The 72,089-nt window shown below is 38.6% G+C and overlaps 1 protein-coding gene, 1 non-coding gene and 1 pseudogene across 7 annotated transcripts; 1 reads left to right on the top strand and 2 right to left on the bottom strand.

Moving 5' to 3' along the window:
* Positions 1 to 2,293: 2,293 nt before the first annotated feature.
* Positions 2,294 to 2,365, bottom strand: TRNAC-GCA. The gene has a single exon. It is a non-coding gene; the product is annotated as a tRNA-Cys (tRNA).
* Positions 2,366 to 20,576: 18,211 nt separating this feature from the next.
* TMEM67 (transmembrane protein 67) lies at positions 20,577 to 66,592 on the top strand. Of its 6 annotated transcripts, none has more exons than XM_027561553.1 (28): positions 20,578 to 20,842; positions 22,467 to 22,555; positions 24,728 to 24,821; positions 25,531 to 25,630; positions 26,569 to 26,638; positions 26,733 to 26,807; positions 31,287 to 31,349; positions 32,875 to 33,029; positions 33,144 to 33,252; positions 34,376 to 34,465; positions 35,212 to 35,277; positions 37,091 to 37,247; positions 38,200 to 38,323; positions 40,041 to 40,146; positions 42,860 to 42,916; positions 44,474 to 44,572; positions 46,479 to 46,577; positions 46,810 to 46,896; positions 48,109 to 48,208; positions 48,302 to 48,441; positions 50,015 to 50,155; positions 55,324 to 55,404; positions 55,889 to 56,005; positions 60,407 to 60,523; positions 60,629 to 60,733; positions 61,311 to 61,413; positions 64,334 to 64,476; positions 65,413 to 66,592. In XM_027561553.1, exons 1-28 carry the CDS (start codon positions 20,617 to 20,619, stop codon positions 65,491 to 65,493), a joined length of 2,994 nt encoding a protein of 997 aa, XP_027417354.1. In that variant the 5' UTR covers positions 20,578 to 20,616; the 3' UTR covers positions 65,494 to 66,592. The 6 variants fall into 6 exon arrangements, with proteins under 6 accessions (XP_027417359.1, XP_027417354.1, XP_027417357.1 ...); XM_027561555.1 differs by having other exon boundaries at positions 20,586 to 20,842; positions 34,379 to 34,465; XM_027561556.1 differs by lacking the exon at positions 50,015 to 50,155.
* LOC113904421 lies at positions 53,578 to 55,317 on the bottom strand (annotated as a pseudogene).
* Positions 66,593 to 72,089: the final 5,497 nt, after the last annotated feature.

Here is a 72,089-nt window from a genome sequence, read left to right as displayed (position 1 = left end):
GACTGAGCGACTGAACTTAAGTGAACTGAGGGTCCTAGGGGGTCCATCTCCTAATCTTTTTGTTTTAGTTTATGTATTTGGCTATGTCAGGTCTTGTAGCATGTGGGATCTTCATTGCTTCATGTGGGATCTTTCATTGTTTGAACTCAAGTGGAAAAAAACTGAGATTTCTGGATTGGTCTTTATGTAAAAGTTAACTTGTAAATGAACTATTTTAACTGACTTGAAAGTAAGTGCTTATAAATTAAATCTATAGAGAACTGGCCAAGATAAGTTTTAGAACCCATGATCTGGGAAATATTCTGTACTGAACTGATATCTGCTATTGAAGGTGGCTTAGGCTTGTTGGTTTGATTAATATAGACATGTCATTAGAGTATTGAGTGTTAAGTATAGTGTTTCTGTTGAATTTAGATTTGCCAGAGGTTAAATAAGACCTTACTCCATCTGTTACATATTTGTTAACAATAAAGGCAACTCAATGTAAGAAACCAAATTTTTAGGAAAATAATATATGTGTTTTCAGTAGAAAATGCAAGGAATAAAAGATTGAATTATGCTTTATCAGAATTTGTAAGATTGGACTGTTTAGTTAGGTAAATGGATTTTACTAGAAATGGTCAAGAACAAGACTGGTTTTGGTTTCTTCCTCTAGTATTCTTGAGATGTTAACTACGTCTGTATGAGATGAGTTTCTTTGCCTTTAAGGAATTTGTATTAATATTTGCTTTTGAGATCCCTGGTTACTTTGGTTAAGGAATGGGTATTGTTACACAATGACTGATCTTGATCAAGTGTTTTAAAACTTTTTGACAAACTTCCCAAATATCAAATTTTAATTAAAGTTCTTTTGAGCTCCCTCTATCTTTGGGATACTTTAGAGGGCCCCCTAGAATTATTATAGAGCTAGCTCTTTGCATCAGATGGCCAAAGTATTGGAGTTTCAGCTTCAGCATCAGTCCTTCCAATAAATATTCAAGACTGATTTCTTTTAGGATTGACTGGTTCGATTTCCTTGCAGTCCAGGCGACTCTCAAGAGCCTTCTCCAACACCACAGTTTGAAAGCGTCTGTTATTCAGTGCTCAGCCTTCATTATGGTCCAACTCTCACATCCATACTTAACTATTGGAAAAAACCATAGCTTGGACATTGTCAGCAAAGTGATGTACTTTTTAATATGCTGGCAAGGTTCATCATAGCTTTCCTTCCAAGGAGCAATCATCTTTTAATTTCATGACTACAGTTACCATTCTTAGTGATTTGGGAGCCCAAAAAAATAAAATCTGTCACTACTTCTTCTTTTTTCAGTTCAGTCGCTCCATCATGTCCAGCTCTTTGCGACCCCATGGACTGAAGCACACCAGGCTTCCCTGTCCATCACCAACTCCCAGAGCTTGCTCAAACTCATGTCCATCGAGTCGGTGTTGCCATCCAACCATCTCATCCTCTGTCGTCCCCTTCTCCTCTCGCCTTCAATCTTTCCCAGCATCAGGGTCTTCTCCAGGAGTCAGTTCTTTGCATCAGCTTTCTTTATGGTCCAACTCTCACATTCGTACATGACTATTGGAAAAACCATAGCTTTGACTAGACAGACCTTTGTCAGCAAAGTATTGTCTCTGCTTTTTAATATGCTGTCTAGGTTTGTCATTGCTTTTCTTCCAAGGAGCAAGAGTCTGTTAATTCCATGGCTGCAGTCACCATCTGCAGTGATTTTGGAGCCCAAGAATATAAAGTCTCTGTTCCCAGTGCTTCCTCATCTATTTGCTGGGAAGTGATGGGACCGGATGCCATGATCTTCAAGAGCTGTCTTGTGCCTCAGGCTCCTAAATCAGGTATCCAGAGATTTTTATTCCCTGACAGGCAGCATCGATGCCTCTACTCAGCCTTGCAACAGTTACAGAAGGTGGATATCACCCCTCTGCTTCCCATAGGAATATGGGGGTCAAATATCTTCAGAGGGAAATGAAGCAAGAGAGTGGGGGAGGGCACAAACTTTGAAGAAATGACATAGCCTAAGGACATGACATAGACTGATTAGAAGCAAGTAGGTCCAAAATAGTTTACTAGTCCTTGCTCTTTGTAACAGATCAGCAGATCAGCAAGCTAAGTAACCTGCTGCCAGTGAGTGGTGATGTAAAGAAACTTTTAAGGATAAAGTGAGTAATGTGAAGTCACCCAGTTGTGTCCAACTCTTTGTGACCCCATGGACGGTAGCCCACCAGGCTCCTCCGTCCATAGAATTTTCCAGGCAAGAGTACTGGAGTGAGTTGCCATTTCCTTCTCCGAGGGATCTTCCCGACCCAGGGATCGAACCTGGGTCTTCTGTGTTGCAGGCAGACACTTTACCATCTGAGCTACCAGGGAATCCCTAAATGCGATAAGAGCTTATAGATAAACTGTTAAGAATACTTATGTTTTGGAAATGTCTGTCTCTCCAGATATTAGTAACTTGAAATTTTAGAGTTGCAAATCAAGTGAAGGAAATTTATTGAAAAGCCAGGTCATTCTCAAAGAAAATAAGATACTGAAACATAAATGACTGTACATTGGCTTCCTCTTACAGAGAAACTATAGATTATTATTAAATAGAATTATTAATGTTTGGTGCCATTCTGAGATGTTCTCAGTCAGAAAGCAAGTTGTTGTGTTTTTGTTGTTGTTGTTGTTGTTGTTTAGAAATAATCACTGGTGTTTGCCTACCAATCTACAACATACTAATATAGACGATAGTTCATAATTGCTTACTTCTTAGTTTTCACAAGAATTTAAGGTTTTAAGAGATAAAGATTCTAATTTAAGCATATGATTAAAGCTAACAGAAATAGTAAAAAACATTCAGGATAAAGAAGAGAAACCTTTCTAACATGGGAGGTACAATTAAGCAGCGTATTCCAACAAATTGGACAATTGTTAACCACTATGCATGAGTTTGTGTTCCATGGGTCTCTCCTTTTCCTGGATGCTCCCTAACATCCCTTCAAAGCAGGAGACTGGGAACTGCAGAAATTATGGAAAAGAACAATGTGTAAGCAGCAACTTGAAGAAAAAGGGAAAAGATTCTATGCTCCTCAAGACTGAGGAGTATCAAACAGGTAGGTAGAATAGGGAAAAGGAGTCCAAAATGGCGGTGGCTAACTTTATTTTTCTGGGCTCCAAAATCACTACAGATGGTGACTGCAGCCATGAAATTAAAAGACGCTTACTCCTTGGAAGGAAAGTTATGACCAACCTAGATAGCATATTCAAAAGCAGAGACATTACTTTGCCAACAAAGGTTCGTCTAGTCAAGGCTATGGTTTTTCCTGTGGTCGTGTATGGATGTGAGAGTCAGACTGTGAAGAAGGCTGAGGGTCGAAGAATTGATGCCTTTGAACTGTGGTGTTGGAGAAGACTCTTGAGAGTCCCTTGGATTGCAAGGAGATCCAACCAGTCCATTCTGAAGGAGATCAGCCCTGGGATTTCTTTGGAAGGAATGATACTAAAGCTGAAACTCCAGTACTTTGGCCACCTCATGTGAAGAGTTGACTCATTGGAAAAGACTCTGATGCTGGGAGGGATTGGGGGCAGGAGGAGAAGGGGACGACAGAGGATGAGATGGCTGGATGGCTTCACTGACTCGATGGACGTGAGTCTCAGTGAACTCTGGGAGTTGGTGATGAACAGGGAGGCCTGGCGTGCTGCGATTCATGGGGTCGCAAAGAGTCGGATACAACTGAGCGACTGATGTGATCTGATCTGAAAAGACAAGGAAGGTGAAAGGAAGGTCGGAGGACCAGAGTGAAGACTTCAGGCAGAACAAACAGCACTCCTTGCTAAGCCCAATTTGCATAGGGCAGGCCCAGGTGGAGGAAAAAACATATAAAAGGAGGAGCCAAAGCGGGCTCTCTCTCTCTCTCCCTCTCTCCCTCTCTCCCTCTCTCCCTCTCTCCCTCTCCCTCCCCCGCGTGCTCCTCCACTCTCTTCTCTTCCAGTGGTGCACCCTTTCTCTCTCTCTCTCTCTCTCCCTCCCCTGCGCGCTCCTCCACTCTCTTCTCTTCGAGTCTTGGATTCTCCTGCTATCTTCTAAATAAAATAGAGCTGTAACATTGATTTGCTAAGAGCTATAACACGCTTTGTCCAAGACTCGAGAGCTGCAACACGCCAAGGGCTTTAATGTCCGTCGCTCCAAATCTTTGTTGTGACAAGACAAAGAACTGAGGAACATACACTTGCGTGACAAAACAAAAGGTGGGGTTGACGCTGAGCAGGGCCCTGTGGAACTCCTGGACATGGAAGCCTTTTTGTCCTTCATTTCTTATAGGCAGGGTCTTCCCTGGTGTCTCAGCTGGTAAGAATCTGCCTGCAGTTCGGGAGACCTGGGTTCAGTCCCTGGGTTGGGAAGATCCCCTGGAGGAGGTAAAGGCTACCCACTCCAGTACCTGGCCTAGAGAATTCCAAGGACTGTATAGTCCATAGGGGTCGTAGTCATAGTTGCTACTGAGCAACTGAACTGACTGACTGATATGGGACTCTGGTTATTGAACAGTTCCATGAGCCTTTAGTGTATCAACATGAAAACATAATCATTTTTGAGAACAGAGAGGACGGTTCTGGAACAACAAAATGAAAGTAATTATCCCCTGAAACATAGGAAGCACACAGAGGCATGGCCATTCTGGGGCTCTGCCTGGCCAACTAGTCAGCTTTGCTAAGCATGTTGCCACCATGATAGCTCTCCCTACCCTCCTGCATGGTTTTTTTTTTTTTTTTTTTCAGGCAAATCAGTGTTACAGCTCTATTTTATTTATAAGATAGGAGGAGAATCCAAGACTTGAAGAGAAGAGAGTGGAGAAGTGCGTGGGGAGGGAGAAAGAGAGAGAGAGAAAGACAGAGAGAGAGCGCGCATGCACGCGGGAGAGAGAGTCCTCCTGCATGGTTTTAGTATCATACAGTTTTCAGTTGTCCCTCCTAGCTCTCAACATCCACAAGAACAGCCTTGCATCACTTGGTCTCCAGAGTTCCTCCATCTTCTACACTCCACGGACCCTCTTGCAAATCCTGACTTCCATGTAATTCAACCGACATTTATTGAGCATGGACTGTGTGTCAAGAATCCTGCCACAGTTCCTGAAAGACAAAGCTGAATAAATCATAGTCCTCTTTTCTCAAGAAGCTCTTACTGTAGCAGGAGAGGGAAGCCCACATGGGCAGCCTGTCATCAGGAGGACGTGGAGAGCATAAGACTATCAAGGCCATGGCTCTTGGGTGATGCAGATCCAAGTCAAAATCTCAGCTCTGCTGCTTCAAGACTGTGGACAAATTCCTTATTCTTCAGCTTCTCCATTTGTAGAGGAAGCTAATAGTACTGACCATGCAAGGCCATTATGAAATAATGAATGAAATAATCCCTGTACAGCACTTAGAACAGTCCTGCTGCTGCTGCTGCTAAGTTGCATAAGTCATGTCCGACTCTGTGTGACTCCATAGACAGTGGCCCACCAGGCTCCCCCATCCCTGGGATTCTCCAGGCAAGAACACTGGAGTGGGTTGCCATTTCCTTCTCCAATGCATGAAAGTGAAAAGTGAAAGTGAAGTCGCTCAGTCATGTCCAACTCTCAGCGACCCCATGGACCGCAGCCTACCAGGCTCCTCCATCCATGGGATTTTCCAGGCAAGAGTACTGGAGTGGGGTGCCATGGAGTGGGGTACCATTGCCTTCTCCGAGAACAGTCCCTAACACACAGTAAACTCTAGTACAGTTGTCCCTCAGTATCCTCAGGGGATTAGTTCCAGGCCCTAATACAGTGATATTAAGTCAAGTCCCTTATATGAAATGGCATACTATTTGTGTATAACTTATGCACATCCTTCTGTATACTTTAAATCATCTGTTCAATTCAGTCTCTCAGTTGTGTCTAACTCTTTGCAACCCCATGAACTGCAGCATGCCAAGCCTCCCTGTCCATCACCAACTTCCGGAGTTTACTCAAACTCATGTCCATTGAGTTGATGATTCCATCCAACCATCTCATCCTCCGTCTTCCCCTTCTCCTCCTGTCCCCAATCCCTCCCAGCATCAGAGTCTTTTCCAATGAGTCAACTCTTCACATGAGGTGGCCAAAGTACTGGAGTTTCAGCTTTAGCATCAGTCCTTCCAAAGAAATCCCAGGGCTGATCTCCTTCAGAATGGACTGGTTGGATCTCCTTGCAGTCCAAAGGACTCTCAAGAGTCTTCTCCAACACCACAGTTCAAAAGCATCAATTCTTCAGCGCTCAGCCTTCTTCACAGTCCAACTCTCACATCCATACCTGACCACTGGAAAAACTGTAGCCTTGACTAGATGGACCTTTGTTGGCAAAGAAATGTTTCTGCTTTTTAATATGCTGTCTAGGTTTGTAATAGGTTTTCTTCCAAGGAGCAAGTGTCTTTTATTTTCATGGCTGCAGTCACCATCTGCAGTGATTTTGGAGCCCCCAAAAATAAAGTTTCTCACTGTTTCCATTATTTGCCCATCTATTTGCCATGAAGTGGTGGGACCAAATGCCATGACCTTAGTTTTCTGAATATTGAGTTTTAAGCCAACTTTTTCACTCTCCTCTTTCACTTTCATCAAGAGGCTCTTTAGTTCTTCTTCACTTTCTGCCATAAGGGTGGTATCATCTGCATATCTGAGATTATTGATATTTCTTCCAAATACTTAGTATAGTATGAGTGCTATGCAAATAGTTGCCGTGCATGTGTATCAGTAGCTCAGTCATGTCCCACTCTTTGCGGCCCCATGTCACTGTAGCCCACTAGGCTCCTCTGTCCCTGGGATTCTCCAGGCAAGAATATTGGAGTTGCCATTTCCTCCTCCAGGGGATCTTCCCAACCCAGGCATCAAGTCCGAGTCTCCTGCATCTCCTGCCTTGCTGACAGATTCTTTACCGATGAACCACCAGGGAAGCTGAATAGCTGCCAATATGTGGCAAATTAAAGTTTTGCTTTTGGGAACTTTCTGGAATTTCCCCCCAATTAATTCAGTCTGCAGTTGGTTGAATCAATGGATGTGAAACCCATGGATACAAAGGGCCAACTCTATAACTTACATATCAAGAAGGTAGGCTCAGAAATCAGAATACCACAGTTCAAAGCCTAAATCCAACACTTGCTAACTGTATCATTTAAGTTGCTAAACCTCTCTAGTTTCTTCACCCATCAAATGAAGACGGCAATAAAAATGGGTAGAGTAGCTGTCTAAATAAAAGCACCAAGAAAAGCATATAACATGAAATCTTACATGTCGCTTTGGTGGCCTGCATGTTCCTTTCCAGTTTGTCCCCTGCTGTAGTTCTCAGAAGCACAACTACACAACCTCTAGGGATCACTGGAGCACTGTTTAGACACTACTGATTCAATGAAGGAAGTGGCTCAGTTGTGTGTGACCGAAGTCAGATCCGAAAGACTTAACAGAATCAATGGATGACATGTGGTCAATCAGAATTGAGGAGAACCCCTGCATTCTAACTTGGATAAGCTCTTGCCTGATGTAAGTGAGAGTCTTGTCTCCACTGTAGAAATATGGAGGTGACTGAGTTCTAAATAGTCCGTAGATGCTATAGCTTAACTCTGCAAGGAGTCTTGCAGAAAGGGTGCTGGATAAAATCTCTGGGTTTTACTGATGAAGCTTCAACCCTGAATCTCACTGTAGAACCTATTTCTAGTAAATAGGCAAAACCATGTGTGAAACAAGATGTCTCCTTCTCCTTAGGCTTCCTTCCCCTGGATTCCATCCAGACCTAAGAATGTGAAACAAAAGGAAGAAACAAGAGGAAGATCTAAGAGTCTATATTGAAATTCCAAAGGGAGGACATAAGGAGAAAACCAAAAAATAAAAGAGAGAGAGAGAATCCAGAAGAACTTTAAATGGAAAAGGCAGTCTCATGGAGCCCCCACTCAGCTGCATAAAATGAATCTTGGGTCTGGAACACTTCCTTATCAACTGCTAAAGAGCTCATACAGACTATGTCTGGTTTATTACCTGTGTGGGAAAATCTTTCTTTGTTTTAATCTCAATGAGTACTCTCATCTCTGCTTAAAACACATGTGTCGCATGATACCTGGCCAATCCTAACTGTTATGACGTCCTCTGAGGTGAGGAAACAGGGTTCCTTTCACTGGAGCATGAATTAGTGCCTGGCTAATTGCCCTGTGTTGGCAGCTGGGAGAGACCCGCTAGCTGTGGGGTACAGATGCCCACTATTAAAGCTGATCTCATTCTGCCTCTTCTCTGTGTAACTAAAATGCTGTCCCATCTAGGGCTTGACTGCATTGTATCTTTTTTTGGAAAGTCCAGTCAATACCGAGATGCAAGGGGCTGAAGTGTTTGGAGATTTCCCCTAGGATTCATCACCAGGGCACCATGCTCTGCTTAACACCATGCCGTGTGGACACCAAAAATTCTATCCCTAAGGACTGTGACCAGAGGCTTGGTGGTCTAGGTCTAACCCACGTCCGTCCTCTGGCCCCTTCCCAGGGATGAAAGGAGAGGAGAGAGCACCGAGCTCCCCTTAGAGTTTGGAAGGTGACAATAAACCAGAGACTGAGGAAAAGAAGCGAGTTTTGATCTATTCTTTTTCAGTTCAACAAACGTGCTTTAAATGCTTATAATGTATGACACGCAATTCCACGAGACATGCATGCATGCATGGTAAGTGCTTCAGTCGTGTCCGACTCTGTGCGACCCTATGGACAGCAGCCCACCAGACTTCTCTGTCCACAGGATTCTCTAGGCAAGAATACTGGAGTGGGTTGCCATTTCCTTCTCCAATTTCATAAGACAATGGTGAACAAAAATGGACATGGTCATTGCTCTTGTGAAGTCTGTAAGTCCAGGAGAAGAGAGACAAACTAATGAAAGAATTACTCAGCTAAATGTAAATTTACAACAGGGATAAGAGTTACGAAAGGGAACTACATGTTCTTCTAAGAGCATTTCATAAGAAGGCCTGGCCTGGTGGTGGAAGGCAGGAAGAGAGGCAGTAGATGAGCTGGAAGAAAAGGATGAGTTAATACGGTAAAGGGAACTCGCTGGGAAGGGGAGAGGAGGAGGGGTGATGCAGGCAGAGAAGTGCACAGGCTCAGTGGCTGCAGAGAACTGAGAGACCAGTGTGCGCAGTGTCCAGGACAATGAGAGGCTGCAGGAAGAAGTCAGGCCCTGCTAGGGGTTGTGGTTCATGGTAAAGACTTTGAGCTTCCCACTGGAAAACCAGTGAACTATTTTCAGTAGAGAGGTGACACCGTTAGAGTTGCATTTCAAAAGATGACTCCCGCTGAGTTCCGGAGAATGGTTTAGACGGTGGCAAGAGTACGTACCTGTAAAGAGAGGTTAACAGGTTATTTTGACTTCCAGTTTAAGGTGACAGTTTGAACTGTATTTACTTTCACTCCTTTCAGAAGTCCTAATAAAACATCAGGAAAGGAAGTTTTACAGGATTTCTGACAAGAATGAAGAAGATAGGGTAGGAGACAGCAGCAATAAAACTTTGCAAGCTGGAAGCAGATGGATAGATTATCATTTCTTTTGTGAATCCAAGAGGAATCTGAATTGACAGTGGAGAAAGCTCAGATATGACCTGATATTCAGCAAATAAGTTCTCAGAGGCTTAAGAGGCTTCAATATCTTCCACTGGGGAAGGAGGTGAAGACAGCTGGTTGAACATAATTTATAAAGCACTGAAGACACACTCTCAAGGCTCTTTGCTACAAGAAACCTGTCTCTCTCTCCAGACTATAGCAGAAGATCGAAGGTTTATTCTCTGGAGAGAGTACGACTAGGGGACAATGAGTATAGATGAGATCAGGGGCTCGATATAGAAAAGAGGATATCGTGTCAATGATGAAATTGAATGATGAAACACTCTATTTCCCCACTAAACCTGGCAGCCAGACATAAATCCTTCAGGGAGGAGATTATTTCTGGAGAATTCGATCAGCACACAGCGGGGAAATTACCAAGTGTGGGGGAAGAGTAAAGATGTTTTCACACATGCAAGTTCTCTAAAATTTACATGCTATGTACCCTCTCAGGAAGCTGCTGAAGTATGTACTTTGCCCAAACAAGGAAGTGGACCAAAAAAGAGAGGATATATATAATCCACTAAATTTGAGATCTCTCTTTTCCTCTTCCAGCCTAATAGATTGTGTATTCTTTTTAGTCTTGGTTTATTCCCTTGAGGAGGAATCACATAACACAGTGGTTAAGAACATGGGATGCCTGAGACACTGAAAGCAAAATAAACTCGTGAGACTAGATAAAACTAAAAAGTCTTCTGCACAACAAAGGGAACCATCAACAAAATAAAATGAAAAGGCAACCTACCAAATGGGAGAAAATATTTGCAAATCATATATCTAATAAGCTTGCTCCTTGAAAGAAAAGCTATGACAAACCTAGGCAGCATATTAAAAAGCAGAGACATTACTTTGCCAACAAAGGTCTGTCTAGTCAAAGCTATGGTTTTTCCAGTAGTCATGTATGGATGTGAGAGTTGGACTATAAAGTAGGCTGAGTGCTGAAGAACTGATGTTTTTGAGCTGTGGTGTTGACTCTTGGGAGTCTTGAGTCTTGAGTCCCTTGGACAGCAAGGAGATCAAACCAGTCAATCCTAAAAGAAATCAGACCTGAATATTCATTGGAAGGACTGATGCTGAAGTAGAAGCTCCAATACTTTGGCCATCTGAAGCAAAGAACTGACTCATTAGAAAAGACCTTGATGCTGGGAAAGACTGAAGGCAGGAGGAGAAGGGGATGACAGAGGATGAGATGGTTGGATAGCATCACCGACTAAATGGGCATGAGTTTGAGCAAGCTCCAGGAGACGGTGAAGGACAGGGAAGCCTGGCATGCTGCAGTCCGTGGGGTCTCAGGGTCAGACACGACTGAGCAACTGAACAACAAATATCTAATAAGAGTATCTAAAATATATAAACTACTCATACGATTCAATAGCAAAACCCCCCAAATAATCTGATTTAAAAATGGGTATAAGATCTGAATAGACATTTTCCCAAAGAAGACATACAGGTGGCCAACAGGCACATGAAATGGAGCTCAGCATCACTAATTATTCAGGAAATCCAAGTCAAAATCACAATGGGATAACATCTAATATCTGTGAGAATGGTTATTATCAAAAAGACAAGAAGGAAGCATTAGCCAGCATATAGAGAAAAGAGAACCCTTGTGCACTGTTGGTGGAAATGTAAATTGGTGAGCCGTTATGGCAAGTGGCATGGAGGTTTCTAAAAAATTAAAAATAGAACTGTCATATGATCCAGCAATTCTACTTCTGGGTATTTACCTGAAGAAAATGAAAATACTAGTTCAAAAAGATGTATGCACCTCTATGTTCATTGTAGAATTTACAATAGCTAAGATATAAAAAATGACCTAAGCATTCATCAAGAGATGAATGGATAAAGAAATTGGGAGATAGATATATATTTATTTATTCATAATGGAATATCACTCAGCCATCAAAAAGACTGAAATGTTGCCATCTGCAATAACATGAATGGATCTTGAAGGCATTATACTAAATGATAAGTCTGACAGAGAATACCATATAATCATATGATTTCACTTATATGTGGAATCTTAAGAAAAAACAGGGATCATAGATACAAAGAACAAATAGGTGGTTGCCAGAGGCAGGAGGTGAGAAAACTGGGTGAAAGGCTTCAAAAGCTACAAACTTTCAGTTGTAAAATAAGTCATGTGGATATAATATATAGCACTGTGTGTGTGTGAGTCACTCAGTTGTGTCCAACTCTTTGTGACCCCATGGACTGTAGCCCACCAAGCTCCTCTGTCCATGGGATTCTCCAGGTAAGAACACTGGAGTGCACTGCCATTCTCTTCTCCAATAGCATTGTGAACAGAATTAATAATACTGTATTGTACATTCGAAAGTTGCTAAAAGAGTAGATCTTAAAAGTTCTTATCACAAGAGAAAAATTGTACCTTTGTGTGGTGACAGATGTTAACTAAACTTATTATGGTGATCATTTTGTAATACATATAAATATTGAATCCTTATGTTGTACACCTGAAACTAATCTAAGCTATGTGTCAGTTATACCTCAATAAAAATAAATAAATAAAATAAATTTATTTTCCTAAAAAGAGAAAAAGAATATAGATGTCCAGATATTGCCTTGCTCTGTTCCTAAATTTCCTCATTTGTAAATTGGGGATAACAAGACCTGCTTCAAAGGGCTACTAATAAAGATCAAAACCACTGGAGGAGAATGTGGCACAGAGTAACGGTACTGAATATACTTAAAGGAGAATCATAGTCCTGAGGAAGAATTGAGGACTTTTTAATGAAGCAAAAGATCATTAAAGAAGCAAAGAAGACACTTATTCAAATAAGAGAATGATAAACATCATGGTATGGTGGGTGAGATAAAGTCGCTCAGTCGACCCCGTGGACTATATAGCCCGCTAGGCTCCTCTGTCCATGGGATTCTCCAGGCAAGAATACTGGAGTGGGGTGCCATTTCCTTCTCCAAAAGAAGCAAAGAAGACACTTATTCAAATAAGAGGACGATAAACATCACGGTATGGTGGGTGAGGTGAAGTCGCTCAGTCGTGTCCGACTCTGTGACCCTGTGGACTGTAGCCCACCAAGCTCCTCCGTCATGGGATTTTCCAGGCAAGAGTACTGGAGTGAGTTGCCATTTCCTTCTCCAGGGGATCTTCCTGACCCAGGGATCAAACCTGGGTCTCTTGCATTGCAGACAGAGGCTTTCCTGTCTGAGCCACCAGGGAAGCCCTGGTATGGTACATGACTCAAATGTGAATAGCATTTAAGTAGTAACAGTAGTGTAAAAAGTGATTACTACTCCAACTGAAAATGTAAAATAAATAATATATATATTAGAAAGATGGAGAGGTTCAGAAAACGTGATAAAAAGCAAATCTTCATCTTTCATAGCAGGCAGACAATGGAGAATGCTTACGGCTGAAAAATTAAGTTTAAAATAGGCTGCTGCAGTAATTTAGAGGAGGGGAAGGTTGCACTTAGGGTGGCAGTGATAATAGAGATTAAGAAAAGTAAGATTCCAAAGGATATTTGAACAATAAATTCAAGAGATATTTAGAAGATAAAAACCAAGAAGTCTTGCCAGTGTGCCGATATGGTAAGTTGAAGAAAAGAAAAGCATCAAAAGCTACCCCTAGATTTGTGGCCTTTTTTATAGTTTGATGATTGCCATCAACTGAGATGGAGTACACTTAGAAGAGGGAAGGTTTGGGGGCTGGGGAACGGGGTGGAGATCACGAGCTGCTTTTGGACATCTGGGTTTAAAAATGCTTCATTCCAGCCAAATGGAGTTTTTCAAGAAAACAGTGGAAATACTGAATCAGAGCTCAGAAAAGTTATTTGTCCTGAATTTACATACATATGTGAGTCATCTGCAAAAAGTAGTCATTTAAATCTTGGACATAACTTTCCCCAGGAGGGGAAAATCAAAGAATGAGAGGAGTCAAAAGTCTATGGCTGCGATCCCAGGGATTCCATATCTAATGGCTAGGTAACGGAGTCAGAGAGCAGGAATAACCAGAAAGTTTGTTCTAGGAATAACCTGGAGGAAAACCAGAAGAGTGTTCTATCATGGAAGTCAAGTTCCATTTAGAACATACTGAATGCAAAGCAGCAGTTGTTTATATCTATTTGTTTATAAGTAAGAGTCTGGAGATTGGGAAAGAGTGCAGTACTCACCACACAAGATGCCCCAGCTGAAGGATCTTGACCTAATTCCTCTTTGGACCACAACCTCCACTTTTGCACTTTGAATTTGGTCTTCACATTCTTTGCAATATTTTAATTCATTAATCCTCTCATGGGCTCACTTGCTTTTTCCTTTTGTTTATTAATGCCCAGGAAAGCACAGCCAGGGATTCAGAAGCATGAGTAAAGAGTCAGAGTTAAAAGCATGGGCTCTGGTGTCAATTGCCAGGGTTAGAATCATGATGTGAGTGTGACCCTAGAAAATCACAGATCTTTCTATGCCTTGGTTTTCTCACTGTAAAGTAAAGGTGATGATAATGGTTCCAATTTAGTGTTAAATGAGATATTGCAGTGCCTGGCACATTGAAAGCAAGCGATTAATATCAATTATTTCAATTATTATCCATGGTCCTAACTCCCACCAACATACTAGAAAATTCCTGTAAATGGAATTTCTACTGTAATTTTTTTTTCATTTGGTGAAAAGCCTTTATCTGCCCCAAGTATTTTCGATGTTCCTTTAATGTCACCATCCACCCAGCCACCTAAATCAGGAAACCTGGAAATGATCCTTGTTCCTGTTTCTTTACTTCCTCCATCCAAGCCTAAAATTCTCACAATAATTCCTCCTAAAACAGCTCTTTCATTTATCTTCTCCTGCTTCTTCCTTCTTCCCCTGGCCTTAGACCCTAGATTTCTGCTTTAACCTTCCAAGGCATCTCTACCTCTAGAGGTTTCCATATGCTTTTTCTCTAGGATATTTTCTAAAATGCAAAGCTGATCAACAGTAGAAGACAAATAACAAGCCTTTAAGAACCTTCATTTTTATTTCTTCTTACCTTTCTAGCTTCATCTCCTGCCATTGACCACACACTCCCCACACCTCAGGCAGGCTGACATAATTGTCATCTGCCGGTGTGCCTGCTCACTGGTGCCTCTGGTTCTGCTCTGGTGGAGCCGCGACCTGTCCTGTCCTTTGTATCTTCACTGATCTCCCTCCTGCCCAGTAAGGCAGGGGTAATAACATCTGCCAGTTGCACAGTCTCAAAGACAGCATTTGTTTGAAAGTAATTGTTTCTGTGTCTGCTTCTCTACAAGATTATGAAGCCGCTGAGCGAAAGCACCAGGGATAGCTCTTGTCCCCAACAAGTATCTACTCATGTATGTGTACACTCAGTCACTTGGTTGTGTCCAGACTCTATGTGACCCTGTGGACTGTAGCCCACCAGGCTCCTCTGTCCATAGAATTTTTCTAGGCAAATATACTGGAGTTAGTAGCTATTTCCTCCTCCAGGAGATCTTCCTGACTCAGGGATCCGAGAAGTGCTCAACATATGTTTGGAAAATTCTCCACCAAAGAAGAGCTGCCTTCTGACTTCTCACCTCAGGCTCTCTTCCCTCGCGATTCTGCCTCTCTTAACTCTGTTTAAGGATTCAAATACACAATAGTCTTTGGGATACTCAAAATGATTTTCATTTCTGGTTCCAAACTCTTCATCAAGCCCGAGACCATCACACGCATTTTTGTTATACCTCTGTACCTGAGTAGGCAACTTGCTCAACATAATCAAACTACACTCATCTTCTCCGTAAACTATTCATTTTGATCCTAGAACCTTCCTAACCTACCCTCTATCTGCTCCCACTCCTACATGATTCAGCTTTGTAGGTAAGATCTAGAGTTGCTGCCAACTTTCAACTCTAGATGATTTCCCTTCCAATTGTCTACTCTATCTTTTCAAAGAATTTCTTACTTTTACCTATGTTCTTTACTTAGAAAACTGATCTTACTCAACTTCTCTAATCCTTAGTCCCAGATTTCTGGATGGCTTCACTCACCTTTCTCTTTTCTTCTAGTCTGAGAAAGAATGACTCTCTTCCGATTACGTGATCCTTCTCCCAGTCTAACATCTAAGTCTTTGACCACTTCCCAGAAGCTCAAGAGAGTCAATTATTCCTTCTTTATTTTGAATCTCTCTTCTACTACTCCTTTACTTTCCTCTCCACTTATAGACATATTCTTATCCTAAGAAAAAATTTAAATTGTTTTAGCTCAGTCCCTTCTTTTGCTTTCCTTTCATTGTCAAAATAATCTACATCTGTTGGTTACTCTTAATACTGCTCTGTGACTTACTTCTACCCTTATCATTGTAATAAAGCTGTGCTGTAAAAGATAACTAATGATCCCCTAATTGCCAAATCCAAAGACTTTTTCTCCATCCTCAGCCCCTTGCCTTTCTGTAGCATTTATATTGTTAGGACACACAGCATTGTGATTAAGGAGCCCTGAGAGTTAAACTGCCATAATTTAAAGTTACCTCTGTAGATTGAAATCTTTGTATTTTGGTAAGTTTGAAAAATCTCCTTGTTGCTCCATTAATCTTCTATAAGAAGAGATGAGAATAACGGTATAGGTTTCATAAGGTTGTTGAGTGGATGATAATCTTGGTAAGGCATGTTGCAGTGCCTATCTCATTATAGATGTTCAGTGAGCAATTGCAAGTGTGTTTGAATTCACCCTTTCACTTTAGGGGGGTAAAGTTCTTCCTAAGCTTATTTAAACCATGTTCTTCTTCTCATCCACTTCTATCTATAACTCTTTAACTTCTTAGCTGGGTGATGTTGGGCATGTCTTTAAGCCTGATAAATGGAGATTATTACTTATTCATAAAAGATTGAAATGATGCATGTAAGAAGTGTAACTTTAGCATAACATCTGGCATTCAGAAAACACTGGCTTTCCTGACTAAAGAGACAGAGAAAACATCTCTGATTCAGTAACTTTCCTTCTTCTTGTCTTAAATCTGAATGTTGATTTCTGGCATAAGGCAATCACATGGCAACTAGGAGAGAAAAACCAAGAGAACGGCAGAGATGACCATCTGATATCATTGAATAAACATCAGCAGCCTCTATGTCAGAATTTTCATGTTTGCTTTTGTTAAGCCATTGTGAACTGGCTTAAACTATGTGATTTGCTATTACTTGCAGTGAAAATATTCCTAATGATACAGTCCCAATTTATGCTTCATGGTTTTAGCTAACAGTCTTTCTGTTATCCTTTTAGGCAGTTCATAAAGATGAACCCAGAGTATCCACAGTTATTTCAAATTTAACTACATCTATTTTGAATACTTCTGCTACAAATAAACTCTCTATTTAGCTCTTTGGGAAAGATGTTTTTTAGGTGAAATGCCCAAAGGTCTTAGACAACCATATTTCCCCTGCCTGTGGTGTAAAATGGCGGTATCATCTTGTTAACTAAAGACAACAGGTTTGTCCTACATATACAATATGCCAGATTTTTTTCTCTAACTATTCCACAAAGAAGCCACTTAGTAGATTGAAAAGATAACAGGTTTTGGAGTTGGACAGATGGAGATAAAGTTTGGTTTCACCACTTCCTAAAATGTAACTTTTTCAATCTTCAGTTTCTTTGATTATAAGGTATCCAAAAAAGGGGGGATAATATTCCTGCAAAAGGTTATTATGAAGAGTTAATGTTAATGCTGCCAAGTGCCTAGCATAGTGCACAGTGTGGAACACAAATAACCTGCTCTTTTATTGCTTCAATTATATAGTAGACAGTGAGTAAATACCACCACCCTGAAGCCTCTCACAGAGCATTAAAAAAGACGAGTTAAAATTCACCCATAAGAAGCTTTTGTAGATTAATCTCAACTATTCTAACCATACCCTTTCTGAGCTCCTTTTAACATTTGTACAGTCATATGTTTTTCAAAAATTATTTCAGATAAGTAACTTCTACTTCAAATTATAGACTCTAACAACATGTTAATTACTCAAAAACATTTTTTATAATGCCTATTTAAGGAAGAGTTTTCAGAACATACACCTCTTTCTGTCGTAAATATTAGTGACAGAATGAATGTTGGTCTTTTGCAGATGGTCACATGACAAATACTAAGCCTAAATATGGTTAATAAATTTATCTAAATTTCTTAGACATATTTTCCCACAGGTACTGAGAATATTATGTGTGTGTGTGTGTATTCTCCTTAATAGTAATAAGTCATCATTTTCATTACAAAGTTTGTGGTTTTTTGGAAAATCTGAAAGTCATTTCAAGGTATACTGATGAATAAGGTGGTTTCAAAATATGTCAGTTTTATTGGGGAGGAAGGACAAAATAAAACAAACAGAATACAACAAAAGCAGAAATGAAATTTAAATATTGAGAAACAGCTTTTTCTTTTTATGACCCAGAAACTGGCTTTGAAGTTAATTCTAAAATTTTGGGGCCCAACAGCCTCTAAGAGTGCCCATTTTGAAAGACATCAATCATGTATGTGTATATTTGACTTAAAAAATAGATTCCTTCTTTATTTACAACTGGACTAAAGATCTCATTTTATGAACATGATTTCTATGCTCAAAACAAAGAACATAGAAACACAAAAAAAGGTCTGTCAGGAAAGATCTTTTTTCAGTGAAGTGAAAGTCACTCAGTTGTGTCCCACTCTGCGATCCCATGGACTGTAGCCCACCAGACTCCTCTGTTCATGGGATTTTCCCGGCAAGAGTACTGGAGTGGGTTTCATTTCCTTCTATAGGGGATCTTCCTGATCCAGGGATTGAACCCCGGTCTCCTACATTGCACGCAGATTCTTTACCATCTAAGCCACCAGGGAAGCCCTCTTTTTCAGTGCTTGAGCCAATTGTCCAACATTCAGTTCAGTTCAGTTCAGTTCAGTCGCTCAGTCATGTCCGACTCTTTGCAACCCCATGAATCACAGCACGCCAGGCCTCCCTGTCCATCACCAGCTCCCAGAGTTCACCCAGACCCATGTCCATCGAGTCAGTGATGCCATCCAGCCATCTCATCCTCTGTCATCCCCTTCTCCTCCTGCCCCCAATCCCTCCCAGCATCAGAGTCTTTTCCAATGAGTCAACTCTTCACATGAGGTGGCCAAAGTACTGGAGTTTCAGCTTTAGCATCATTCCTTCCAAAGAAATCCCAGGGCTGATCTCCTTCAGAATGGACTAGTTGGATCTCCTTGCAGTCCAAGGGACTCTCAAGAGTCTTCTCCAACACCACAGTTCAAAAGCATCAATTCTTCGGCCCTCAGCCTTCTTCAAAGTCCAACTCTCACATCCATACATGACCACAGGAAAAACCATAGCCTTGACTAGACAGACCTTTGTTGGCAAAGTAATGTCTCTGCTTTTGAATATGCTATCTAGGTTGGTCATAACTTTCCTTCCAAGGAGTAAGCATCTTCTAGTTTCATGGCTGCAATCACCATCTGCAGTGACTTTGGAGCGCAGAAAAATAAAGTCTGACACTGTTTCCACTGTTTCCCCATCTATTTCCCATGAAGTGATGGGACTGGATGCCATGATCTTCATTTTCTGAATGTTGAGCTTTAAGCGCTTCAACTTTTTCAGTTTCCTCTTTCACTTTCATCAAGAGGCTTTTTAGTTCCTCTTCACTTTCTGCCATAAGGGTGGTGTCATCTGCATATCTGAGATGATTGATATTTCTCCCAGCAATCTTGATTCCAGCTTGTGTTTCTTCTAGTCCAGCGTTTCTCATGATGTACTCTGCATAGAAGTTAAATAAACAGGGTGACAATATATAGCCTTGACGTACTCCTTTTCCTATTTGGAACCAGTCTGTTGTTCCATGTCCAGTTCTAACTGTTGCTTCCTGACATGCATACAAATTTCTCAAGAGGCAGATCAGGTGGTCTGGTATTCCCATCTCTTTCAGAATTTTCCACAATTTATTGTGATCCACACAGTCAAAGGCTTTGGCATAGTCAATAAAGCAGAAATAGATGTTTTTCTGGAACTCTCTTGCTTTTTCCATGATCCAGTGGATGTTGGCAATTTGATCTCTGGTTCCTCTGCCTTTTCTAAAACCAGCTTGAACATCAGGAAGTTCACGGTTCACATATTGCTGAAGCCTGGCTTGGAGAATTTTGAGCATTACTTTACTAGCGTGTGAGATGAGTGCAATTGTGCGGTAGTTTGAGCATTCTTTGGCATTGCCTTTACATATTTCAAATCTGTGTTTTTTTCCCCTACTTTTTGGACAAGTTTATCTTGACAAATACATTATTGGGCTGTGTCCTTTAACATGAAAATGACCATAAGTTTTGTTGTAAATATCATTTAACGACTTAATGAAAAAAAACTTTTAATTTGTGTGATAAAATCAGATATTTTCTTGGCTGCGGTTACCGATTTCCCGACTTCTGAAACTGATTTCACATCCCGCAAACGGGTCAATTCATAGTCTGAAGTCTGGTCGTGTCTGCCAGGCTACAGGGTTAGCTTGCCTCTAATTGATGCTTTTGAATTTGGGTGTTGGAGAAGACTCTTGCGAGTCCCTTGGACTGCAAGGAGATCCAACCAGTCCATCCTAAAGGAAATCAGTCCTGAATATTCAATGCAAGGGCTGGTGCTGAAGCAGAAGCTCCAATACTTTGGCCACCTGATGTGAAGAACTGACTCATTGGAAAAGACCCTGATGCTGGGAATGATTGAAGGCGGGAGAAGGGGACGACAAAGGATGAGATTGGTTGGATGGCATCACCGACTCAATTGACATGAGTTTGGGTAAACTCCGGGAGTTGGTGATGGACAGCGAGGCCTGGTGTGATGCAGTCCATGGGATGGCAAAGAGTCGGACACGACCGAGCGACAGAACTGAAGTGAACCGATCCCATCCTTTCCCAGATCGCCAGATTCCCGCGGCTTTTCGTAACCTAGCAACCAGGCGAAGCAGGCCGACATTTCCGGAACACCGGGGCGCCGCGATCCAATCAGCTCTGCAGAGTCGCCGCTGAGGCTGACGGGCCGAGGGAGACGGCCTGGCCGCTGGCGTCTGCACCATGGCGACGGGAGGCCGCGGGGCTGTGGTTGCGATGGCCGCTAGGTCCACCCTGTCGTCTGCGAGTGTGACTCTGTTCCTCTTGCTGGTCCTCCCTCGCGTCTCAGAAGCTCAGACCTTCTTTTTCCCTTTCCGGCAGCCGGAGACGTGCGGCCACAACCAGTACTTCGATATCTCGGCGCTCTCCTGTGTGGCGTGTGGTTCCAATCAGAGGCAGGATGCCCGAGGTGAGACGTCTCGGGACGGGCCCTGGCCAAAGGAGCGGTCCCGCCTTGATCCCGGCGTCGCTGAAACATCCCCCGCCCCTGCGGAAAGAATGTTTCAGAAAGGTTAACTGCCAACGCCTGAGAGGAGGGTCTCCTTGGAGGATTGAGGCTTAAACACACAACGAAGGAGGTTGGGGAAACCTTGAGTCAGCCACCCGCGAGGCCTCGTAATGAATTTCTTGGCTCCAGTCCCCTCCTTCTCATCAGGAGGCCTTTAGGGAGGCCCGTGGAAAGCTGACTAAGAAAGCGAAAAGAAGTAATCTTTGGGGTCGTAGAGAGTCGGACACGACTGAGCGACTGAACAACAACCACGACGGTCTGAGGTGCTAAGAGCAGGTGACAAGACCTGTTTGGGAAGGAATGCAAATTAGCGCTTGTAAACTTCGGTAGTTTTTTTTAAAAATCTTCTCAAATCTAGAAATATAGAGCTGGAAGGGACCTTAACCATTTATGGTCCAGCCTTCTCAATTTATGGATTAAAAAATGAAAGTCCAGATGAGGTCAAGTCTTCTTTGTCCTGTAAATTGGAGACAGGAAGAACTCCTATATCTCTTTGCCCTCTTTCTCGATCTCTGTATTTCCACTATACAAAATATCCATAATAGTATAGATTTCCTTAGGACTTAGCCCTTTCATTGCTGAATATTACTAATTCCCTCCAAAGTCTCTTTATATTAAACTTTTTTTTTTCTTGAGATGTTCATCATTGGTCCTAGTTGTCCTTTGAAACTGCTCAGGATAAGACTTTGCCCATATTCTAAAGTCTAGGATGTTTTTAATCTCAATTTGGTCACCCATGGTATTAACTTTCTTCCATCTTGAAATTTGATTTGTCTTTAAGTCATTGTGTAGGACAAGTCAGGCTTCTCAGGTGAGGAAGTAAGAAGAAAGCATTTCCCAGACTCATTCTATAAAATGTAAGGTTCATAGTCATGCACCCTGTTATCATAAGCATTCTACTACATGGATTCCTATTAAGTATCCACTTAATGCCTTCTTAGAGAATGCTGTCCTTACCTAGCCAGCAAGTTGAATATTCACTATCTTATACAGTTTGTTTTAATCTTTCCAGAGGAAAACAGTGATTTATTTGAATCAAGATAACTTTCCTAATAAGATTTTGTGTTGACAGAATTTGAATTCAGTAAGTATATGTGTATGGTTGGGTGAAATAGACATGTAAAATCTCCCATAGCGGTTAGTCAGTAGTTTGGTTATTAGTTTAATATTTATAATTTAATAATTTATTTATGCTTGCACTTAAAATTACAGCAAACACAATACCTACTGTATGCCAGACACATTGTAAGATGTAAATATAACACTTTTTATACGCTAATAATGACTAATTTAGTACTCATATTAACCCCACAAGGTACGTACTGTTCCTAATTAGAAGCCAAGGCAAAGAACAGTTCCTTGTTCAGGGTCACAAAACTAAGCAGCAGAATCAAGATTAGAACCCAGGCAGTACTGACTCCACTGTCTTGCTCTTAGCTGCTGCTTCTCAAGATCTTAAGAGTTATTAAAATTTTTCTATCTTGGAATTTCATTTATCAAGGTAAAAATTGGCTCTTCTTTTTAGGAACTTCATGTGTGTGTCTACCAGGATTTCAGATGATTTCTAATAATGGAGGATCTGATATTACTTGTAAAAAGTGCCCAGAACACATGGTATGGAGTATTTATTTTTTTAGAAAATCTTACTGTAAAAAATAGCAAATATCATTATTTTTTAAACTGTAATTTAATGCTGTACTCATATATTTTCCCACAGATTTTAAAATTACTAAGCCAGCTTTGTTTTTACTAGAGTAAATCTTGGGAAATCAGTGAAATTTTCTATACTTGGAGAAAATAGAAAGGTATTTTTAAAATCTGAAATTAAAAAAAAAAGCCATGATAATTTGTTTATTTCTATTTCATAGAGAAACTACTTTATAAAGGGAAATAGATGAATGAATGATATATAGAGTAAGTTCAGTGTCTTAGACTTACTATGTCAACAGTTTTACGTAATGATTCATGTTCATAATGATAGCTGAGTGATAAGTTCATCAAATGCCAATTTCATCACTAAATTAAATATTTGATGCTGTTTTATTAATCATTTCATTATATCATAATTTTTGGAAAATTAATGTATCAATAGTTACTATATATGATTCTTGATTAACAGAAATGTATCTTCCAATCATTTTGAATAATTAAGAGTCTTAGTGTGGCAGTTCTAACTTTCATAGTAATATTTCTTCTCTTTTTTTCAAAATGCAGTATTACCTCTTCTCATTATTGTATTTAAAAAAATTTAATTTGGGAATTTAGTATTTACCCATTTGTCCTGGTTTATGACTAGTACTTATAGGTTTGATGATCATTTTCATACTTGATGTTTTTAGAAATATTAACCCTAGCTGAATTATGATGAGCAAAACTACTAATATGAAATGGTGCCAAAGCAGACTAATTTTTCAGTGATGTCACTAAGCTTGTGGGGCTTCCCTGATGGCTCAAGTGGTAAAGAATCCACCTACAATACAGGAGACACAGGAGATGCAGTTTCTGTCCCTGGGTTGGGAGGATCCCCTGGAGTAAGAAATGGAAACCCTCTCCAGTATTGTTGCCTGGAAAATCCCATGGATGGAGGAGCCTGGCGGACTACAGTCCATTGAATCATAAAGAATCAGATATGACGAAGCACGCACACACACGCAACTGCTGCTGCTGCTGCTGCTGCTAAGTCACTTCAGTCGTGTCCGACTCTGTGCGACCCCATAGACGGCAGCCCACCAGGCTCCCCTGTCCCTGGGATTCTCCAGGCAATACTGGAGTGGGTTGCCATTTCCTTCTCCAATGCATGAAAGTGAAAAAGTGAAAGTGAAGTTGCTCAGTTGTGTCCGACTCTTCGCGACCCCATGGACTGCAGCCCACCAGGCTCCTCCGTCCATGGGCTTTTCCAGGCAACAGTACTGGAGTGGGGTGCCATTGCCTTCTCTGACACACACAGCTAAGCTATCATAATTTTTAAATAGTCCTATATGTATAAATGTATTAACAAATACAGGGGCATTTCTTGATATATCCATTCTTTTCAACCAAAACTTAGCATAATTTGTGTCATTGTTTTGTTACTACCATTGTTTTCTATTTATTTTGTTTATATCCATGTTTGTAATAAAATTACTATATTTTTACCCCAGGTTTTTTTTCTAAATCATGTAAGTCCAGTTTTGGATGATGTCATATTTTATCAAATCTTTACTAGTACAAATTATTAGTGGATTAAAAAAGATCTCAATTTAAACAACTTTAAGTATGTTTATCTACCATAAGATTCATCTATTTTGGGTCATAACTTAATTGCTAAAAGCTAATTATTTGAATTTTTAAAAATTAGAATAATTATTTTAGAACAGGTAAGGCTAAACTATTAATTACCTATTTGTTGATTCAATACTGTTGAATTTTGTTGCATTTTATCTTGGTAAATTGAAAATAATTTATTATTAAATAAAATAATAAATTAATAAAATAATTAATAAAATAATTTATTACCATTAATCATGGTAATAAAAGCTCATTTGAATTGAAAATCACAAAGAACTATTGCCTTTAGTTCTTAGTAGTTAATAGTAGTCTGTACATAGTTATAATATATAGCTTAATGTTTGAATATAAGCACAAATTGTCTTTCCAGGAAATTTTTATGTAGCTCATATGTATATAATTTATTTACATATTGCCTACAAATTTTACCCTATTATGACTTTTTAAACCCATGTGATCAATTAAGGAGAACATTAATTAAGAAAAGGGAAATAATTTTTTTTTTTTTTTTAAATTTAGAAAGGTGTTACTGAAGATGGCTGGAACTGTATTTCTTGCCCTGGTGGTTTAACTGCAGAAGGAAAATGCCACTGTCCCACTGGCCATATTTTAGGTGAGAAGTAGATTCTAGAATGTGTCCTTCTAGACTCTTTTTTTTTTTTCTGTTTTTAATGTATACATTGTAACCACAGGAAATATAACTGGTATTTTTTATGTAGCTATTTCATAGGCAAAGACTGTTCTCTAGCATACTCTTTTCAGTTAATGGTATGATTAAGATCATACCATTTAGATCTACCTCATTCTTTTTAATCCACTCTGTGGTATTTTATAACTTTTTGCTATTTTAAATATTTAGATTGTTTTCTAATTAGTAATGTTTTGATGAATATTCTTATGTACATAGTCAAGTGTCTCTGTAGGTTAGGTATCTAAAAATGAAGTTATAGTATTATAGAGTGTGTGAATTTATAATACATACCACCAAAAGTCCTCTTAAGTTGAGAAACTTACCAGAAGTCTGTGAAAATACTTGTTTCCCCAAAGCCAGTGTAACAGGAGTATGCAGGTAAGAGGAAAGAAATTTTTTAAGGAAACTATATTAATTTATTATGATGATTTAGAAATTTCTGTATTATTATTTTTTTTAATGTGGGAATGGGGAAGCCTTCACTTTTCAATACTTTATGTAAGGAGTTGACATATGTTTTGTTCTAACAAGGTGTTTTGAGAATTGGAATAATTACAAGTGGGTTTTACTAAGTGTATAGAAGCTTATATATTGATTATGAATTACATCTTATTGTTTCTAAATTGTTTAGTGGAAAGAAATGTTAATGGAACATTGTTGTCTCAAGCAACTTGTGAGCTCTGTGATGAAAGTGAAAACTCTTTTACAGTAGCAAATGCTTTAGGAAACAGGTAAGCAGTATGCTGGGTGCTGTCTTCATTAATATTTATGTAGAATTTGTGTCTTTTGTATCATATTCCTTAGGCTAGAAGTAGGCATTAACAGGTAAAGAAGCTGAGGTCCAAGAATGAGACAGAACAGGATTTAAATGGGCTTCCTTGGTGGCTTAGCTGGTTGAGAATCTGCCTGCATTGTGGGGACCTGGGTTCAATCCCTGGGTTGGAATGATCCCCTGGTGAAGGGAAAGGCCACCCACTCCAGTATTCTGGCCTGGAGAATTCCATGGATTATACAGTCCGTGGGGTCGCAAAGAAGATTTAAATCTTGTTTCTGTCTCTTGCTGGTTGTTTGACCTTTGTTTGTTAAGCCAGTGTTCTTATCTTCAGAAACAGGACATACCATCCACTTCATAGGCTGTTACCACAGCTCAGAAACATACTTTACATACCTAAAGTTTTTAGCTAAGTAGTATAGAGTAAGTGCTCAGTAAAAGGTAGCTATTTTTAGCTATTTTTGTTTTATTATTGATGTTATATAATTTGTACATAATCTATAATATATTGTGAAGTGAAGTCGCTCAGTCGTGTCCGACTGTTTGTGACCCCATGAACTGTAGCCTACCAGGCTCCTCAGTTCATGGTATTTTCCAGGCAAGAGTACTGGAGTGGGTTGCCATTTCCTTCTCCAATAATATATAGTATATAATAATAAATTTTATTTGCAATCTACTTAGTATTTTCTAGGTACTATATTTATATATATTATTGATTTTATTTATACCTTGCCTTATAATACAGAGTAGTGTATACTTTTGATAAGTTTACTTTATTGCAAGTAATTGCTTAGTTGAATGAATCTATTCTAATCTATTAAGTTAGAAAGACAAGCTCTCAATTAAATTAGAGCTAATTCATTAACATTTTAAAAATAATTTTTGTTGTATTGACAGGTGTGTCCGATGTGAACCAGCGTTCATTAATACCAGCAAGTCCTGTGCATGTTCAGAACCTAACATTTTAGTAAGGCTAATTACATTGATAATGTATATATTTTAAAATTGAATTGCTGATATTCTTACATAAACTTTTTTTTTTTTCTTATTTATTTATGAAGACAGGGGGATTGTGTTTGAGCAGCACAGGGAATTTTCCTCTACGTATGATTTCAACTGCACGTTATGGAGAGCTTGTGAGTATGCTTCAGTTTTTTTGTTCTACTAGTTAAGGATATTGCTGCTTTTCTTCCTTTGGTAATTCATTTGGGACTAAAATGAGCTTCAGTTCATTGTTTCCCAAATTGTCATAGGTTTGGCCATTAGAAGCCCTTCGAATTTGTTCCTATGTCTTTTGGACATAACTGTATCTTTATTGGAGCATTTCCTGTCTGGCACCACAAGATTTCCAGGCTCATCTTATACTTTTCCTGCTTCGGTCCTGGAAACAGCTATTTCTCTAAAAAGCTCTTAAGGATAATATTTAGAAACAAAGATTACCATGCTTAGTATGCCCTAATTAGCAGACGTAGCTAGAAGATATCTACACACATTATGTATAAACGTGTGTGTGAGTGTGTGCTCAGTTGCTCAGTCGTGTCTGACTCTTTGAGACCCCATGGGCTTAAGCCCACCAGGTTCCTCTGTTCATGGAATTTTCCAAGCAAGAATACTGGATTGGGTTGCCATTTCTTACTCCAGGGGATCTTCCTGACCCAGGAATTGAACCCACTGCTCTTGTGTCTGCCACATTGGCAGGCGGATTCTTTACCACTGTACCACCTGGGAAGGGCATGCGTATGCATACTCAGATCTATAACTATTTCTGTGTTTATCTTATTGTTTTATGTAATTTCTAAGAGAAATAGCCAATCCTCTATAGTAATATATCAGACAGTCAATAAAGAATTTCCAAATATTTGAGTCAGTGTCTTCACATTCCCTTTCCCCAAAGACAATGAGCTTACATCTTGGTTTGCCTTCCCAGCTTTAATTTTGAAAAATTTTTATTGTAGAAAAGTTAAAAAAAAAAAACAATGACTGTGCATGTATCTTTTACTAGTTTAACCAATTATTAATGTTTTGCCATATTTGCTTTCTGTGTATGTAAACATGCATACAAACACATACATTCATATTTTTTTCTGAACCACTTGAAAATAAGTTGTAGCTGTGTAACATTTTACTCCTAAATATTTTGTAGCTCCTAAGGAAAATGGCATTTTTCTGGTATCACACCTAAAAAGATTAATAGAATTATTTGATATACTGTTCATATCCAAATATGCCTACTTGTTTCAATCAAGTCTTTTATCCCTGCCCACTTTTTTTTTGGCAAAGGGACCCAGGATCAGCAAAAGATCCCACATTGAAATTAAATCTCTTTGGTCTCCTTTAATTTAGAACAGAGATCTTTATCCTCTTTTGCTTTTTGGATTCTTTTTTTTTTTTCTTTTTTTCTTCTTTTACGGTCATTGACTCTTGCAGAGTCAAGGCCAGCTTTCTTGTAGAGCATCCCAGAGTCTGCATTTTTCTCATTTTTTTCTTATGATTAGACTCTGTGAAACATCTTTTTGGGAAAATCTGACATTGGTGCTGTGTATAGCCCATTGTATCATAACATGGAGCACATAATGTCAGGATATCCAGTTATTGGTGATGCTAAATTTGACTGGCTGGGCATGGTGCTGTCTGCCATTCCTCCCCCTTGTAAAGGTGCTGTGACTAATAAGTTAGTCTGAGATTTTACTGTGAGACTATATACATATCCTTTTTAGCAGTCATTGATGAACCTTATCTGAATCAGTTATTAAATTGGTTATATCAAGATGGTTTCACAATTTTATGTTCCTTTTTATATTTTTAAGTTAGCAATCCTCTATAGAGTGCTTTCTTTTCTCTCTGTGCTTTTTTCTCTCTTTAGCTTTACTGCAAACCCCTGGTATCATGAGTATGTTATGAACTGTCACTGTTATTCTTCTTTTTAAAGCTCAGTTCGGTTCAGTTCAGTTGCTCAGTCGTGGCCGACTCTTTGCGACCCCATGGACTGCAGCACGCCAGCCTTCCCTGTCCATCACCAACTCCCAGAGCTTGTTCAAATTCATGTCCATTGAGTCGGTGATGCCATCCAAACATCTCATCCTCTGTCGTCCCCTTCTCCTGCCTTCAATCTTTCTCAGCATCAGGGTCTTTTCCAATGAGTCAGTTCTTTGCATCAGGTGGCCAAAGTATTGGAGCTTGCACTTCAGCATCAGCCCTTCCAATGAATATTTGGGACTGATTTCCTTTAGGATTGATTGGTTTGATGTCCTTGCGGTCCAAGGGACTATCAAGAGTCTTCTCCAGCACCACAGCTCAAAAGCATCAATTCTTCGGCACTCAGCTTTCCTTATAGTCCAACTCTCACATTCATACATGACTACTGGAAAAACCATAGCTTTGAGTAGATGTCCTTTGTCGGCAAAGTAATGTGCTGTCTAGGTTGGTCATAGCATTTCTTCCAAGGAGCAAGTGTCTTAATTTCATGGCTGTAGTCATCATCCACAGTGATTTTGGAGCCCACAAATTAAAGTCTGTCACTTCATTTTTATTTCCTTTTATTTCCAACAATTCCATTGTTTCCCCATCTATTTGCCATGAAGAGATAGGACCGGATACCATGATCTTCGTTTTCTGAATGTTGAATTTTAAGCCAACTTCTTCACTGTCTTTGACTTTCATCAAGAGGCTCTTTAGTTCTTTGCTTTATTACATAAGGGTGGTGTCATCTGCATATTTGAGGTTATTAATATTTCTCCTGGCAATATTGATTCCAGCTTGTGCTTCCTCCAGCCCAGCGTTTCTCATGATGTACTCCACATAGAAGTTAAATAAGCAGGGTGACAATATACAGCCTTGACGTACTCCTTTTCCTATTTGGAACCAGTCTGTTGTTCCATGTCTGGTTCTAACTGTTGCTTCTTGACCTGCATACCGATTTCTCAGGAGGCAGGTCAGGTGGTCTGGTAGTCCCATCTCTTCAAAAATTTTTCACAGTTTGTTGTTATCTACACAGTCAAAGTTTCTTGCTTTTTCAGTGATCCAGTGGATATTGGCAATTTGATCTCTAGTTCGTCTGCCTTTTCTAAATCCAGCTTGAACATCTGGAAGTTCATGGCTCATGTACTGTTGAACCCTGGCTTGGAGAATTTTTGAGTATTACTTTGCTAGCCTGTGAGATGAGTGCATTTGTGTGGTAGTTTGAGCATTCTTTGGCATTGCCTTTCCTTGGGATTGGAATGAAAACTGACCTTTTCCAGTCCTGTGGCCACTGCTGAGCTTTCCAGATTTGCTCAGCAGTGGCCAAATTTTCAAAGCTCAAATTGTCCCAAATTTGGACTTCCCTTTGGTATAGCTTCTGTGTTATTTTAACATGTCTCCTTCAATCTTCAGGCACTACCTTGGTTTCTCTATACCATGTTCCAGGCCCAACCAATAATTATAATTTTAAATTGTCACATAATACTCTAGTTTATGCATTGAAATTCATGTAATTGTATGTCTATTGAATATTTAGGTTTTTTGTTAATAATATTGCTGTCAACCATTTTATGCACATAGATGTGTTTTTCCTTTTGGAGAGATTATTGACTTAAGGCACATGTCCTAAGTGTTTTTAAATTCCTGGGTTAAAGTATGTGGATATTGTTTCATAAAGAATCACGCAGCTTTGTCCCTGGCATTTGTCTGTGGCTTCATTTTGCATTGGCCAGTACTGTTGTCGATACTTTCCATTTTTACTAGGTTTCTTGTGTGTGTTAGCCAACGTTCTACACATATGTTTTTTTCTTACAAAATGAGAATTTTTGCTTATTGAAGAGATGAAAATAGTGACTCATAATAATTTTATTTTAGATTTCTTGGACAGTTATGGTGCCATATTTCATATAATTTGGTTTTATCACCTTTGTCCATGTTCAGAGAATTTACTACGGATGGTGTTTCTCTGTGTCTCGTTTTTTAGCAGGATATGCAGATGAGCTTTACAGCAGTGGTTCTTAACTAGAGGGAGACCTGTATCTGCAGTTTTCAGAGGACATGCGTGCCTTGGTCTCATTCTAGAGATTCTGATTCATTTGCTTTAGAATGAAGCCAGGCATTTTCTGTTTTCAGGAAATTACACAGTTGATTCTGATATTCATCATTGTTTGAGAATCACCACTGTGGAGATTTTAAATGTTAATTTCTCTGTGTATCCCCAATCTCCTGTTGCTTAGAAATCATTCACAAATATTTCTATTACTTGCAATTTAATACAGTGTAATATAATCCTAAATCACCAAATATTAACCAAATCTAAGTCAAGATCTAATTTTTCTTTTATTCTTTTGTACTTTGATTTTCATTTTAGTGAAATGGGCATAATAGTTGTTATTATTATTATTATAAACATACTTTATTTCCTTGTATCTTTTGTCTGAGCGATGTGATTTTGTAATTCAGTCCTACTTGTAATTACTGATATTGGTTGGAATTAATTCTTTTATTCTTATTAGAGTCTATTTTTCTGATAACGCTGGGAAAGTAATATTAGTTACTTCCCACTCAGCAGTGTGCACAGTAATGTCTTCCTAAGTGTGTAGGGTTAAGGAATTTCTATTTAAACGTAAAACTAAAATTCATCTTTTTGTTTATAGGGCATATCTTTCACTTCAGAATGGTTTGCAAAGTATTTGCAGTCATCAGCAGCTGCTTGCTGGGTATGTTTGAATTTCTAGAAAGTAGTTTTTATTTCATTTCAAAGAAACTGTGGTACCATTTTTTTTTCCCCAGTTAATAAAACTTTTCTAAGTAGATATATCTCCTTGGTCATATTCTATTAAAACCCTTTCTAAGTGGACTGAAAGAGACTAATAAAGAATATGTTATTCATTTCACACTTATTACTCATAAATTAAATATGTCCAAACTTACTAAGCTGAAATTGAATGTTAGGGGAAACTGATTCGTACTATCATTTAGTAAATGTTTGTTGATGACTTACTGTATGCCATGCCCTGTTCTGAAACCTTTTAAGTTATCTATTTTAGGAAAAGACAGAGAAAAATCCTGTGTGGAATTGTAAGTAATTGTCAGGTGATGCCAAGTGCTATAAAGACAAACAAATCGGGATAAAGAACATAGAGAGTAGAAGGTGGTCCTAACTTATGGAGGGTGGTCAGGACAGGCATCTCTGAGAGTATGATATTTGAGCAAAGACTTGGAAGTGGAAGTGAGCCATGAAAATACCTAGGGGAAGAGAATTCTAAGCAGAGACCACAGCAAGTGCAGAGGTCCCAAAGCAGGGGCTCTCTGGCATGTTCATGCTAAAGAAACAGGAGGGAGACCTAAGTGGCCAGAGCAGTGAGCAGGGAAGGTGGAGAAATGAGTTGAAGGATGAAGGGAGTGACTATGAGACCTAGAGTTTCCTGGAAGGGATGTAGAGGATTTTGTGCAAAGGTAGACAGTGGTTGGCCTCAGGTTTTGAAAAAGATCATTCTAACATGGAAAGTAGGCTTTGTTAGGGCAAAGACAAGCAGGGGGACCAATTAGGAGGTTATTAGAGTAATCCAAGTGAGAGAAAATGGACCTTTGGACAAGGGTGGTTCCATGGAAATGAAAGAAGTGTTAAGCTTCTGGATATATACGTTTAAAATTGAGCCAACAAGATTTAGTCATGAGTTGAATATGAGAAGGGAGAGAAAGATTACTGTGATGATGTTTTATTTGAATAACTGTAAAAATGAAGTGGTCTTTTCCTTAAAGAGAAAATTGAGAAAGAAGTTTGAGGGTCAAACTCAACAGATTTTGTTGTTCATAAAACAAATTACTTAAAATAGATTAGATTTATATGCAATAGATATAAAATAGATAAAATAAAAATAGCTTAGATTTCTATTCTAATATTAGGATCCGATTATTCTTTCAAATATAATTATTTCATGTATTAGTTTTTTTAAATGTCACGCTGTAAGTTTTTAGTTGGTTCTTCTTCGTTCAGTTGCTTGTCTTTATATTTTCACCTAAAATTTCAGGTAAAACTTATAAATTATTAACCTGCCATATGGAAAGTTCTTTTCTACTTTAATTAAAGGAAAAGTATTAAAAGCAAAAGAATATCCAAAAAAAGAATTTGCAGAATTCAAATTCTAAGCATAATTAAATTAAAACTAAGCATAATTTTTGTATCAACTTTTGTTTAGGATATTAAAGCCCATATATTTCTTTGTCATTGTTTTCCTGTAGGTGTATGGCAATCTAACATCTTGCCAAGCTCTCGGAAATATGTGTGTAATGAACATGAACTATTATGACTCCTCTACTTTTGATGCATGTGGATTGTTTCAGTTTATCTTTGAAAATACTGCTGCACTGGGCACTGTTCATTCTGTCTCCTTTTGGTAAGGTTATTCTAACTGATGAACTGTCACTGTGACCGAATTCAGTGCAGTTACTTTCACAAATATGTACTAAGACCGTTCCCCCATTATTAAAACAATTGTGATTGTTTATAGGAGACAGAATCTTCCATGGCTGTTCTATGGAGACCAGCTAGGATTAGCACCTCAAATACTTAGTACTACACCTCTTCCTACAAATTTCAGTTTTAAAGGGGAAAACCAGGTACAAATCTCTATATTATTGAAGGTTAACTACATTTTGATTTATAATTTTGAAAGATAACAAGAATATTACTAGACATAATTCTTGATAGATTTAAAAAATTTTAGTGACTAAACTAAATCTAACAATATAGAGTTTAGTTTTCTTACTTGAGTTGTGTGGATACCTCTGGATTTTGTGTTACGGCAGCAAGAAGTACTTGTGGGTTGGGAAGGGTTTCATCACCAAACACAAAGCCTCCTCTGTCCTATATCTCCACATTTTTCATAACGGCTGCCAAAGATTGAGTGGGATTCTATGTGTTTCCTCAGCATGTCACAGGTCCAAATTCTTACCTTCATTTTTTTGACCTTCTAGAATGAAAGAATGGGAGAAGGCAATGGCACCCCACTCCAGTACTGTTGCCCAGAAAATCCCATGGATGGAGAAGCCTGGTAGGCTGCAGTCCATGGGGTCGCTAAGAGTCAGGCACGACTGAAAGACTTCACTTTCACTTTCCACTTTCATGCTTTGGAGAAGGAAATGGCGGCCCACTCCAGTGTTCTTGCCTGGAGAGTCCCATGGACGGAGAAGCCTGGTAGGCTGCAGTCCATGGGATCGCACAGAGTCGGACACGACTGAAGTGACTTAGCTGGAGCAGAATGAAAGAATAGATTATTTCCTCCTCTATTCATCCTCCATTCACACACACACACACTCATTTAACAGGTTTGAAAAGAAGTTATCTGTCACTGCCTCTCAATTCTGAAGTAATAGTTTTTGTGCAAAAACCCAGTCCATTTATATTAAGTGTGTTTAATCAGAGAGATACACTGATTAATTTTTCCTCAAAGTAATGATTGATGAATTCAATATTTGGTCTCTAGAAAAAGAAAAGATCATTTGGCAATGAAAAAATTTGTATAGACTATTTTTTTTTTATCTGTACCAGCAGAGCTTTTATTTTATTTTATTTTTTTTATTCTTTTTTTTTCTTTTAATTTTTATTTTTAAACTTTACATAATTGTATAGACTATTATATATACTCTGAAAGTCTGAACTCTCTAAGTTTTTATAGACCATTATATATATTCATAGACTTTCAGAGTATGTGACATTATTTTATTCTTGTTTTTCTTTAAGCAGAGTACAAAACTGAAGTTTGTTGCTGCTTCCTATGATGTGAGAGGAAATTTTCTCAAGTGGCAAACTTTAGAAGGAGGGATTTTACAGGTGAGTATGATTCTAGAGAGAATTTACTATACTCTAGAATACTATGCTATGCTAAGTCACTTCAGTCGTGTCCGATTCTGTGTGACACCATAGACGGCAGCCCACCAGGCTCCCCCGTCCCTGGGATTCTCCAGGCAAGAACACTGAAGTGGGTTGCCATTTCTTTCTCCAATGCATGAAAGTGAAAAGTGAAAGTGAAGTCGCTCAGTCGTGTCCGACTCTTAGTGACCTCATGGACTGTAGCCTACCAGGCTCCTCCGTCCATGGGATTTTCCAGGCAAGAGTACTGGAGTGGGTGCCATTGCCTTCTCCATATATAGTATATAGTATACAATATATATACTATATATAATATATACACAATATATATACAATGTATTTACTATATACAATATGTATACTATAGAGTATATAGTAGACAATACTCTAGAGAGTATGAATCTAGAGAGAATCCCTAACATGTCTTATTTTTGACTGTGGCAAAGATGAGGAAAAAACTAGATTATTGCTTGAATAGAGCATCAGTTTGCTTGCTAGAGTTGATTTTTCTTGTTTTGTTTTAAATTGGAATTTCTTAAAAGTACTTTAAGTTATAACAGAGATGCTCTCTTAACTTTTTACTCCCTTGATAACATTAAATAAGTATTATATAAAGTATATATCCATGTTAAGTCTTGAGAACCCTTGACTATAAGCAAAGAAAAGATTCGTGAGAGCTATTTATCAGTTGTGTTCTTTTGCTGTAGCTTTGTCCAGACACAGAGATGAGACTAAATGCTGCTTATTCCTTTGGAACAACTTATCAACAAAGTGTAAGTTGGAACTATTTTAGGCAGTCTACATTTTGGCTTCATTTTTCACATCAGCAATAATTGAAATAATTATTAAATTTTTGAAATTAGTAATTTTTTGCAAAAAGAAAGCGAAAGTGAAGTCGATCAGTCATTTCTGACTCTTTGCAACCCCATGGACTGTAGCCCACCAGGCTCCTCCATGCATGGAATTTTCTAGGCAAGAGTACTAGAGTGGGTTGCCATTTCCTTCTCCAGGGGATCTTCCTGACCCAAGGATCGAACCTGGGACTCCTGCATTGTGGGCTAATGAATAATTTATGAATGATTTTTATTAATAAAATCAGCATGAAAACAGTACCTTGTCGTCCATAGAGTCTTAAACATCATAATTGTGTATTTGCTTCTGGCATATAGGTCTTAAAAATAATCTCTACTTTTGAGCATTTTAGAATGAAGTAGAAGTACTTCATTTTTAATAAACAATAAAGTGTTATCACTGCCTCCTCCCTCCTCCCTCCAGTAGCAAAATGCTTCCTTTTCTCTCCATGCTTGTCTCCCTCCCTCCCTGACCTTCCTTCCTTTGGTAATGCATTTTAAAACTACAGTATGGGACAAAGCAATATTATGAGCTGTTAAACATTTGAAAGACCTTCAATAGTCTACAAAAATACTTCTTGATAAAATGCATGTACACACACCACAGAACAAAACTGTGATTCCAGCTTTGTTAAAACAACAAAAAGCACCATTGGGGAAAACAGATGAGAAAAAGAAACATTTTTAACAGTGGTTATCTCTGGATGGTGGGATTACAGATTATTTTCTTTCTTTTCTACATTTTCCACATTTTCTATCATGAACTTAAATTTGCTTTTATTATCAGAAATGACTTGTGTTACTTTAAAAAACTGTTGTGTATCTACTTTGGGCCAGATAAATCCCACTGCTCTGTCCTCAGCATTTTATCATTTTTATCTCATCTGATCCATGAAATAGCTTTGTAAAATACACACTCGTGTTTTGTGGATGAGGAAATGTTGCTCAGTAATATTAGGTAATTTGTTCAAATTCTTTCATCAAGTAAATGTTCTGTTAGGCTTGAAAACCGTGGTTTTTCCATGGAACCCAGTTGCCTCTCAGGGAGTTCACAGCCTAGTAGAGAAAACAGCTATATAGACAAAGAATTGAAAAGAATGTGATGTGTTGGTCTAAAGATATGAACAAGGAACCGTGTTGGTTCAAAGAAGGGTCCTTAACAGTTCCTAGGGAAGTTCAGAAAGGCTTTACACGGTGCGTGACACTTGAGCCTGCAGAATGAATATGAGTTTACAGGGAGCACAGGGGGGAAGGGAATACCAGGCAGGAACACCATTTGCAGTGTCAGAGAGATGTAGAATAGCATAGCATATTTAGAGACTATAAGTAGCTTAGTGTGACTGAACCAGAGACAAAGAGGAAGCAGTGGGAGATAAACCTGGCACTATTAAGGGGAGTCAAATCATAAACAGTGTTTACCAGGAGAAAGAGTTGGGACCTCACCCCACAGGATAGGAGTTTTTAAACCTTTTTATTGCTGTACAGTTACAGTTGAGAATGAATGTATAGCCTCTCCAGCTGGGTTGTTGGACAAGATTCAGGTGGTTCTTTACTGTTATTTTGGCCCTTATAAAAGAATCATACATAGTATTCATGTTTTAAAAGACGTATGAAAATATGTATAAACACCATAATTGGAAGATACTTTGTTTTACAATTACAAGTCTTTTAAAGATAATAAATATGCTTTCTAACTTTCAATTTGGGTACTTTTATTTTTAATTTTATTTTTCAGTGTGAGATTCCTGTCCCTAAGATCTTAACTGACTTTCCCACTCCTACGTTTTATGATGTGTACCTTGAATATACTGATGAGAATCAGCACCAATATATTTGGGCTGTGCCTGTGTTAAACTTAAATCTTCAGCACAAGAAAATGTTTGTGAACAAAGGTAAGGCATCCATACACACCACTCTTTCTCTGAGCTGAAATCAATAAATAAGTCAACCAACATAGCTTAATAAGCCACAGATTATAAGAAAAGTCATGGATTCACTATGATGGTAAGCTTGTTTGTTTTTTAAAATATTTATCTATTTAGCTGCGCCAGGCCTTAGTTGCAGCATGTGGGGTCTAAGTTCCGTGACCTCGGATCGAACCTGGGCCCCCTGTCTTGCCTTAGCCACTGGACCACCAGGGAAGTCCCTGATTGTAAGGTTTTATATAGCACGCCCCACGGTAAACTGTAAGGGTGTTGGTGTATTTACTCAGTGTGCTTAGTCACTCAGTCGTATCCAACTGTTGGCGATGCCACGGACTGTAGCCCGCCAGGCTCCTCTCACCATGGGATTCTCCAAGCAAGAATACTGGAGTGGGTTGCCCTTCCCTTCTGCAGGGGATCTTCCTGACCCAGGGATCAAATTTGTGTCTCCTGCATTGCAGGCAGAGTCTTGACTGTCTAAACCACCAAGGAAGCCTTATTTACTAAACATATCAGGCTTTTTATTAAGAAATTTTATCATTCCTGAAAGTTTATCCTAGAAAAACAGTAGAACTATAAAATAAGGGCTTCTTCAAACCATCCTTGAGCTGCTCTTTGGACAAATTAATTTCTTTTGTTGTTTCTCATTTTATGAAATCCTGTTTATTCAGGTAATTTGCAGGGAAAATCCTTCCAAACTGATGAAAAGTCCAGACAATCAGAAAACATCAAGTGCAGCTGGGGAAGGCTATTACTAGGAATTTCTCACAGCAGGAGTTGTTTTTGCAACCATCTTATTAAAACAAAGTGTACTAATTTTATGTTTTAAATTTGTCCAGTAATCTTCACTTTGAGTGCCATCTTGAACAAATGAAAGTATTTTTTAAACCCATCTTTTTTTTTTTTTTTTTATTGATAAAAGACAGTAGTTCTGGCAAGTGGCTTCTGACTCGGCGCATTTTCTTAGTGGATACACTAAGTGGACGGGAAAATGACTTAGGAAGCCAGCCAAGATTAATTAGAGTCGCCACCCAAATATCACTGAGGTAAACAAATGTCTAATTTACTGAATGAGGCTTGGAGTATATGGAAAAATGTCATAGTGAAAGTGTTGACCTGTAATTGTCAGATGAAAACAGTAAGAACACCTGACCTGGAATGATACATAATGTATTCTTAGATGTCTGTGTAGATTGGGATAGACCAGCCCTGGGATTTCTTTGGAAGGAATGATGCTAAAGCTGAAACTCCAGTACTTTGGCCACCTCATGTGAAGAGTTGACTCATTGGAAAAGACTGATGCTGGGAGGGATTGGGGGCGGGAGGAGAAGGGGACGACAGAGGATGAGATGGCTGGATGGCATCACTGACTCGATGGACGTGAGTCTGAGTGAACTCCAGGAGTTGGTGATGGACAGGGAGGCCTGGCGTGCTGCGATTCATGGGGTCGCAAAGAGTCAGACACGACTGAGCGACTGATCTGATCTGATCTGAATAGAGGAGATAATTACTTCAGAAGGGCTTCAAGAGTTTGCCAAAATCCATATCCTAAGCCCCACTCTAGACTTGCCAAGTTAGAATGAGTTGAGAGGTGGGGAGCAGTGAAGATCCACGGGCCGACGCGGGTGTGTTAGAGCGCGTCAGATCTTTGCAGCAGGTGGGCCTCCTATGGCTCCATCTCCTTTAGCACCCACTGCTCTAGGTTGGCCCTTGTTAGTTATCAACACCTCGCTCTTCCTCGGATACTTGGATGATGGCCCTGCCTTAGGGTAGTGCCATGCAGCCCTTCTCCGCTGTGAGGTTCCTATCTCTAACCTTATGTGGCTTTTCCACTTCAGTGTCTTATGATGTGCACCTTGAATACACTGATGAAACCCACACCATCATCTTTATGGTGTTTCAACATACATTACTTTTTCATTGTTTTTTCATTTTGATTTTCACAACAATCTTTCACGAAGTAGGCAGTACAGAAGCTTTGTCCTATCTATACCCTTCTGAAATCTACCTGTGCTGTTTTTAGCATTTCCTCAATCTTCCAGTGTAGATTCCTCAGTGAAAATGAAGTTGAAACTAGTCAGGTCTGACTTCATACTGATGAAACCATGTTGGCCGCTGGTACTGGCATTTTCATTTCCGAGTTTACAGACGGTATGTTACTAATGCATTGAATTCAGCAAAATGTACCCTATTATGTGCCATAAATAGTACCAGATATGACGTGTTATCTTTAAGAATTCATCTTTTTTTAATATTTATTTTTATTTTATTTATTTATTTGGCTGTGCCGGATCTTAGTTGTGGCATGTGGAATCATTAGTTGCGGCATGTGGGATCTAGTTCGGTGATGGGATTGAACCTGGCCCCTGCGTCGGGTGTGTGGAATCTTAGCCACTGGACCACCAGGGAAGTCACCAAGAATTCATCTTTTTTTCAAAATCAGGATATTATCTGCCTTTCTCTAGGCAGTACTTTAAGTCCTCAAAAGTGGTACACAGTACTTCATTGATTTTATTTGTAAGCTTTGTAGGACCTAGATCAAGAAGCGTTTTTTGAGGGTGTATTTTAATATAAAGTTTTGACCACTTCAGATATCCTGTGTTAGTACCATTAGTTTATGTTTAACCTTCTCTAGTTTTTAATAACTGCTGGTTCTGAGATCATCAAGACTATTCACATCACATTCAGAAGAAACAGTAAGTTAAATATATGTTTAAGGGCCTCAGTGTATTTTTAACTAAAAATGAATTTTCTTTTAAACAGCATCCACCTTGTACCCAACACAAAAAATGGAAACATTTACCCTCCCTTAATTACCATTGCCTACCATGACATTGATATCAAAGATCCCAGCAGCCAGTCTGTGAAGGTGAGTTCCTTCTTGGTCATTGCCTGTCTATGTGTTAGTGCAAAACTGAGAGAGTTTGCATTATGATCAAAAGACTATTAGTCCTTTTCAGAGTTTTAAATAAACATAGCACTTTATATAGTCAAGACAGTTATTTTTTACTAATGCTGGTAAGAGGTGAGTTCTTATGGATTCTGCATATAAAAAGGCAAGAATTAAGTTTGTCAGCGGATAGTGTCACCAGCCGCTGGGCCTCCCTGTTCTGGATGCCAGGACATGCTGAGCCATATGGCATCTCCTCTCGTTCTCTTTGGCCACCTTGCTTCTGTTAAGACTTTGTCTCCTTGCCTAACTAAACCAGGAACTCAAACCTTAAGAGGGCATGTGTGTTTCTCTTCTCACCAGTCTTGCCCACTTGATAGAGACATACTTAAACAGGCAGAAAGAGAATCTAATTTTTAGCTCTGTAACTAGTAGCACTAAAGTGAAATAGAGAATGCAGTTCGGACCTGCAACCAGTCTTCTGACTGTTTCCCAACTCAGTTAAACTTAACCCCAGAACCCGAGTCCTCCCCTGCCTGGAAGGGCCTGTGTGTGGAAGTGAGACCATGTACACACTGAAAGCAGGCTGTACCAAAGAAGGAGCCTGGCAAAGGCCATGCTCTGCCTCGCCAGGCGATTGAAGCGCCCCTGCCTGAGGAGGGGTAGAGAAGAGAGGATGGAGGTCGGGACCAGAGCTAACCGTTCTAGACTTCTTCCTCATCCCCTGTCTCCCCAGAAGCATGACAGTTGGAAGGTGAACACTCCTTACCTCCAAGACTCACTAAAGCTTTTAATTTCTACTGTTTTACTTTTCTGAATTTTAATATTCTAGTTCTTCAGCCAGTGTTTTTGGCCTCTCTGTTGAGCTTGTACTTCTACTCTGCTACTGTTGGATTCAGGCTTTCATAAAGCGAAAAGTAGGCACATGGTATGACTTTTCTCTGAAAGGTTTCCCATCCTCAGTTTTATTACCTGATTTGATATTGAAATTCGTTTCTATTGCCTGAATTTATATACAGTGTAATGAGAAGAGAAAATCCAGGAGCATGCTTAGTAACAACAAAAGACTGCCTTGTTTAAATTTTCCTGGAATGTCATTTTTGGGTAGTTAAGAGTGTATTTATCTTAATATAAAACACTTCTGGGTGTTTTCTTTAAATATTTTTCTTGTCAAAAATATATCTAAACTGTTTTGACAAATTGGAAAATAAGCAATAGGAAAAAAGTTGAGAGAATCATAACTCTCTTGTTATGAGGAAGCCCACCTCAATTGTTCTAATTATAGAATGCAGTTTTCATCATTTCTTAATTTCTCATGACAGCTATTGTAAAAGTTCTACATTCATTTTGAGCATCCAGCTGTATCTCTGCTCTCTTACCATCTCTGCAAATAACCTGTCTTCCTGTTTTTCTGAGCAGATCAAAACCATCCAATATGAATTGCCTCAGACTTCCTCTTTAATACTTCAGTATCTCTGTTTCATTATCTTTCTTGACTCCGGTTCCTATTTCTAAGAATGAAGAACCCTTCCCACTTTCTTAAGCAAATTTTCAACCCTTACTTGTTTAGGATATTTTCTTCTATTTAATTTTATATATTTTATTATAATATATTAATGTGTATTTTCTCCTGTTTCGCCCCCAACCTTTTATTCGGCCAGCTTCTCTGCTGGTTCCTTTCCCTTGCCTTTCAGATTGCCCTGTCTTAAAAACAAAGTAGCACAACCAAACCATAAAATCTTCTGTCAACTCTGCCAGCAATTCAGCTTGCTATCATGTGTCTTTCCTTGATTTCCCAACCATTTATTCTTTGATCATTTGCAGTTTGGGTCCTGCCATTTTGCTTCTTTGAAAACCTCTTTCATGAAGTCAGCAAGGTATTCCACATACACTGGCTTTATTTCTTTAACTTTACACTTATACAGTTGACCCTTGAACAACACAGATTTGAACTGCATGGTTCTGCTTATATGTGGACTTTTTTTTTTTTTTAATAACTAAATATGTACTGCAGCACTCCGCAAAGTTGGTCCAATTCATGGATGTGGAGGACCAACTCTAAAGTTCTATCTGAATTTTTGACTGCATCGTAATTGATGCCCCTAACCCCTATATTGTTCAAGGGTCAGTTGTACAACAGTTGACTCTACTCGTGACCTCCTCCTCCTTGCCCCTGTTCTGTGACCCTGGTAAGACTTAGGTGTCTTCCCTCTCCTATTCCTCATGCTACTGTTTCTCTTAATCCTTTATGATTCTTCTCTCTCCTGTCTCTGTATAATTGTGTCCCTAAGATTCTTGTTTACACCTTTGATTAATCTGCCTTCTTCCTATGTGATTGTTTAACCAGTTGCTGAACTCTTGATACACAAGATAGGTCACATGCCTCAGTTACAGAAACCTATCAGAAAATGAAATATGATTAATTTGACTTGAGTGCTGTTAATGAACCTAATCTACCTTCTAATGAAACCCTCTTTCTTTAATATATGTTCTAAATGGATATTTAAAGTAGTGTGGGTAATTCCCCAAAGTGTATTTATTTATGTATAAGTAAAGGTCAACTCTAGTAATACTGATAGTTTAAAAGTATGATATTTTTAGTAAAATGCAGCTGTGAATGTATTTTTATAGTAAAAATAGGTTTGTATCATATAACTTCAGTATGGCTAATTTGCTTTCTTTTAAACATCAGGTTTCTTTCTCAGTCACATACGAAATGGATCAAGGAGAAGCACATGTCCAGACAGATGTGAGTTTCTTTTAACCTGTCAAAATACTTACATTATATTTTTTAATTAAAACAAATTTTTTTTACATGTTCAGGAAAGTTGTTAAAATAAAGAGATTTGGCATATATCCCTCACCAAGTCTCCCTTACCATTAACATCTTACATAACTGTAGTTGTTGTTCCGTCAGTAGTCGTATCTCTTTGTGACCCCGTGGACGGCAGCACGCCAGGCTGCATACTGTAGTACAGTGGTCATAATCAGGAAATTAATGTTGATGTAGTCCTGTTAACTAATCTAGGCTTTCCTGGCGGCTCAGTGGTAAAGAACCCACCTGCCAATGCAGGTTCGATTCCTGGGTTGGGAAGATCCTTTGGAAAAGGTAATGACAACCCACTCTAGTATTCTTACCTGGGAAATCCCACGGACAGAGGAGCCTGGCGGGCTTCAGTCCATGGGGTCGCGAAGAGTTGGACGCTATTTAGTGACTAAACAATAGCAAATTAACTAATGTAAATGCTGTTTGGATTTTACAGATTTTTTTCACTATCCTTTTCTGTTTCAGAACCCAACCATCGTGTGTCTCCTTAGTCTCCTTAGGTCTGTGACAGGTCGTCAGTCATTCTTTGTCTCATGACTGACCCTAACACTGGTATTTTGTCCTTCAGTTGGTTTTATCTGGTATTTTCCCATGATTAAATGTAGTTTTAGCATACATACCGTGAAAGTGATGTTATACCCTTCTCAGTGAGTCATATCAGAAGATACTTGGTGTCAGTATATCTTATTAACGGACTTTCCAGGTGGCGCTAGTGGTAAAGACCCTCCTGCCAATGCAGGAGAGATAAGAGACCTGGGTTTGATCCCTGGGTCAGGAAGATCCCCTGGAAGAGGACAGGGCAACTCACTCCAGTATTCTTGCCTAGAGAATCCCATGGACAGAGAAGTCTGGTATGTTACGGTCCATAGGATTGCCAAGAGTCAGACACGACCGAAGCTACTTAGCACACACGTATCTTATTAACATTGATGTCAACTTTGATCGTTTGGCTAAGATGGTATCTGCAGAGTTCTCCATTGTATTTTTCCACTTATAATTAATAAGTATCTTGTGGGGAGATACTTGAGATTATGCAAATCTCTTGCTCCTTATTATTCCTTTGCCCTCTAATTTTAGCATCCATTGATAATTCTTGGCCAATAAACAATATTACTGTGATATCTGGTGGTGGTTGTGTTTTTCCATCATTTCTTCTATATTTATTAGAATTCTGTAAAAAGGAATTCTCCCTTTGTCCATGTGGATTTATTTATTCATTTATGATTAAATCAGTATGGGCTCATGAATATTTATTTATTCTAGTAATTTTAATTCATTACCTTCTATTTTCTTGCTCAAATTGTCCCAGATTTGTCCATTGGGAGTTTCTTCAGTTTGGCGCCCATGTCCTTTTAGTGTACCTTCTAATTTTTGAGCCTGTTTTTGAGTACTTTGTTACTTTTTATTTACAGTATCTTTGAACACTGATGAAATTGCATTATGAAATTACATAAATCCCCATTTTTTTTTTTACTTTAGATTGCTTTAGGTGTATTGGGTGGACTAGCTGTTTTATCATCTCTTTTGAAGACAGCAGGTTGGAAGAGACGTATTGGGAGTCCCATGATTGATTTACAGGTATAATCACAGGGCTTTTTAAAGTCTATTTTTCTCTTTTGACTATTTTATATCCTTCTAATAAGACACAGCTAGCGGATGAGTAAAAAGTTGCCTGAGCTGCTCTGGGTATATGACCAGGAGATACACATGAGTGGGAAATGTGCCCTTGTTTTCCCTCCAGTGCGCACCACGGCTGGGGCCAGTCTGCACCCTCCAGCAGTGGTCTTGTTTCCTCACATCCTCACCAGCACTTGCTGTTTTCCCACCCTTTCCCATTTTTTGCCAATCTGGTGGGATATGTCATTCTTGATTTAATTTCCATTTCTTTGATTACTCTTCATATACTTTATTAATCATTTGGGCTTCCCCTTCTGCGAACTTCTTATTTATACCACTTGCTCATTTTTCTACTGTTTCCAATTTTTCTTGTTTATTTAAACAAGTTTTTTATATTTTATTTTATTTTATTTTTTTTTTGTATTTTCTAAATGTAAATCTTCTTTTGGTTTTTGACATTGAAGTTTCTTCTCCAAGGGTAAATCCATCTGTTATTTTATCTATATGTTACTTTGTTTAGTAGAAACTCTTGATTTTAATACTGTCAAATCTGAATAGGTTTTCATATTATGGTGTGTGCTTTTAGGATCTTGTTTAAGATATCCTCCCCTATGTCAAGATCAAAAAGATATTCTCCCATATTTTATTCTATTAACTTTATGGTTTCACTTCTCATTTAATTGTTTTTACATTTGTTCTTGTTTTTATTTTCATCTGTCTTTTATTGAGTGTTACTATAAGCCAGATACTTTTTTAACCTTGACACGTGTAATTCATTTAGTCCTCACAATAGCTCTATGAAGTTAGGTATCATGATCATTCCCATTTTATACTTGCTGAAATTGTAGAGATTAAATACATTTCCTATTCATTTAATTTTTACCATATCAAAGTAATAGGTGGTATTTCCATTTAGCTGATTAAGAACACGAGAAAGGCAACACAGTAAACTGGTTTGTCTCCAGAGCTAGTGTGCCTAGAAATCAGAGGAGGGGGCTTGATTTCCTGTTCGGGGAGTCAAGAAAGGCATCCAAAAGAAGTGAAGTTAATCTGGGTTATCTGTGCTGTATCTGAGTCTGAACAAACTCTTGGAGATAGTGAAGGACAGGGAAGCCTGGCATGCTGCAGTTCACGGGGTTGCAAAAAGTCAGACACAACGTAGCAGCTGAACAGCAGCAGCAGTCTTTGCATTCCACAAATAGTCACTGATGGCCTGCTGTCTGAGTGCCAGAGGCTCTATGAGGCGCTGGGGGATGTGATACTGGGCAAAGGGAGACATGGTCTCTGCCCTCAGAGCTCCAGAGAGTTTGCCAGAGAGAAGAAGAGAAGAATATCTGTTGAAATAATACTCATTTCATTCCCAAAACATTTGGGATTAATGTATGGAGTGGTTAATTATTGAACAAGTTGTTGGAACTGACAGATGAGGCTAAAATTTAATTTTGGCCTAGGTTGTAAAGGACCTTGTGGATCAGGAATTTACATTTTAATGAGGCATCACTGTACATTTTTAAGAAAGAGAGTGACACGGTCCAATTTACATTTTAGAAAGCCAATTCTGATGGTAGTATGGAGGGTACGTTGGGGAGAAGGACTCCAAACTTGAAGAAAATTAGAAAGCGGTTCTAAAGTTCTTAGTTGGTGAAAGATGAGAAGGGTTGAATAAGATAGAAGTTATTGGAAATGGATCAAAAGGTATCTAGGAAGTGGCTGCAGTCAGTCCTTCTGACTGATCCATGGATACATGAAATAAGACTTCAAGCTTGAGAAACCGGGTTGATAATAATGTTATTAATAATAATATGTTATTAAAGTAGTATAAATGGATTGAGTCTATAACAGCTCTGATTCTCTTTTTAAATTGCAGACAGTTGCGAAATTCTTGGTTTACTATGCTGGTGATCTGGCCAATGTTTTCTTTATCATCACTGTAGGAACAGGTCTTTACTGGCTTATTTTCTTTAAAGTAAGTGATTTTCTGCATTTTACCTTAGTGCCACAACCTGAATAACTTGTAAGCTCTCTTTATGAAGCAACTGTTTTTACTTGAGGGGGTTTCTAATCAAGAGTATTTGGACAAGTGCTAAACTCCCCATTCCCTGAGCGTGTGGTGTTTATTCTATGCTTTCTTTGGGTTATAACTTGGGCCTCGTAAAAACTGTGTGCGGTCACACTCAGCAGTGTCATTTTCATCCCAGGCACAGAAGTCTGTCTCTGTTTTGCTGCCAGTGCCAGCTCAAGAAAAACGTTTTGTTACTTATGTGGGATGTGGTTTTGCTCTGAAGGTAAGTTTCAGAGCACAGGTTACTGAATTTTAAATGTCTGCTTAAAAAAAAAAAGTCTGCTAATAAGCATGTAAGTCTTCAGAGTTAAAATGCTTTCAAAATCTTTGGTGTAAAATTTAGTTTAATTTTAGAAGAAAGTATGAATTGTTCTATTTTACTAGGAAGTCTGCATTTATTTATAATAGGTATCTCATTCTGAAGATCTGCCTTAAGTAATTGTTTATTATTTAATGTAGACTGTTAATCAAGAGTGAATGGTACCACGCTGGCTAAGCGCTGAACTCTTAGCATTGGTTCTCTGCCTCCACGTTCCTTTCCTCCTCTTCCCATGGGAGCCCCCCTCCCTGCTTCACTGTTCTTTCAGGGGATGTGATGTTCTTCACGTGCCTCTGCCGTACATCTCATCCAGTTGTGTTGTGATTATTAAGTGACTATTTTCCCACTGACCTGTGAGCCTCAGGAAGAGAGGAATCATCCCATACTTAGATTTTTAACCTTGTTTGATCGATAATGCACCTTCTCGGAAGAAGCCTCAGTTTAAACATACTCTGTAAATGAAAAGGATATTTTTTTCATCAGAAATCTTAATAGTAGAAATAGAGAAAAAGGCAGTAAGAGCATCCTAAAACTTTCATTAGGACAAACAAATTACAGTTGGAGATACCTTTCCTTATAAAGAAGTTAAAGGCTTTTGGAAACCTTGGGAAAGAGAGTCATTTATGCAAGATCCCTGCATGAGGAGGGAGGTAGTATGTCTACTTTCATATTCCTATTTCTAAGAAAGACAGAAGAAGGAAAGGTGAAATTAATATGTCTGTAAAAGTCTGTGAATTTGGTGACTGTTATGTGATGAGTTTCTGGTGAGCCCCTGATGGTATGACGACTTTGTCACTTGTGAAACTTAGAGTGAAAATGTTAGTCGCTCTGACTTTTTGTGACCCCATGGACCGTAGCCCGCCAGGCTCCTCTGTCCATGGGATTCTCTGCAGGAATACTGGAGTGGGTTGCCATTCCCTTCTCCAGGGGATCTTCCTGACCCAGGGGTTGACCCTGAGTCTCCCCCATTGCAGGCAGATTGTTTACCATTTGAGCCATCAGGGAAGCCCCATATATCTTCTTGTGATTGCAGATGTTTGGTTCTTAAAGAATCAGTGTTGGTTTCATGAGCAGACTTCATGCCAGTACTTTAAGGTGTTTTTTTGTCATTCTCAGGCTCTACAATTTTTGCATAAGCTCATCTCCCAGATTACCATAGACATATTCTTTATCGATTGGGAGCGGCCTAAAGGAAAGGTTCTTAAAGCTGTTGAAGGTAATGAAAGTAACCATTTGTACCAAGTTTCTTTTGCCACCATTGTAAAGCAGAGAAGGTGAAACGTTTTACTCGTTTTATCTTCCCAACCAGGTGAGGGTGGTGTTCGGAGTGCTACTGTTCCTGTAAGCATATGGAGAACTTATTTTGTGGCAAATGAATGGAACGAAATTCAGACTGTGAGAAAAATTAACCCACTCTTTCAAGTACTTACTGTCCTCTTCCTTTTGGAGGTATAAACTATTTGATATAATTATATGCAACTTATGGGTACCTCATAAATGTTAATTTAATGTAATTCCAGCTAAGTTTTCCTATCAGTGAGTTTTCTAAAGTTTAAAATATTATTATCGAGCCTTTAAAACATACACATAACATGAAATTTATCATTTTAAGTATACAGTTCAGTACTGTTAAGTACACTCGTATTGTCGTACAGTCCATCTCTAGAACTCTTCATCTTGCAAAACTAAAACTCTGTACTTGTCTTTTCCCCTCTCCCCAGACCTGGAACCACCATTCTTTCTGTCCTTGAACACCTACTAAGGACCATGTCCTGTGTTAGGATTTGGGGCTACAGCCTAACAACACACACTGAATGGGTACATGCTTATGATCCCTTTACAGTTACTTGATGGACCTGGGTAGAATTATCAAAGGAAGTATTCAGAACTGAATATGAGACTGAAATATGGAAACTGTATAAGTAACAGGTTTTCTCTAGAACTAACTGCTTAAGTAAGGTTTGATATAAATTTTGTTGGACTTTTTTGTTTGTCTGCCTTCCTTTTTCCTTCTTTCTTGCTTTTCTCCTTCCTTCCATTTTCTGAACCTAGAAGAACGTGTGTGTCTCTGGGACATAAGAACACTATCTCAAAAACTTACTTATAGTCCAGTTTCTTAAAGCTTAAAAGGGATTGTGTGAGAAAGTCATTTTATAATCAACTAAGTTTGGAAAATACTGGATTCCATAAAATCATGTAACTTCCTTTACCATAAAACTTTCCAGAGCCTTTAATCTATGAGAGTAGAAGGCATAGAGGTGAGTATAACATGATATCTTCCTCAAAAGGCATTTTGGAAAATAGTGTTTTAAAGTATAAAAAGTATTTTGCGTAGTGCCTGGCATGGATTGCTGGTTGTTCATTGGTAGTTTACTGAAAGTGAAAGTTGCTCAGTTGTGTTCGACTCTTTGCTACCCTATGGACTATAGTCTATGAAATTTTCTAGGCCAGAATACTGGAGTGGGTAGCCCTTCCCTTCTCTAGGGGATCTTCCCAACCCTGGGATCGAACCCAAGTCTGCCACACTGCAGGCAGATTCTTAACCAGCTGAGCCACAGCTTTATTTTTTTGACAGAAATTTTTAAGCTTTGTCAGTGTATATGATAATAAAGTTATATTTGGCCTTGAGTCGGAGGGGATGACAGAGGATGAGATGGTTGGATGGCACCACCAACTCGATGGACATGAGTTTGAGCAAGCTCCAGGAGTTGGTGATGAACAGGGAGGCCTGGTGTGCTGCAGTCCATGGGGTCTCAAAGAGTCGGACATGACTGAGCAACTGAACTGAACTGGCCTTGAGTCATATTGAAGAGACTACCTAATGGACTAACTAAAATTTTGTATTAAATACTTTATAATTAAAATACTGGATAATTATTTTTATCTAGATTTTCTACTGTTTGTACAAACTTGAATACTTTAGTTTTTCAAGGGAAGGAGTAGAGAGAAGTGTCTCATTTTCAGACTACAGGGGTTTTCTTTATCCATATCTTTTAAAATTATTTTGTTCTTTTTATTTAAGGTTGTGGGATTTAAGAACTTAGCATTAATGGACTCATCCTCTAGTCTTTCCAGAAGCCCACCTAGCTACATAGCTCCTTACAGCCGCATTTTGAGATACGCGGTATCTTCTGCTCTTTGGCTGGTCATTGGACTTATACAGGTAACAGGAGATTATACTTTTAAGTAACATTACCTGTCTATATTTTTAACTCTGTTTACATACTGATCGTCAGCTCTTGACCACAACAGGATTTCTGTAGTATAAAGAAGGTGACAGGAACAATAATAAAGATTCCCTGGTGGCTCAGACGGCAAAGAGTCTGCCTGCAATGCAGGAGACCCAGGTTCAATCCCTGGATTGGGAAGATGCCCTGGAGAAGGAAATGGCAACCCACTCCAGTATTCTTGCCTGGGAAATCCCATGGACGGAGGAACCTGGCAGGCTACAGTCCATTGGGTCAGTGTATTAATAATAAAGATAGCAAATAGCTAATTTCTTACATAGTATGCTAACCTAGCACTGTGTTAATTGCATTACACAGATGAACTTACTTAGTAGCCCTCAGAGATAGATTCTTTTAAATATCCTCATTTTATAGATGAGGATGTGGTGGCACAGAAAGGTTAAATATTTGCCCAAATATTATATTAGAAATCAATTAGAAATGAGCAGAACTGGAATTTGAACCCAGAACAATTAGAAATCAGCAAAACAAAAAAAGAAAAAGAAACCAGCAGAACAGAAATTTGAACTCAGACAATCTGATTTCAGATTTCATTTCTTATCAGTAGTGGGGCTCTGAAGGGTCCTTCAGAGTCTGCAGGATTTAGTTTATATATAATGATAGGAAATTCTAAGGTACCCTCAATCTTTGCTTTTGAAACTAACATTTTGTTTACATCCATTTATATATCATTAAATCTCACTCAAATTACCAGTACCCCTGCTGAAATTTTCTTTGAAATATTAATTGAAATAGCTGAAACTAAAAATAAATCTGAGGACCCACGGCTCTAGCAGAGGATCTTTGCTATGCTTATTTCCTTTATCTTCTTATAGCTAAAAAAAAAATGAAAAGAATGAAAGGAAAAAGAGAGAAGCAGGAGCTACAGCACTTAACTAACTCTAGTCTCTGCATTTCTTTCTCTTGCTTACAGACTCTCCAATGAGTGGGAAAAGCCTTTCAGTTTGATTAAGATTTCTTTAACTTCTTTATAAGCAAAGGAAGGTGGGACTTCCTATAAACTGGAGAGCTTATATTTGCCTTAAAAACTGAATTTTAAAAGATTTTGGAATTGAAGTCCCCAAATTCCTACAGAATTGGATCTAGGTGTCATTGTTAAGAGTTGTTCAAACTTAAAGTTGCAGAATAGAGCTAGTGAGGGATAGTTTGACAGTCACAGAAGAAAGACAAACAGAAATTAGGATTTGAAATAAAATTAGATTAAAATAATATGGGGTTTGATTTTTTTTTTCCCCTTTCAGTTTTATTGAGATATAACTTACGTGAAAGTTGCTCAGTAATGTCTGACTTTTTGTGACTTCATGGACTGTACAGTCCATGAAATTCTCTAGGCCAGAACACTGGAGTGGGTAGCTATTCCCCTCCAGGGGATCTTCCCAACCCAGGGATCGAACCCAGGGCTCCCACACTACAGGCAGATTCTTTACCAGCTGAGCCACCAGGGAATCCCTGGTGACATACAGCAGTGACAGTGACTGTTGTTTGTCACTGTATGTCACTAATACAGTTTTTGTGAACAGATCAGATTTATCTGGATGTGGAGAAGGCAATGGCACCCCACTCCAGTACTCTTGCCTGGAAAATCCCATGGACGGAGGAGCCTGGTGGGCTGAAGTCCATGGGGTCTCTAAGAGTCGGACACGACTGAGCGACTTCACTCTCACTCTTCACTTTCATGCATTGGAGAAGGAAATGGCAGCCCACTCCAGTGTTCTTGCCTGGAGAATCCCAGGGACTGGGGAACCTGGGGGGCTGCCGTCTATGGGATCACACAGAGTCAGACGAGACTGAAGTGACTTAGCAGCAGCAAGCAGCAGAAAATTTAAAGGAATACCATCTGAAGCTTTTCATATTGGTTGAGTACAACAACTAAAAAAAAAAATCCAGACTGACAGGGCCTGTAATGAAAATAGCTTTTCTCTGTCTCATGAGAAAGAAGAGTAGGGGTCAGCAGTGCAGGCCCAGCAGGGTGGCTGCTGTCAGACCTGGAGGCCTGTTGTTCTGCTTTGCCCTTCAGGACTTTACCTCGAAGGTCACCTCATGGTCCATAATGTCTGATGAGGTTGCAGGTGTGAACCAGGGGAGAAGACCTCACCCTTTGCTCTTTTTTTTTTTTTCCACTATGAATTTTAATTGAAAACATTACAACAGCTTAACTACCCATAATGAATTATGAATCTTTAGTAGTTAAATGATTATCATTTATGAGGCATTTATTCTTCCTTATTTTATAGACCTGCAGAAACTTTGCATACTTGTGTTTTCTCCATTTCAGAGGAAGATTGTGAAAACAAAGTCTTATCGTGCCCCATTACAACTTCATGGCTCAGTAAATATATAATTTTTTAATAAATGTACATCTTTCAACATTCGTAACGTTGTGGCAAAAGTTACAGATCTGTTAATACACTTGATGTGTATGGATTATTTATGTTATCAAAATAAATGACTTAAATGATCTTTTAGCACCTCAAGTTCCAGCTGAAATAATTTTAGCATTACCTTTTTCTTCCCAACGCAGTGTCTCATTTCTTGGCTGTGCAGCAGGTGATGCCATGACATATCTAATAACCAGAAAAATCACTGCTGAACTCTGATTCATGTTTAGCTTCCAAATATTTTTCTAATGTTTTGCTTTTTAAATGGTATCACGGTTAAATGCCACTTCTGTTTTGAGATTATGGCCCCTTATTATTGGCTGCTGGACCCTGGTATATCTATGTTCTTTCTTAAGTACCGAAAAGGGAAGAATGAGGTGGGGTGGGTAGAAAAAAAAGAAGGAAACTTTTCTAAGTGTGTGGCTTAAATTATGTGTATTATTTTAAAAGAAAAGGGAACATGACCCAGGAGTCTAAATTAATCTAATATTGTTAATACTGAACATGCAGGTGCAGGTTGGTATACATTCCACCCTCCAGAAATATTTTCCTACAGTAGATAAGCTGCTCACATTTTGCTCACGTTTTTTGTTTTGAACGAGCATCTCCTAAGGAAATGTAGCATGACATTGGTACTAACTGCATGTGTAAATACATCATATCGGCAAACTATAAAATATAAATTATGTATCATCATTCATGTAGTATCTACAAATTTGTAACAGTGGAAAAAAGATGGTATTTAATAATACAATAAAAATATTCTTATCAAAAAAAAAAGAAAGTCTAAAAGTTTTATAAATCAAAACCTAATTGAGAAGTAAAACACAAGGAGAACAGAATCTGTATATAGCTGAGCGTAGGTGGTTTTTAGCTCGTATTTTAGGTAAGAAAACTGTTTAGCTCATTCACATGAAACAAGCAGGTGAAGTAGTAAAGCTGAACCGTGAAAACCCCTATCAATTATTTTTAGCATGCCTCTTAATTTTCTTTTTCCCCTGGTTTCTTGTCTTGTGTGCCGGAGTCTTGAACAGGTAACCCCTTGACGGGGTGTCGGCGATAAATGGGCCGTGAAGGAAACATCAGCAAATGCAATAAGGCAAATCCTGCCATAATTATGTAGCCCACCCAGACTGTTGAGCCACATACCCGTAGATAAATCCAAGTGCCGTAGAAAAGAGTCAGATCCTGAAACGTGTGTTCAGTTAGTGTCTGGCCCTTGTAATCCTTGAGTGTGAGCAGTGAGTCCAGATGTTCTGGCATGATGGGGTGAGCGGGCAGGAATGGGGCAAGGGCCCCAGCTTGGGGGCTGTGCGGGGCGGGGGCTGGTCCTCCTTGCAGACTGGAGGGCAGCTGAGCCGGGGAGTGTGATGACCGCTCACCCCCTCCTCCTTGAGAGCCTTTTCAGAAGTGTCTTCAACCTCTCCTTGGCCAGAACTTGGTCACGTGGCCAGTACTCCCCCCACTGTCCGCTGGGCAGCAGCTCGCCCACACAAGGGGGCTGTCCCAGGGAGAGAGGGGAAAGGCTCATTGGAGCAGCAGCTAGCCGTCCTGGGCACTGCTGTCTAACCTCATTTTTTGTTTTCCACTCTGCTGTCATTTGATAGAGACATATGTCTCTCCATGGGCACATCCTCAGATTATCAGTGTTTATGCATCCTTAAGAGTTCCTTTAACCATAAAGGTTAAAGGAGTTAACTTTTAGCAGTTCCATAAATTTGTCTGTACAAACACTTCTTGATTCTCATAAGGTTAGGTTTTATTATTCACTCTGCAGCCCAGCTTCTTCAATTTTTAAGTGGTATCTCTTAGTTTTTAAACTGTGTTACTGTTTTTCATGTCATTTAAAGGAGCTTTAAAATATGTGCGTAGTGTATTTAGGAAAGGGTTTTCAGTATTCAGCTGCTGTACATTCATTTATGTATTAATTCCCATATCTGAGTATATTTTATGTGGGAGGCACTGGCGAGCCAAAAGATACGCTATAACAGGAACAAGTTACAAGTTGTGACAAGTGCTGTGAAGAGCGTCAGCAGGCAGATGAGATAGCAAGTAGAGGGAGGTAAGGGGGAGGAAAGTTAGGAGTGGGGACAGCTTTGAATAGGGTGGTTAGGAAGTGCTGTCTTTCTCTGAAGGATATCTAAGCTCTACAGTGTAAACTCTTCTCTTTTGATTTATATAACTTCCCTTTGCAGTATTATTAAATCTAAGAAAACACCTGAAACCATTCCATCTGAATGTTTAACACACTATCTGTAGTTGAAACACAATACTTGACATATGCTTTCTATATGCTACTCTATCAGAGATTAATTTGAAAAGCAAAAGCAATTTCTCTAGTAGACTTTGGAATTTAGGAGATGAGCAGAATTGCAGAACTAGACCTAAACTGGCCATAATGCATTGGTTTATCCTAAGGTTTTCAAAGCTCCTTACTTCCTCTCCCTGTGTTTGTCCTATCTTATTTAATGACACAGAAAAGTTTTTAAATTCAAAATAAGCCCCCTCAGTGAATCTTAACAGAATTCCAAAACACTCTTCCTTTGACAGAAGAATAGGAAATGCTAAGTAGGATTTTATCCCACAGGAATCATTATTGGCCCCTATGTTCTTGTTTGGAATTTAGTTATTCTTACTATACTGTGGCTATAAAAGAAAATTAAATCCTAAAATCTAATAAGCATGAACTTGGCTTAATGTTTCAGATTGTGTTCTTTGCCGTCTTCTATGAGAGATTTATAGAAGATAAAATTCGACAGTTTGTTGATTTGTGCTGTATGAGTAATGTAAGTACTTTCTGACTTTATCTTGCAACTGTTATTTCTCTCTTTTTAAAGGTCATGAGTACATTAAAAGAGGCTTTAAAAGTGATTTGGTATGATTGGATTTTTAGTCTGATTTCCACTGGTGGTTAATTCCAGAGATGGTTATAATGAGCTACAAGTTTAATATTTGCTGTCTTAAAATTTCCTTCTCTATTTGCAAGTTCTTAATTATAAATCCCTTATGCTACCAAATTGTTGACTTAGCCTGAAATCCCTGAAAGATTTTCATGTATCAATCCTGTTTCTTCTTTTCTTGGAAGTGTCTTCAGTCTCTTTTCCATCTACTTTTTAAAATAACTTCATTATCCTTTATTACCTTATTATTCCCTTTTTATGTTGTCTAAGAATTCAACTCTCATTATTTTGAGAGAAAGGAAGCAATTTCAAGAACTTAATTTTTATTGTTTTGCAGATGAATTGCTAACTGTTCCTTCTCTTTTTATAGATATCAGTGTTTCTGTTATCCCACAGATGTTTTGGCTACTACATCCATGGTAGATCAGTACATGGGCATGCTGATACTAATATGGAAGAAATGAATATGAATCTTAAAAGAGAAGCGGTATATTTTACATCATTTTGTTTTTTTAAGCTGAGAGGTTTTCATAATCTGGGATTTGTAGTAGTATTTTAAAAAATCCTCATTGATTACTTTTAAAAGTTGCTAGAATATCGACTCATTACCCTGAACATTAAAAGAGAACAAATCACATATCATCCTGCAGTTCCTTTATGGAGTGTATTTCAAGGTAAACTGAATAGTTCACGAGGGAAAGATCTTCCTGATGGAAGCAAGTAAAAGAATTCTAAGTTAGAAAATTACCATTTTGTATTGACTAATGAATTAATGTATATAGGCTACAGTCATCAATGGATGCTAAAACAATTGAATGAAGGATAACAGGGAACTTTATAGTCAGGTTGACATTTTCTGAACACACTGGCTCAATCTTACAACATGAAAAAATTAGGAAGACTGACATGATGTACTTCCTGTTATGATGCAGTGAGGAAATACCTAATATCACCCATGAAATACTCTTGCCTAAGAAAATTGAGCCTGAATGTAATCAAGACTCTAGCTCTAACAGGAAATCAAGTCCCTAGTTTACAGTAAATAGAGGGGATAGAGAGACAAAATAAGTAATACCACAGAAGTGTTTAGCCAGATGCAGAATGTTAGGATGTCTCATAAGACAAATGACCCAGTGTCCCCAACAAATTAGAGGCATGAAAAGAAAAGGAGTGATGGTGGTGGTAGAAGAAAGTTGTTAGATGTTAATTTTAAGGGGAAAAAAAAAAAATCAAATACAACGTGTAGACTTTGGATCCTGATTCAAAGAGCCAACTATCAAATTAAAAAAAAAAAAAACCTTTGGAAAAAATCTTGGCGATTTAATGGGCTAAATATTAAATTATATTAAGGAAAGATCAATTTTATTAGGTGTGAAAATGGCATATTTTTCAAGGTCTTAATGGTTAGAGATACTAATTTGCAAATGAAATGACATGGTATCTGGAGTCTGCTTTAAAAGAAAAAAGTTAGGAAGATAGATGAAACAAAATTGGTAAAACTGTAATTGTTGAAGTTGAGTGATGGATGGTTCACTGTTCTCTCTACTATATATTTTAGAAAACTTCCATAAGAAAATTTCAAAAAGAAAAATATGTACCTAAGAGGAAAAACCAAGAGGATTTATTGATTAACAGACTATGCCTGTGACTTGCAAGAATTTAAAACATGGTCATAACATCTCAGTTCAGTTCACTCGCTCAGTCATGTCCGACTCTATGCGATCCCATGAACCGCAGCACGCCAGGCTTCCTTGTCCATAAACAACTGCCAGAGTCTACCCAAACCCACGTCCATTGCAACAGGGATGCCATCCAACCATCTCATCCTCTGTCGTCCCCTTCTCCTCCTGCCCTCAATCTTCCTCAGCATCAGGGTCTTTTCAAATGAGTCAGTTCTTCATATCAGGTGGCCAAAGTATTGGAGTTTCAGCTTCAACATCAGTCCTTCCAATGAACACCCAGGACTGGTTTCCTTTCAGATGGACTGGTTGGATCTCCTTGCAGTCCAAGGGACTCTTAAGAGTCTTCTCCAACACCACAGTTCAAAAGCATCAATTCTTCGGTGCTCAGCTTTCTGTATAGTCCAACTCTCATATCCATACATGACCATTGGAAAAACCATAGCCTTGAATAGACAGACCTTTGTTGGCAAAGTAATGTCTCTGCTTTTGAATATGCTATCTAGGTTGGTCATAACTTTCCTTCCAAGGAGTAAGCGTCTTTTAGAGGAACAATTTATTTAATACATTGAACTGAATCAGTTGGTTAACTGTGAGAAATTATACTTGGATTGAAGAGTTAAATTTTAAAAATGAAACTATGAAAACCTAGAAAAGAATATTTCAGTTTGGGAGATGACAAAGTGTAAAATAGAGAAAGTATCAAAGTATTATTTATTGTATAGAATATTTATTATTTATTAATATTTATTAATGTATAGAACACTTATATAGCCACAATTATATAGATAAAAGACATAGGGTAAAATTTCCATAGTAAATATGATAAAGATATTGATCACAATACTGAAAATCATATAAATCAATAAGCAAACTAAGTTAAAAGCTTAATAGAGGGAATTCCCTGGCAATCCAGTGGTTAAGACTCCATGCTTCCTTTGTAGGGGGACTGGTTTGATCCTGATTGGGAAACTAAGATTCTGCCTATCACATGAGCACAGCCAAGAAAAAGAAAAAACAAGCAAGCAAAAAAAAAAAAAAAAAAACCTCTTCAATGACAAAAAGATTTTTTAAAATAAGTAAATAACAGAATAGACTAAAAACCTCTAAAAATATTAAACTCACAAATCATGGAGGAAATGAATGTGAAAAGAACATTTATTTTCTTCAAATTACCAAATTTATTTTAAAAAGCTAATACTTAGTAGCATCAAGGACAGGGTGTAATGGGCACTGATCTTAGGATACATTTTCATACACCTGCTGGAAAGCATTTGACAGTATATACCAAGAGCTTTCTGAGAGTTCATTATCTTCAACTTACTGATTCTATGAATCTAACTAAAGGAAATAATTAACAATGTGAATAAGTGATTACGTTCAGGATCTTTATCATGGGTTATTTATAAGGACAAAGAATACATAAAAATGAAAGAATATTAAGTAAATTGGCTTATCTATACAGTGAAACCTTCAGTTCAGTTCAGTTCAGTCTCTCAGTCATGTCTGACTCTTTGCGACCCCATGAATTGCAGAACGCCAGGCCTCCCTGTCCATCACCAACTCCCGGAGTTCACTCAGACTCATGTCCATTGAGTCAGTGCTGCCATCCAGCCATCTCATCCTCTGTCTTCCCCTTCTCCTCCTGCCCCCAGTCCCTCCCAGCATCAGAGTCTTTTCCAATGAGTCAACTCTTCGCATGTGGTGGCCAAAGTACTGGAGTTTCAGCTTCAGCATCATTCCTTCCAAAGAAATCCCAGGGCTGATCTCCTTCAGAATGGACTGGTTGGATCTCCTTGCAGTCCAAGGGACTCTCAAGAGTCTTCTCCAACACCACAGTTCAAAAGCATCAATTCTTTAGCGCTCAGCCTTCTTCACAGTCCAACTCTCACATCCATACATGACCACTGGAAAAACCATAGCCTTGACTAGATGAGCCTTTGTTGGCAAAGTAATGTCTCTGCTTTTGAATATGCTATCTAGGTTGGTCATAACTTTTCCTTCCAAGGAGTAAGCGTCTTTAATTTCATGGCTGCAGTCACCATCTGCAGTGATTTTGGAGCCCAAAAAAATAAAGTCTGACACTGTTTCCACTGTTTTCCCATGTATTTCCCATGAAGTGATGGGGACCAGATGCCATGATCTTCGTTTTCTGAATGTTGAGCTTTAAGCCAACTTCACTTTTCACTCTCCACTTTCACTTTCATCAAGAGGCTTTTTAGTTCCTCTTCACTTTCTGCCATAAGAGCGAAACCTTAGGTAAACATTAAAACTCATGTTTTATAGAACATTTAATGATCCCAAGAGTTGCTCAGAATATAATGTTACATGAAAAAGAAATCAGTATGATCCAGATTTTATACCATCTCTATGCATATGCCTAGACAACAACTAATGAAATACCTTAAAATACTGGTATCTCTTGGTGTTGCAATTATAGACGAATTTTTTTCTTTTTGTATTTCTCTGTGTTTTATAAATTCTCTATAATCAGGATTTTTTTTAATAAAGAAATTCACTACACATAGACTGCCTTTAAGTCAGTAGAAAACCAAGTGTCATGTTTGCAGCTTAGGTTTAGACAAAGGAGGAGAATGTTAAGCTCCAGAGTAGCCAAATAAAGTTAAGAATGGAGGCAAGAATACTTAAACTGAACCATGAAGCATCTATGAGAATTGGCTAGGTCAGGGGTAGGATAAAATGTTACAGACTTATGGTTCTCGGGAATCAAATTGTGTCAAAGAGACTTGCAGTAGATATCTGATCTGTAACATTAACCATTGGGTCATGTATCACTACCTTTTTAGTGAAATTAATTGAGGAAGTGTATTCATTGTTTAGAGAACAATAAAAGACCATTTATAAAAGTTGCTAATTCTAAGACTAGACTTTTTATCATTTATTAAAGAGCAATAAATTGATTATAAAGAAAGCTAAGACTATCAATATATGGTGAACTTAGTAGGAGTTTTTTTTTTTAAGTAGGGAGGAGTAAAGCCACCTGCACAGGGGTATAATGAAGTAGAAATGAGTAAGACCTGGAGCGTAGTGAACCTTGGGTGCTGTTACAATTGCTTTGTCTCAAATAGAGTTTCCGTACAACTTCAGTTGGCTTCCAAGTCTTATAATATTAAATATTGCATCTTCTTTTTTAGATAGGCAGAATTTTTATTATCTTGATCTTAACATAAATTTTTTTAACTTTTCAGGAAAATTTATGTAGCCAAAGAGGTTTGGTACCTAATACAGATGGTCAGACTTTTCAGATTGCAATTTCTAGCCAGATGAGGCAACACTATGACAGAATTCATGAGACACTAACAAGGGTTTGTATAACTATAATTCAGATATATTTTCTCAATATTTCGTATTATTTAGATACTGAGAACGTAAGGCATGTTTCATTTACCCTTGTCTCTTTTTCACATTAGAAAAATGGCCCTGCTAGACTATTGAGTTCCTCAGGAAGTACTTTCGAGCAGAGTGTAAAAGCATATCATACTATGAATAAATTTCTTGGCTCTTTCATCGATCATGTATGTATCGTCATTTTTTAAGCTAGAGTCAAAATGCAGTATTTAAAAAGGGTAACCAGGAATGTCAGTTATTTCTTCTGTCAACCAAGTCAGTGAACTTAGAACCCTTGTGGGGTTGGTTGGTTGGTTGTTTTGCTGTAAAAACTAATACTGTTTTGGCTGAAAAAATTAATACTTTGTGGATGGAGTTAGGTTATGTAAAAGTAAAATGAGATTTTTACATGTCTGTTAGCATGATGATTACCTTAAAATATGTCTATACTGGAATTTTGTTAGTTACCAAATATTATCAATTATTTATTGTAGAAATATGCTATGGTGTATTCATGAAAAGTTCATTATAAACTGATTTTCAGTACATCTAGCCCTAAGTACTACTATCAGCATTTAAAATTTAAAACATTCTTAAAGAGAATTTTGTTATAAAGTCCAGTGTAATAAATTGTCTTGGAAGAACCAAACCCAAAGATTTTCTTTGGGTACTTTCATTTTTATTTTTCTTTCCTTCTGATTTTGTAAAAATTGGGAAGCATTTATTTCACTGCTATTTTCAAATGATTCTTATTTTTTCTATTAGGTTCATAAGGAAATGGACTACTTTATAAAAGATAAATTGCTTCTTGAAAGAATTCTTGGCATGGAATTCATGGAACCAATGGAAAAAAGCATCTTTTACAATGGTATCCTTCAAATGCCTTTGCTGAACTTTATTTTTATTTCCCAAGCTTGAAAGAACATAATTGTAGTTATTTTCTTTTGATTTTATACCTTTATCTAGGAAACTTAGTAAACTTTAAGGAATTATAGGAGTTTTCTATGTCCCATTTTATTATAGGTCATGTAGGAAGAAATATATATATACAAGATAATTATTCTACAAAAAAGTAAAAAATGAAGCTGAATTTTAAAATCAGTTGTACACATGGAAGAGATAGTAAAACAAATACATAGAAGTTTATGTATTGAAATATTCATTCAGTGGCACACTTATGAAACATTTAAAGAAGAAGAATGTTTATGATTTATCTTAAGTTTTCATTTTATCCAGCTTCTTAAGAATGGCACATATGTATGACAGGAGTAGTGACTAAAATGGTTATTTTATCATTAAAAAGAAAGTATATATGTCACTTTTAATATATATGTTAATAACCGCTTGTGTGGCTTGGAAGAATGGAAATGGTATGCTATACCCAGTGTCCTGGCCTGGATATCACTCACCCTGGTGTTATTGAGAAGTACATGTTGTGCCAGTCCTGGGATACACAGACCAATGGTCCCTCCCTTGGGCATCTTGATAGCAGATTGTGGAAGGCAGGCATGTGATGGATGAGTGGAGTGATGCTGGGATAGAAGTGTGTGCAGACACGAGTTATACTGGGTGTGGAAAGGAAACTTAGCTAGACGCAGAGTGAAGCCAGATGACAACATGGTGAAGTTTGAACTGGGTCTTAAAAATAAGTTAGTTGTCAAACAGGAGGGTCCAGGGAAGAGAGGTGAAGATATTTGTGCAGAAGGGGGAAAGGGCATTATGTACTTAATGAACTTTATGATTGAAGCCTGGAATGGAGTGAGAGAGTTGCATGAATGATAAAGAAGGCAGAGACTGAATCCCAAAGGCCTTGTCTCACACCTTAAGGAGTTTTGCTTTATTTTATCTGTAGAGCACTTGTTTTCAAAAACATTTTTAAAAAATGTTTTGTCCTACAGGACATGCACTGGTTGCTCCATGAAGGTATGAGAAGAAAATATTAAAATGTCTATTTGTATATTTGCAATTCCATCATTCTTAATTTATATATTTTTAAAATTATATGCAGTAGTAATTCATAAACTATGCCTATTCTGAGATGCATGCTCAACATCTTATTCTGATAGGGATACATGATCAAAATAATTTGGAAACCACTTCTAATGAACATGGATGTCATCAGAAAGCCTTCATATCTGATTGATAAATTGGAAGAATTATTTTGACGGGAGTTAAACAGATGCAAGACTATAATAATATAACTTAGTCATTAAGAATATAGCTTTCAGAGTCTTCTGGTCTTGGGTTTGAAATCTGCTCCTAGTTTTGTGAACTTGAGAAAGTTGTTTTCCTTTCTGAACTTTAATTATTAAACTTCTGTAAAGTATAACCTTCTAAAGGTTGTTGTGTTTACATATGTGTAATCATTGGGTAAAGAACCTGGTGTGGGTGGGCACTCAGTAAAGTGATGTTGTTAGCATTTCTAATAATAATAATAATACAGTCATCATCACCATCTTCATCTCTTTTGGGAAATGAGAATATGAGCAAAGGCAGTAGCGATGGGGATAAAGAGGAAGAGATGGCCAGAAATGTTAAGGGAAAGAAGGGGTAGGAGAGAAAGAGCAGTCAAAAATGATGAGGAGTTCTAGCTTGACGAGGTGGCTGGCGGTGGTGCCACCCTTCACCGAGACACAGAGTGCAGGTGGAGGATCAGGTTGTGAGGGGAAGAGGATGAGTTTGGTTTTGAGTATGTGGTGTCTATGGTACCTTTGGGACATCTCGGAAGAGATGTCCAGTCAGCCATTAAATGTAAGGGACTGGGGGACTGGATCTGAGGGGAAAGTGAAAGTGCACAGTAAGTTGGGAAATCTCATCAGAGGAGGTCATTGCTGGAGCAACAGCAGTGAAAGATTGCTCAGGAAGAGTCTACAGAGCTGGCTTGTTTGTTAGAATATGTATACAAGTATATGTACAGAAGTGCACGTCTTGTAAGGATATAGCTTAATGCTCAGTGAATTTTCACAAACTGAATATATTCCTGTAACTAGCATCCTGATCAAAAAAGAGTGTTATAAACAAGCCAGATGCCCTCTTGTATAAAAACAAGGGTCCTAACTGAGTGTTCGTGGGCCGCTGCATCGCTGAAGAGGCTCTGGCCCTCCCTGAAATTGTGTGCGAGAATCATATGTGTGTGCTTTCCCCACTGCCTCTTGTGAAAGGGCCTGTACCTTTCATTAGAATCTTAAAAGGGTGTTCACATCCCCAAAAGGATGAAGCCACCCCAGCTTGGAGAATGAAAAGAGGTCTCAGAGCAGAACCTAAATTGTAACACTCTTCTAGTCCTTGCTGGTTTTGTTTTGCCTTAAAAAAAAATTGAAATATAGTTGATTTACAATGCTGTGTTTTTATTTACAATGCTGTGCTATACAAGAGAGTGTGTTTTGCTTTTTAAATTTCATCTATCTTCAAGAATTTTTCTAAGATTCTTTAACCTTTAGTTATATAAACAAATAGAGAAAGGACCATTACCTGGTCATTGAAAATATAGACTGTATACTTAAATTAGTAACAGTTACCAAGCTTTTGCTGCAAATGTTAAAACTACTTTCCTTGGTTAACCTTTTATATTAGCAAATTTAATACCCCTTGTTTATTTTTTATAAGTCATGAAGTATTTTTTCTTTTTTTTAAATTCAAGTATAATTGACATATAATACCATGGAGTATTATAGTAACTAGTTGTTTTTAAATATCCAAGTTTTATCACCAGAAATTTACCACATGTTTATTATTCTATTTTTAAATTTCTAATTTACATCTTCTAAATTGCCTTTTTTTTTTAATAGATGAAGGATATTCTTTCAGCAGTGTTCTGTATTATGGAAATGAAGCTACTCTTCTTATTTATGATCTGATGTTCTTCTGTGTTGTGGATTTGGCTTGCCAAAATTTTATTTTAGCAGCCTTCCTTACATACCTACAACAAGAGGTAAATTTAAGAATTTTTTGTGGATTTCTTTGAAGAGAAATATGTGAGAAGTAGATATTTATTTTTATTGCAGAGAGTAACAATGTCTACTTTCACTCAGAATTTATAAAGATTTAGAATTTGATTAGCCCTGCCAAAGAAAGGAAAAACATTTCAACCAAGTTCATTCTACACTCTCCTTCAGAGTCAGTGAAATACCAAGGACTCGTGGAGGGCATAAGTTGCTTGAGCAAATGTGAAAGAAATCCAGTAGGAAGACATTTAAGTTACCTTTCTCTCTTAGATGCCAGCATTGAGCAGAATTAGAATTGCGTTTACCATCTGCACCAGATGTTACCATTACAGAAAGGCAAACTCTGAGATCTAGCTCAGGGCTCAGCCAGTGTAACTTTCAATTCACACATCACCTGCCTGCTTGGATGAAAAAACAGCTGCGTGGATCAGTGTGGAACCTGAAACGGAGACTTCAAGAAAAGCCAAGTTTGTTCTAGAAATGTTAGCATTCGTATCACCCACATGTTCCCCACTTAGGTCAAAGTAGTGTATGAGTTAGTGGTGTGATGGGTTAGTTCTTGATAGAGACCTAGAATTATGAACAAATTTTGTTCATAACAGTTCTTTTGATATTTCCATAGATTTTAGAGCTAGGGGAAACTTGTCTTGCCAAATATTTAAAAGTATATTCTTATGAACATAAGGGAATTTGTATTAATTTATTAAAACATATTCTGAATAGGGACATATGCTGCTTCAGTATTATGAAAGATGATAGTCTTGAAATAGTTTTGTGTATCACCATAGAATTCAGGTGTCTGATACATGAAAATAAATAGTTGCAAGAATTGGCTAGTTTAATTTAGATATTTTAACTGACATACACATTTAATTTCCTTTATATATATTTTCCCTCTGAATTGTTTTTACTTTTTTTTTCAGATTTTTAGATTTATTCGTAATGCAGTAGGACAGAAGAATTTGGCATCCAAAACACTGGTGGATCAAAGATTCCTGATTTAATTTACTGAATAGATAAAGGCAATTATGATCATGGCAAAAAAAGCTCATGATTATCAAGTTAGTTTGCCATATTTTTTAAAACTTGTAGTACAAATTATTCTATTTTTATTTGTTTTCTAATCTACAGGAAGATTTATTTTTATAACTCATAGAAGCATAAACTTGCTTTGTGAATATGTAATACGATACAATGAAAAATACTGTTTTCCTGTTATGCATGGTATTTAATTTACCAGCTCGTAAACTAGATAGCTCTGACAATGGGACCAAAAAAAAAGTCTAAATTGCTTTCAGCATAACATTTTTAAAATGATAATCAAAACAGTCCCTATCATTTGTGTCTGTAAGATTATTTTATAACTAGATTTGTGTATATTTTCTCACATTGAAAAAAAAAATTGATTCCAGTTCAAGCCTAGTTTTCAGTGCATTTTGTTTTACATATTTTATGGTTAAATAAATGTTGAAAGTATTTTCACGTTTGCTTAGATATTTGAAATTGTATGTGGGCTGACTCAGTTGCTCACCCTGGCAGCGAACTGATTCACTGTTGGATTAATAGGCAGTTTGTGAAATGGTACATTCTCATTCCTTTGTTTCTCTGCATTATTAGGTCAATATGCTGTTTCCATGAAGTATATTTATATCTATAATATATAAATATCATTTATATTATTGAGCTGTAATATGTGACATTTCCCCCAAGATAGTTTTTTATATATTTTAATTACTCAACATTCTAAAAGCACTTCCAAACTTTTGCTCTTTAATTGTGTTTAAAGATTATAAGTAACAGGTGAACTGTAAGTTATCATGTTATGTGAAAGTGGTTTATTGAAAGCAAACTTAGGCCTGAGCCATGTAGCCAATAATTCTCTGATATCATTTTTTTTCAAAATACTCTTTAATAATCCTTTTCATTGGATACTATGAACTTAAAAGTCACCTTATTCAAGTATAATGGTCATTAATGCCCAAAGCAACATTTCTTTCTGCCTTCTGGTTAATGCTGTGTAAATACCTAAATGTATTGCTATGTAAATATTGTTTATATTACTAAATTGAAAATATAGAATAAAGCATTTAGTGTTTCTCTTTCCTGTTTGATTTAGTATATATTTTGTGAAATAGCATTTAGGAATACACTGCTGGATCTGGTGTCCCCAGCCACTGCTGAAGTTGAATCCTTTAAAAGCGTTACTGGAACTTTGAGGATGACTGAGGAGAAAGAGGGGAGGCTAATAAGTTGAGGATCTGAAACTCCGCTTTCTTAAGGGTCAGCGTACAGAGATGCCTTTCTAAAAGGCTCAGAGATAAATAAACATAACAGCCTGGATTTGTAAAGCCACCTACTCAGAAGCTTATGAAAAAAATGACAACTCTCATTCCACATATGAGAAGTTAATATTCATGTGAATGTTTGTAAGTGGAAATTTCAAAAAACAGGTCAGTTGGCTCATCTGCTGATAAATTAAGGCAGAGAAAAGACATTTGAAGTAGTTTTGTACAGTATTATTTTTACTTTGGTTAGGTACATAAGAGTGCGTTCGGGTTTTCCTGTATTGTTGACTACTGTGTTCATATTGCATGATTTAAACTTTGGGATCACGTGCTTAATTCTCTGCTAGACCTGTAGTCTTTTGTCCATTTCTGTAACACCAACCCACTGTGCGTGTGTGCTCAGTCACTCAGTTGTGTCCAACTCTTTTGTGACCCCATGGACTGTACCCTGCCAGGCTCATCTGTCCACGGGATTATCCAGGCAAGAATACTGGAGTGGGTTGAAATTACCTCCTCAAGGGAATCTTCTCGACCCAGGGATCGAGCCTGCGTCTCATGTGTCTCTTGCGTTAGCAGGCAGATTCTTGGGAAGCTCCCCACCCACTGTACTTTGTATCTTATATCCCTAATTTTTCTGATTACATGGAAACATTTGGTAAATCTCTTGGTCATTTCATCATGAAGCAACCCTAGGTTCACCTAGAGGTCCTTTACAAGCTCCTGTGTGCTTCGTACCCTCCTTAGCAATGCACAGGCCCTGAAAAGAAGTCTGCACACAGTCTCTAGTATGTGATGTTTACGTTTGCTTCCTTCTTGGACTGCTTCCCTACCAAACTGCCTTTTGAGAAGGTCTGCTGTTTACCTAGATTGAGCAGCATTCAAAGTGCCCATTAATTCAGTGCTTGCAGGCATGAAACAGGTAAACGGATACTTTTTTGTTGTCTGTAAACATTGACAATAAAAGCTGAGAGGAAATAAATATAAATGGAAGAGCAGTGTGGCTTAATGGAAAATGCTTCAGATTTAATAGCAGATGCTACATATTTGAATTAAAATTTTGCCCTTTGTCACTCACTAGCTTTGTGACTTTACACCAAGTCATTTGGCATCTTTGAGCTTCATTCCACATCTTTACAGTGGACATGATATCTTTTGCTTACCACTTGTGTCGATTAATTCATTAGGATAGACTTATAATAACCATAAACACTGGGATTTTTATGTACTTTAGTTTGAAATTTGTGCCTTCTTGCTAATAAATTCTTTGATACTAAAACTGTGGTTACTGATTTCAGTAAGTAACCAATGAAGATGCTGGGCCTTCTGCTTCAGTCACCCCAGCCTCAGTGAGGAAGAGGCCTCGGTTGATGTCACAGCCTTTAATGAAAGGAGGCAAGAAGGAGCTTTTACACCATGTTGTGAGTGTGCTTTGTGGTACACATTAGAAAAAAGGAGTAGAGAGTGGAATATCGTCTCTGGAAAGGAGGGTTTCTCTCTTAACATGTTCATTCAAGCGACACTGCTTCCCATTCCCACTCCGGAGGTGCTCAGAAGGGTAAGACAATTAGTAGAGGAAACAGGCGTGTTAACCAATTATTACAGCAATCTGAAAAGTGCTACAGCCACCAGAATGTGATGTGGGGAAAGCTCTTAGGTCTATCTGGTCATCAGGGCTTTGACCTGACAAAGTATTTGATCTAAGTTTAGACGAGTGCAGTCAAAGGAAAGTATAAGCTCTGAGATGAAGCACATGGCCATTGAGTACTATAGGTAGTTTGAATAGGTATATTTATGCTTTTTACAAATACTCTGTGTATTACATTTTAACATCTTAATTTTTTTTTTTCCTGGCTAGGGAGAGACTGCCCTATTGGGACTAGCCAATTCTTAGAGGTAGCAAAAGGCTCAGCCAGAAGCGGGCCTCTGATAGCAAAACTCACCAATCCAGAGCCATACCTGCACCATCTGGCCCTAATCCCCCAGAAAGCAGCATCCCTCTGCCTTCATAATCCAGGCAACCAGGGAACTCCTTTAGCCTAGGGCCTGCTGGAGTGATTCGAGCTAGCCAGTCCCAAGTCATTACCCTGCCCTGCCTTGCCTTTCCTGCAGAATGCAGAACCTGATAAAGGCCAGGACCCAGGCTCACCCCTCGCTCCTCCCGTCGGTCTCTGTCTCCCGACCGACGCTGGTGCTTCCCCACATGGCTCTGCATGGCGTGGGTCCTGTTCCTAGGACCTGCGAGTACAATAAACTCTGTTTTCCTGAGCCTCTCCTGTTCTTCTTGGTGCTGAACCTGACTGATTCCCATAAAAGAACCCAGGACAGTGCATTTGGGGATTTTGGAGGGAGACGGTAGGAAAGGAAAACAGGAGCCGTGTCTCTAAAAGTCTTTATATCAAGCCCTGGTGTGTGGAGAGTTAGCCAAGCTAAGTTTCCACGTCTGCCTTCAAATGAATACTCAGCACCCCAGCGAATGATTGAATGGACGGGGCAAGAGACGGCCTTCCACAGTCAGATTGCTCTGGTATTATTGATGCTCTGGGGCTGGGACATTGGTGCTCCTGCCCCTCTGTTGCCTGGCTGCATGTTAACAAGAAAATATATTGCCTAAGAGAGGTGGTAAGGCATAAAGGGTAGTTGCTGCTGCTAAGTTGCTGCTAAGTCACTTCAGTCATGTCTGACTCTGTGTGACCCCATAGACAGCAGCCCACCAGGCTCCCCCGTCCCTGGGATTCTCTAGGCAAGAACACTGGAGTGGGTTGCCATTTCCTTCTCCAATGCATGAAAGTGAAAAGTGAAAGGGAAGTCGCTCAGTCATGTCCGACTCTTCGTGACCCCATGGACTGCAGCCCACCAGGCTCCTCCATCCATGGGATTTTCCAGGCAAGAGTACTGGAGTGCGTAACCTAACTAAAGGTAGTTAGTGGTTGAGAATACAGACTCTGGGGCCTACTGCCTGTGTTCAAGTCCTGGCTCCACCACTTACTAGTTGGCTAATTTGGGATGGCTTCCTCAGCTGTTGTTCAGTCGCTTAGTCGTGTCTGACTCTTTGTGACTCTATGAACTGCAGCATGCCAGGCCTCCTTGTCCTTCACTTATCTCCCAGAGTCTGCTCAAACTCATGTCCATCGAGTCCATGATGCCATCCAACCATCTCATCCTCATCTATACCTATTTCATAGAGCTATGGGGAAGATTAAATGAGTTTAATGTGTGTACAGTGCTTAGAAGAGTACCTGGCACATAGTAAATACCATGTAGTGGTAGTCGGTCAGTTCAGTCACTCAGTCGAATCCAACTCTTTGTGACCCCATGGACTACAGCACACCAGGCCTCCCTGTTCATCACCAACTCCCGGAGTTTGCTCAAACTCATGTCCATCGAGTCAGTGATGCCATCCAACCATCTCTTCCTCTGTCGTCCCCTTCTCCTGCTTTCAATCTATCCCAGAATCAAGGTCTTTTCAAATGAGCCTGCTTTCAATCTATCCCAGCATCAGGGTCTCTTCAAATGAGTCCGTTCTTTGCATCAGGTGGCCAAAGTATTGGAGTTTCAGCTTCAGTATCAGTCCTTCCAGTGAATATTCAGGACTTTTTTCATTTATGATTGACTGGTTTGATCTCCTTGCAGTCCAAGGGACTCAAGAGTCTTCTCCAACACTACAATTCAAAAGCATCAGTTATTCAGCACTCAGCCTTCTTTACGGTCCAACTCTCACATCCATATGTGGCTATTGGAAAACCCATAGCTTTAACTATGAGGACCTTTGTTAGCAAAGTGATGTCTCTACTTTTTAATACATTGCCCAGGTTTGTCATAGCTTTTCTTCCAAGGAGCAAGTGTCTTAATTTCATGGCTGCAGTCACCATCAGCAGTGATTTTGGAGCCCCCCAAAATAAAATCTCTCACTGTTTCCATTGCTTCCCCATCTATTTGCCATGAAGTGATGGGACTGGATGCCATGATCTTCGTTTTCTGAATGTTGAGTTTTAAGCCAGCCTTTTCACTCTCGTCTTCCACTTTCATCAAGAGGCTCTTTAGCACTTTAGTAGTAGTAAATCCCATTAATATTTAATTCTGAAAGAAAGACCTAGATTAGTTCCTCAGGAATCTCCATTAAGACACTGTCACATTGCTGGGAATGCTAGAAGTAACAGCAGACAAACTATGGATCTTAAAAAATAACTTTGCTTCTATTATAGTTACATTACAAAAGAAATACATGTCTGTGGCCCGAGGATAAACAAACGACAGTGAGGCAGAGACTAGAAACAGAGCCACAGGCACACGTACAGTCACTTGATTTATGACAGGGGCAGCACCGTGAGGAAAGCGTGGTTCCTCAGTGGTCGACTGAATAGTGCAGCAGAAAAAATCGAATCTTTACCCCAGTGTCACACTCACACGAAAATCAGTTTCAGGTAGATGGCAGATCTAAATGTGAAAGGTTAAATGATAAGGCTTCTAGAAAATAGCATTGGACAATACGTTCATAACATTTGTGTAGGCCAAGATTTCTTAAACAAGACCCAGAAAAGACTGACCGTGAAGGCAGACACTGTTAAGTTGGACTTCACAATTTACAGTAAGTTTACAACTGTGCCTATTTGCAATAAATGTAAAATTTCCATTTACATTGAAATGAGGAACTCTGTTCATCAAAAGATACTGTTATAAGAATGAAAAGAGAAACTTCAAGTATGAGGAAAAAAAAACTTTTTAACTTGTATCTAACAAAGTGCTCCCACTCAGAATTAAAGAACTCAAACCAGTAAGGAAAAGACAGACAACCCAATGGAAAAATGGGTAAAAAAACTGAAGTATGCATCTCCCAAAAGAGGGATTTCAGTGAACAACTGGCACACGTGAACAGGGCTCAACTGTAGTCATCATGAGAGGGCAAAATAAAATCAAGGAGGTACCACCAGCTACCAAGCCACCAAAATGGTTAAGCCTTAAAATAGCAAGCACGGTAAGGAAGTGGAGCGAATGACCGTTGACACTATATTTATTATATAAAGTGAGAGGACTTGTTTTACTGGGTTGTTTTCCAAGTCTCTCAAGGATGTGGAGACTCGACGTCTCTGCCGGTGGACTGAGCCCCGCCGCCCGCAGGGGGCGGCAGAGCGCACGCTGGGCCCGCCGGCCGCCCTCCGGGCGCGCGTCCGCACTGCGGGGCTGCGGGCTGCGCGGCCTCGACGTGGTGACCGCTCCTCACTCCTACTGTCCCTCCTGAATAGGTAATGCTGAGGTTTTTCCCAACCCAGGTTTAGGAACTGGATGCTAAAAATAGAAATAGAAGGGAGAGACTCACA

This window comes from Bos indicus x Bos taurus, chromosome 14, assembly GCF_003369695.1.
Source record: "Bos indicus x Bos taurus breed Angus x Brahman F1 hybrid chromosome 14, Bos_hybrid_MaternalHap_v2.0, whole genome shotgun sequence".
Classification (NCBI taxonomy): Eukaryota; Metazoa; Chordata; class Mammalia; order Artiodactyla; family Bovidae; genus Bos; species Bos indicus x Bos taurus.
The sequence above is the reverse complement of the archived record's forward strand: the minus strand, read 5'-3'. Positions and strand labels throughout refer to the sequence as shown.

Coding starts and splice junctions, on each gene's coding strand:
- TMEM67 (XM_027561553.1), top strand. CDS start 20,617: ATGGCGACGGGAGGCCGCGGGGCTGTGGTTGCGATGGCCGCTAGGTCC. Junction 26,639..26,732: donor GTTCAGAACCTAACATTTTA/GTAAGGCTAATT, acceptor TTATTTATGAAG/ACAGGGGGATTGTGTTTGAG. Junction 37,248..38,199: donor GAAAATGTTTGTGAACAAAG/GTAAGGCATCCA, acceptor TATTGATAAAAG/ACAGTAGTTCTGGCAAGTGG.